Source organism: Neovison vison, chromosome 13, assembly GCF_020171115.1.
Source record: "Neovison vison isolate M4711 chromosome 13, ASM_NN_V1, whole genome shotgun sequence".
NCBI lineage: Eukaryota > Metazoa > Chordata > Mammalia > Carnivora > Mustelidae > Neogale > Neogale vison.
The window spans coordinates 16,032,374-16,103,038 of record NC_058103.1 but is presented as its reverse complement, the minus strand read 5'-3'; the positions used below and the strand labels follow the sequence as shown (position 1 = coordinate 16,103,038).

At 50.4% G+C, this 70,665-nt stretch overlaps 1 protein-coding gene and 1 long non-coding RNA gene across 5 annotated transcripts; both read right to left on the bottom strand.

Moving 5' to 3' along the window:
• Positions 1 to 12,983: 12,983 nt before the first annotated feature.
• On the bottom strand, positions 12,984 to 13,677 carry LOC122893957. The gene is made up of 3 exons (XR_006381730.1): positions 13,593 to 13,677; positions 13,146 to 13,386; positions 12,984 to 13,096 (listed from the first exon to the last, which is right to left on the bottom strand). It is a non-coding gene; the product is annotated as an uncharacterized LOC122893957 (long non-coding RNA).
• Positions 13,678 to 17,673: 3,996 nt separating this feature from the next.
• Positions 17,674 to 58,133, bottom strand: JDP2 (Jun dimerization protein 2). Of its 4 annotated transcripts, none has more exons than XM_044229704.1 (5): positions 58,114 to 58,133; positions 48,239 to 48,462; positions 41,480 to 41,617; positions 27,988 to 28,092; positions 17,674 to 20,225 (listed from the first exon to the last, which is right to left on the bottom strand). In XM_044229704.1, the coding sequence occupies exons 2-5, from the start codon at positions 48,437 to 48,439 to the stop codon at positions 20,040 to 20,042; spliced, it is 630 nt and encodes a 209-aa protein (XP_044085639.1). In that variant the 5' UTR covers positions 48,440 to 48,462; positions 58,114 to 58,133; the 3' UTR covers positions 17,674 to 20,039. The 4 variants fall into 4 exon arrangements, with proteins under 4 accessions (XP_044085639.1, XP_044085641.1, XP_044085640.1 ...); XM_044229706.1 differs by lacking the exon at positions 58,114 to 58,133 and adding an exon at positions 56,370 to 56,484; XM_044229705.1 differs by lacking the exon at positions 41,480 to 41,617 and having other exon boundaries at positions 58,114 to 58,129.
• Positions 58,134 to 70,665: the final 12,532 nt, after the last annotated feature.

Here is a 70,665-nt window from a genome sequence, read left to right as displayed (position 1 = left end):
GGGCCAGAGAGAGAGAGGGAGAAGGACGAGGGCAGGGAGCCCGATGGAGGCTCCATCCCAAGACCCTGGACGCCTAACCCACTGAGCCAGCCAGGTGCCCCGAAACTACCTTCTTCTTAACATCGGGCTGTGGGAGGGGATTTGTAGCACAGGAAGAGGAGCAGGGATGAGCCTGAGGGCTTGGAGCCAAAAAGGGTCTTGGGGCCCCGGAAAGAGGGGCCGTGAGTTAATCATAGTCCCTTCTCAATCCCAGTCTCAGCTACAGGCCAGATGCCCAGGGACAGTGAGGGGAAAAGGAAAAAAAAAAAAAAAAAAAAAGACCAATGTTAAAAACACTAAGTTTTGTCCCAAAATAAAGACTTGGCTTATAAGGAAAAAACCCTTATCTTGTTATTTCCAGAATCACCTGATTTTCAGTGTTCTATGATCACCTGGACTGGTTTTTCTCTCTGATTCAGGTTTCTTTCTCTTATTGCATTCATTGTGTAAGTTACTGCAAAGTTTCTGGGGGCAAGTGGATAGGATATAAATCGTAAATAAATAAACGTGATGCACCATTTTATCGTGAGGGTGGTGGTTTGTTTCCTAAGTTCAAAACCAGGCCCCGTAGAGTACATGTACTGGAACTGACTGAGGGAAGAGACATCGGTGTGGGGCCATCCTCGGGGGCAGGTGCAGAGACACAGACAACCTGTGACCACATGCGGTGTCTCGGTTCCACTCTTAAAGTACAGACGCCCTGACCTCAACCTCAGAGGGCTTTCCAGCCCTGTTCCCATCCATGGTTCTGAAACTTACTGGTGACCACTCCCACCCACATCCTCTGCCTCCCCGGCCACTGGCCCCAGACGTCATCCATTCAACAACTATTGAGCGCCGGCTGTGTGCCAGACTCCACACAAATGCTGGCAATTCAGCTGTGGTGGAGACCGGCTTAACCCCTGCTCGAATGAAGCCCTCAGAAGAACGGAAGGACAGATGAGTGAATAATCATTCCATGCAATGAATGCCTCAGGAAAGGAAGTCTAGAAGAGGGGCACCCAAGCCAGACCTGAGGGGTCAAGATTTCTTAAGAGGGGAATTATAATTTAAACCCAGGTCTCACGGCTGTTTGACATAGGCATGGCAGAGACTGGCAGGCAGGTCCAAGTTCCGTTGCCTTCAGGTGTGGACTCAGGCTACATTTCCCAGCCTCCCCTGTGGCAGAGCTGAGTGTTAAGGGACTACAGCCGGGGTCAGTAAGCACCACCATCTGGCAGGTTCCATGTTCTTTGCTCACTCATCACTGAATGCAGAAGATTCCAAAGGCCCCCTGGGAAGAACAGGACCACTATACAGGAGGAGCCTGGGTCTCGGACTCACCATGGGGAAGGCCTTTCCACCAAAAGGGAATGCCGTCATGACTTACCATACACATGGGAAATAAAGTTTTTTTTGTGTAAAGCTATGGACTCTGGGGTGTGTGTTATAGCAACTGGTATCACCCTAACTTATAACCAAGTAGGATTGGGGGATAAAGCGTTCTAGGAAAAAAAAACCTAGTAAAAACAGCCTACCCTTAGGAAGTAGCAGTCAACCAAACAGAAGGAAGGAACACGGGCTCCAGAGCCAAACCAATGGGATCGAACTCATGTTCTATATTTCCTAGCTGTGTGATCTTGGGTGAATTACTTAACCTTTCTGAATATCAACTTCCATGGTTGTAAAATGAAGATAACACCTTCCTTGAAGGAATGCAGTGATTATTAAATAATACCTAGAATGGTTCCTAATACAGGAAAGACTTTACAAATAATCCTTTTCTCCTAACTACATGCATTCTTAGAATGACGTTGAACTAATAATATGCTTTGGTAACTGGTAATGGTAACAATAATAATAAAACATTTATTGAGAACTAATTATGTTCCAGGAACTGATCTAATCACAACCCTCTGAATTAGTCACTACTTTCCCCCAGTTTTACAGATGAGGAAACTGAGGCACAGAGATGTTAAGTAACGTGTCCAAGGTTAACAGCTGGTAAGTGGGAGAGCCTGGTAAATCCATGCAGGCAATGTTACAATTCCCTTGTTACAGCTGAACAGCAGTGACACAATTTGCTTAAAGCCACATGGTCTCAAAGCATCCCACATTGGGGGCCTAACTGCTTGTGATTCTGGTGGAGAACAGAGCAGCCGTCTCAGACCGTGAGAAGCGCAGTCCTTTAGCAGGCGTGCGGGTGGCTTTGGTAGTAATGATGCTGACCAAAACCAAAGATGGCTTTTGTCAACTGTAAGAAAGTAGCAGGTGAGCACGCTCCGGGTCCTGGCCCGTGGTGAAACCCAAGCCCTCCGGCCATGAAATAAAGACCGAAGGACTTTGGTTTTTTACAAAAGTGACATTTTATAATTTTCCTCTTATTTTCTGTCAATTCTTCACATGGGGAGTGATCCTTTTCTCTTTATAATACCTTTTTACTATTAAATGCAGTTTTGTATTCCAAAAAAAATTCTAGAAGAGCTTTAAAACTTAGCTGGGGCAAACTTCACTGACTTTAAAAGGATGTTCAACCTTGCAGATGGGGGGGAGGAGACAGTTCTAAGAAATGGAACTTGAGAGGGCAAATCTGAAGTAGAAGTAACAGCCCAGAGGCGCCTGGGTGGCTCAGTGGGCTAAAGCCTCTGTCTTTGGCTCAGGTCATGATCCCAAGGTCCTGGGATCGAGCCCCCATCGGGCTCTCTGCTCCGCAGGGAGCCTGCTTCCTCCTCTCTCTGCCTGCCTCTCTACTACTTGTGATCTCTGTCTGTCAAATAAATACATAAAATCTTTAAAAAAAAAAAGCCCACCAAAGGATGGAGGGTGAGTTGGGGGTTTGTCAAACTTGCTGAGGTCCCAAATAACCACCAGAGGGCAGCAAAGGCATTGGTCAGAGAAGACAGAGGCTCCTTTGAGGTTCTTCCAACCATGGAAGGATGGAAGGTGAACCGGAAAAATGAGAAAGGGCCTCCTCGATCACTCAAGGAGCATTTCTGAGATTCGGGATCCTAGCCATCTGAAAGAAAATTGGCTTTGAACTTGCTGTTCAGATCTTCTAACTAACGCATGGTAACCGTAGAAAAATTGGAAAATACAGAAATATGTCAAGTAAACCCCTGTAAATGCCAACACCCAGAGAAAACTGCAGTTATTTTAACATTTTTTAAAAATCTTTTAATTTAAATTCAATTAATTAATATGTAACATATTATTGGTTTCAGAGGTACAGGTCTGTGATTCTTCAGTCTTCTGTAATACCCAGTGCCCATCACAACACACACCCTCTCCAGGGTCCATCACACAATTACCCCATCCCTCCCACCTCCCTTCCCTCCAGCAACCTTCAGTTTGTTTCCTATGATTATGAGTCTGTCATGGTTTGTCTCCCTCTCTGATTTCGTCTTGTTTTATTTCTCCTTCCCTTCCCCTATGATCCTCTGTTTAGTTTCTTAAATTCCCCATAGGAGTGAGATCATATGATAATTGTCTTTCTCTGACTGACTTATTTCACTTAGCATAATACACTCTAGTTCCATTCACGTTGTTGCTTTAATCAATATCCTTCCAGATAGATGTAGAAATCAATGTAGATTTAGATGCAGAAACACACAGAGATTTACATATTTTTTTGGCTTCATGAAATTGATATCAGTATATACACATTGGTTGTCCTTTTCTAGAAATTCAACAGCAGCAACAAAATGTGCATATATATATATCTATATATATAGATAGAGATAGTTAGATAGATGGATTGATGATACGGCATTCTCTTGTCCAAATGTCTCTCGCTTGCTCACCTGTGAGCCCCTGGAAATCCAGCCCCCTATATCCAGACAGGGGATGGGGCACAGGCACGTGAGGGCTGGCTGGGCAGGAGGAGTGTCCTCGGAGGTCACTGGCCACTCTGCTGGGTCTAAGCTCCTGCAGTTTGCGGGTGGGGGGGAGTTGTGGAGTTTTCTAGCTAAAAAAGGCTTTACTTAGTGAGCAGGTGCTCAGAGTTCGTTAAATTTCATCAAAATGAGTCACACTGAAGGTGTGAAGGACTAAGAGTTTTAAGGAGTTACCACTTCCTGCTTCCACACCAGCCCCGCATCCTCTACCCCAGACAGAAGCCGGGCAGCACTGGGAGTCCAGGCCGCGGCTACGGGCATGCCTGTTCTCTCCAGATGCAAAGCCTCCATGCCGTTTCTTCGTCTTCAGGTGTGACATCTTTCCCCCAACGAAAATCACCACATCCTGACTCTACAACCCCCTCGATCACTGTTAAATGAGATTCAGACCTGAAAAACCCACTGAAAGTGTAAGACTCAGTTCAAGTCTTAAGTTCGACACAGGTGCTCCCCAGGTGAAGGGAAGGGGAGGGGTGCTGCACCGCACTTGCCTAATTCACAAGACTAGATGGAACACCACTGATCCCCTAAGGGAATTCTCTTGGCCATGTGCTTTGGAGTGAGACAGATCTAGTTTTAAGTCAGCTTCATTCACTTCCTAATTGTGTGTCCTCAGGCAAGTCACGTAACCCGGGTTGTTCTAGGGGAGGGGTCAAGGTGACCAGGTTGGAACAGTTTTGGAGGCAGCGTTGCTTGTTCTGCCAGGCGGGAGGGTAGCATGAGGAGCCAGAGCAGGAGGCAGCTAGGAGGGTGGCCTCGTATGTCACACCGGGGAAGATCGGCGGGAGCTATGGCAAGATTTGAAGGAAGGTTAAAAAACATGATAATATACAATATAGGCTGTTTGTACCAATCTCGCAAGGGTTATGGAAAAAGCAACAAAACCTGTCGGAGGAGTCTTTGTTGACGGAAACATACGTCCCTGGAACCCTCCTCTTGTACTTGGCTGACGACAGTCAGCTGTCCTGGCCGCGCCCATGAAACACTCCCAGTGTGTGTGGTTCACGCCTCACACCCACCGTGCTGCTGCTCACAGCTCAACGGGTGCCTCTTAACCTCTTCCCGGCATGCTTGGGGCTAGCCATGTTGGGGTGAGGTGTGGAGGGTAAGCCAGTGGGAGGAAAGGAAAGAGGTTCTCCCTCCCGGCGCTTGGGGACATCTGGGTGCTGAGGAGAGAGACAATGGTCAGAGGCCAAGTCTCCCCTGACCTCAGTGCACCCAGACCCTCCCCCTGCTCTGTCAGCAGTGACCCTGACTTTGAGCGCCTTCCTCACGCCCCTGTGTAGCAAGTTCTCCCTCCACCTTCCCCCCTACGGTCGGGAGGCAGCGTAGAAGGGAAGAATCCGGACCTGTGGGACTGAATCCAGACTGAATCCTACCCCCGTTCCCAACCAGTGCATCACAACCGGTGCATCACCGTGGGCAAGCGATGGCAACATTCTGGGTCTCAGGGTCCCTGTCTGCCACGTGAAACTAATATTAGTTACGACTTCTTGATTTATTGACCGATTTAAAAGCACTTAATACATCTAAACTAAAATCGCTGTTACTAATATTAATTGTTTTCTTTTCTAGCTCTTCCCCTGGCAGGGGACCAGATTATATCCCATTCAACTTCCTATGATAAGCACACGGACCGTGCCTAGGGCCATGATTCTTTTAGGAGGCCATGGAAATGCTGTAATTTCTTTTAAGATCAGAAGGAGAAAAAGGAACATAACCCAGCTGGGGTTTTAGTTGTCTTTATATCAGTACAGTTATAAAAATATAATTTTTAGTATATTTTTTAACGGAGGAAAGGACCCACAAAGTGTGTAGGGCTCTGGAGAGTTACCGCGGAGCCCTGAGCACAGGGGCTGGAGATGAGGCAGATCGGGTCTGAGCCCCAGCTGCACCACTTGGCTAAGAGCATGAGCCAGAGAAACATAGTGAATTTCCCTGAGCTGGAGCTTTTCCACCTGATAAAAGGGCCGTCTGATAATGCCTACCCCTTACGTCATTGAATTCCGCCCCCACATTTTTTAATCACTCACTATATCTCTAATGATGCATTCGATGTCTGTCTTTTCCCACTAAGCTGTACGTTCCACAAGGGCAGGAATTGTGTCTAATTTCACAGTTCCCATACGGAACATTTAAGTCACTCTTACTATGTGCCCTGCATTGTCCTAAATGCTTTCCATGTGGGACATCATTTCTGAAGGGTTTTAGCCCCATTTCACAGATGAAGAAACTAAGGCTAATTAGCTAACGGGCTTGCCCCAAATCACAGGGTAGGATGTATGTCTGTGTGTGAGAGTAGGTGGGTGTGGGCGAGTGGGTGGGTGTTAGGGTTTTAGCCCCAGGCCAGGGGAAGCCATCCTCTATGTGACTCTGATAATCTGAAATGAAGATTTGTTTCTGAGCAGGAGGCTATGAAATGGGGGAGGCAGAGGTCATTAAAGAGAAGTCTTCCTAGCAGACAAATGTTTTCGATTCCTGAAGAGGGACGAGTTCAGGTAGAGAGAATGATCTAACTACATCAGGACTGGGGCTTTAGAAGAGAATTGAACCTTTTTTTTTTTAGGATTGTATTTATTGGACAGAGAGAGACACAGCGAGAGAGGGAACACAAACAGGGGGAGTGGAAGAGGGAGAAGCAGGCTCTCTGCTGAGCAGGGAGCCCGACAGGGGGCTCGATCTCAGGACCCCCGATCGTGAACTGAACTCTTCTTAAATTAAGCCATTGAGATACAGAAACCATCTGTTTAGCACTTAACGTAGATTTGTTTTGTTTCCTTAGACTTTGCCTGTGGGTGTTATGTTCTATTAGGTTAACAGTCTTCTTTCAAAAAAATAGCATCCCCCCTAGAGAAATGATCCCTTTCACTGTGCAGAGCCCTGATCCCAGAGAGAAGTAATCACATTCCTTGGGGCTTAAAAGCAGAGGGTAAGAGAATCAAGACACAGAAAGTCAGGGGACAGGAGGGTAGTGGAGCAGGTGCAGAGATGAAAAGAAAGACACTTCAGCAAAACCTCAGCAGGAACGGGAGCATCTGAGCACAGCAATCCCACACAGTGAGGTCCTATCCTCCTCAAATACAGAGAAAAGAAGACACAAAAGACAGATCAAGAAAAGCAAAGGAAAGTGATTTGTCCACATCACTTGAGGGACGAATGCTACAGAAATTAACATACACATACATAAAAGCATGCATGTATGAAGATGTTCGCTGTGGCCAGGTTTATAACAGCAGTGAGGAAAGGCGGGGAGAGAACTCAAACACTCATCAGTATGGAAAGGGTTGACAAGCGTATGTATCGTACGTACCATGGTGCGCTGTGCGGGTTCATTCTAGCAGACCTGAAATTGGCATGAGCTGATTTACGGAAATACAAGGCATTCACGATGGTGCAGACCGTTGCCCTGGGCACGATCGCTGCTGATGAAGAGTGCTGTTGTTTTGTAACCATGGATCTGAGGAGTTTCATCGGGGCTTTTACCAGCTTGTCAGCAGTGTTTGTTTTTATTTTTACTTTTGGGGGCATTATTTGTTGATCACAGTGAAATTAATGATTCGTACCTGGTTTTGAAGAGACCCCTGGAACTCTCTGCTACTCGTGCAGGTTATACAGAAAGCAAGATGTTTGTATGGCTAGCAGGACAAAAGAAGCCCATGTGGAAACGCCATCTGGGGGCACCTGAGTGGTTCAGTGGGTTAAAGCCTCTGCCTTGGGCTCAGGTCATGATCTCGGGGTCCTGGGATCGAGCCCCGCATCGGGCTCTCTGCTCAGCAGGGAGCCTGCTTCCCTCTCTCTCTCTGCCTACTTGTGATCTCTGTCAAATAAATAAATAAAATCCTTAAAAAAAAAGAAATTCCATCTGGGACTTTCTAGGTCTGAGGTGTTCTGGGACACATCTGTGACCCAAGAGAGAAAGTGCATCTGTATGGGTCTTGCAGGCGAGAACGACCGAAGCTTACACTTGGCCTGTCTGGAGCCCTCGCTCTCTTGCTTCAGTGCTTGTAGTGCTTCACCTGAAGTAAACTGCAGATCTGCAAGCATTGTCCATTTGTTCTTGTGACTCGTATTTAGCAATCAAACCGTTAGTGCCCATGGCACTGGACAGTTTTCAAAAAAGTTAGATGTACATGTACAGCCTGGAAAGAGGTCCATAACATGAGTGAAATAAACACGTTGCAGGCTAATATGGTATGTAAAGGCTGATTTCATTTTAATTTTTTTAATGTGTGCTGCTGCGAATAGCTAGATACAAATATAGCTATATTTGTGGAACCTTAGGGGAAAAGTCAGGAAGCGCACACACCAGATTATAAACAACGGTTACTTTATTGGGGATATGTAGAGTGGGGTGATGAAATGGGCTGGAACGGCTACTTCTTACTTTACATGATTTTTTTTTTTTAAAGACAGAATTATAGTTTTTTTTAATTAGTAGGTTTTTTTTAAAGGTTTTATTTATTTATTTGACAGAGAGAGAGAGATCACAAGTAAGCAGAGAGGCAGGCAGAGGGAGAGGAGAGAAGCCGGCTCCCTGCTAAGCAGAGAGCCTGATGCAGGCCTCGATCCCAGGACCCTGAGATCATGACCCGAGCTGAAGGCAGAGGCTTAACCCACTGAGTCACCCAAGTGCCCCAACACTTTCATGTTAACAGAAAAGTTGAGCAGAAAGCACAGAGTTCCCATAAACTCCCTTATCCTTCCATACCATAGCTCCCCACAACAGTTTCTACACTATTAATATCTTGTATTAGTTTGGTGCATTTATTGACAAACCAATATTAACATATTGTTATTAATTAAAGTCTATGGTTTATATGTGAGTTCATTCTGTGTTGTACAGAACTATGGGTTTTGACAAAGGTATAATGTCACAGATGCACCGTTATCCCGCATTTCAATATGGGGCAGAATAGTTCCCCACCCTAACAACCCCCTCTTCTCCACCTGTTCCTCCCTCCCTTCCCCCAGACCCTGGCAACCACTAACTTTTTACTCTTCCCATACTTTTGCCTTTTCCAAAACAACATATAACGAACAATATACTGTGTAGCTTTTTCCTGCTAGCTTCTTTCACTTAGTAACATGCATTTAAATTTCCTCCACCTCTTTTCATGGATGGGCAGCTCATCTCTTATTTGTTGCTAAGTAATATCCCATCTTCTGGACGTTCCACTCACCCACTGAAGGACATCTCGGCTCCTCTCAATTTTGGGCAATGGTGAATAAAGCTGCTCTAAACATTTGGGTGGACCTTAAGTTTTCAGCTCCTTTGGGTTAATGTTAAGGAGCAGGATTGCTGGGTTGCATAATACATCTAGCTTTGTAAGAAACCGACAAACTATCTTCCAGAGAAACTTACCAGCTGGCTTTGTCACCAGCAATGAATGCCTCCTATGTCCTCCAAGCTCTGTACCCCCCACAAGGATTTGGTATGACCAGTGTTTTGGATCTTGGCCATTCAAATAGATGTGTATTGGGATCTCCTTGTTGTTTTAATTTGTGATTCCCTGGTGACATACAACGCTGGCATCTTTTCCCATGTTTGTTGGCTCTCTGTGTATCTTCTTCGATGAGGTGTCAGGGATAGTTTTTCTTTTTTTTTCTTACAGTTGAGTTTTGGGAGTTCTTTGTATAATTTGGATGCCAGATCTTTTTCAGATACGTGTTTTGCAAATATTTTCTCCCTGCTTTTGCTTGTCTTTTCATTCTCTCAATTCTAAGTCATTTAAACACTTTTTGTGTGTTTTTCAAGTTAATGTTCAAGTAAAGAAGATGAAGGTGACCAGGAATGACTTACTGTAGCCTCCTTGCCTGGCTGGACTACTAGTACTAATTCCTAGTGAGGAGGAATTGACAGCAAAATGTATTATGCTTGTAAACAGTTTTTGTATTTATGTAACAAATTTAGCAAATCCTATTAATCGTTTAACTATAGTTTATGATGAAAGACATCCTCCTTTTCTTTTGCAAAGGCTTAGTGAAAGAATGGCAGTCCAGTGGAGGAGGAGTAGAAATTGTGGATTTCAGGGGACCCATTGGGTCATATACTCCTTGGTGGGGAGCCCAGGCAGGGATGGAAGCCAACCGCAGGGGACTACCCCTACCTCCACCTACCTGACGCAGAGTGGGACCCCACAAATCTGTGCCCCAGAAAGTGACTATTTTACTGGAGCATACTTCAGGAGTTCCAAAGCAGTGACCTTGGACTCACCCCCCCCTCCCCTTTCTAATGAGGGAAAGGAAGTCTCCAGAGCCCCGGCTACAAGCTGCTTTAGAAATGCAAAGGTTCAGCGACTTGAAGGGAGTGCATTTGAGGGAAGTCTCTCCTGGTTTCCCCTGAACCTTCAAAGAGATATAGAGCTTTTTCAGAAACCCTGTAAAAAGACAGAGTTCAGAGGCCCTGGGCCCTGAGGAGGTTTCTTCCCAGACGGTGTTATGCAAATCTGGCTTAATAGAAGAGTGGACTGAGTCTTTATTTTAAGCAAAGAAAGGCAGAGGAAGGAGAATAATAATACCCTTCAGATTTGGGCTATAAATACCACCGTAATAGGGCTGGGAGGGAAGGATCTGGGGACTTCAGGGAGCTTGAATGGGCTGCGAGGCCTGTGGCTGGTTTGTCAGGGTTTTTCTCACATGAGGGCAGTAGAAGCTGGGACTGAGTGACTGTAAGGGGCACCACGTGGAAAAGCCTGAGGACATAGCCACCACCACAGGGCAGCCCCTTGGCCACCAAAGAAGGCCAGGGCAGCTGTCAAAGATTAAAACACTGACAGGAAAGCCACTATAGAGGAGTAAAATGACAAGATGGTCCCCAAACCGTGGTGGATGCCCACCCAAAATGGGGTTTTCTTTTCCCCCAGGAGGAAAGTGCCCAGCTTGAGGGTCGCCCGACAGGAGGTCCCTACCTGTTGCTCTGTCTCCTGAGGGACTGCTCTCCTCAAAGGCAGGGATTCTGTACCAGGTCCGTTTGCCTTCCAGCCTGGCTCAGGAAATGGTTCTTGGACTGAATCCCGGGATGCTGTCACAGTTTCCTCATCAATAACATGGGACTTGAAGCTGTAACACCCACCTCACGAGAGTATATGGTAGATACTCAGTAAAAATTAGGATCTGTCCTTCAGTTCATTGGTGACCATAGCATCTGCACAAGGGGGCAGCCATGTCTTTAAGAAGCGGAGTCATGTGAGTCAGTGACCCTTTGAAATCCTCACTGCGATTTAACTCCAGAAACAATGTGCCCAGGATGTTAAAATTAAAGATTTGACTGAAACACCAAGGCACAATAGATGTGAAGCCTGATTAGCAAGTGCAGGCTTTATAAATTTTAAGGAATGGGTTCCAGGATGATTGGACCCTTTTCCAGTTTGAGGGCATGAAAAGGGGTCCAGGGACACCTGAGTGGCTCAGTCGGTTAGGCCTTATGCTCGGGTCATGATCGCAGGGATGCGGTTTTGGAATATAGGTGAGGTTCAGTAGGGTGGGGTCTGGAGCTGATGGCCAAGAGTCTTTGGTGCAAAAAAAGGTGATTTTGTTCAAGCTTGGGGAGAGGACCCATGGGCAGAAAGAACGGCTACCCCGGGATTTGACGGGGTGGCTGATTATACACTTGAGGGCTGGGGAAGGTAAGGGAAAGGGAGGTTTCAGAAGAATTTTCATGTATTAAAGAAGACTCCCAGGACACAGGAAGACCTTGCCATTGTCAAGTTAAGGTTGTTTTTCCCTCTGGCAAGGCAGAACAGGATCGTGAAGACAGTTGGGAGCTTTCAGGAGGAATGTCACAAATATCCCATGGGGACAGGGTGGGGGCAGGGTGTGGGGGGGTTGCAGGTTGTCAGCCTGTCCTCAGCTTTGCCTTCTGCTTCCTCATCACCTCATCACTGGTGAGTCCTGGGATCCAGTCTTGCCACCCATTCCCCCCACCACCCGTGGCTCAGCAGGGGGGAGGCCTGCTTCTTTCTCCTTCTGGCACCCTCCGCTCCCCGCCTCACTTATGCTCTCTCTTTCTCTCTCAAATAAATAAATAAGAATCTTTAAAGAAAGGAAAAAGGGGGCTCCAGATGTAAAGAGATGAAAAAACATCTGTAGAACCATTCTTTTGGAGAGAAGTATGGTGGTGCAAGTTCCTTTTCTCTGCCAGGCAAGAGGAAGGGGCTGGTGCCTCCTTTCCCTAGAGCCAAGAGAGAGGGAGCTGCCCTGGAACCCCTTGAAGAAGCGGTTGTTCTGGGCCAGGTCCATATGTCCTGAGTGTCTCTGGACAGGGCACAACCAAGAGGATCCCAAGGCCAGTGTGGGCTGGTGTAGCTGGTGTTGGTCTGTCCAATAAGGCCATCTAGAACATGCTGGATTGTACCAGAAAGAAACTGGAGGTAGACCGTCTCTTGGGCCTGAGGAGAGCGCTTCCTACGGATACATCTGCCCAGTTTGCCCTTGGGCTATAGACTATCCGACTGAAGCTGGCCTGCGCTGACAAGCGGAGAAAATTTGAACACAAAAACTTAGAGGTTTTGCTTTCCTCTTAGACTGGACCTTCTAATGAACAGATGGAGAATGGAGATTTACAAGGACACAGGGCCATTTCTTACCTGACAGGGAGCACGAAAGCTCCAGGCCTGCAGGAAGGCAAGGAAAGCTGATCCTCATGGATACACTTCACAGGGACCATGGGAGACAGTACATAAGGTTTTATTTTAACTTTTCATGGGTTGCACATTCACAACAGCAGCATCTTATGCACCGTGGAAACCTCCAGACCCCTGGGTGTGCCAGGTGATATGATGGCAGAGCCTACAGGGACACGTTCCATGGTGGCAGAGCCCTTTGCACCACAGCCTGAGCTGCTAAAGAACCCCACTCCAGACGGGCAGCTTTCCAAGTCACTGCAAAAGGGGTCAGAGCAGTATTGCCCTTTTTTTTTTTTTTTTAAGATTTTATTTACTTAGATGTCAGAGAGTGAGAGAGAGTACAAGCAGGGGGAGCGGCAGGCAGAGGGAGAAGCCGGCTCCCCACTGAGCAGGGAACCCAATGCAAGCATTGCAATCCCAGGACCCCCGGATCGTGACCCCAGCCGAAGGCAGACACTTGACCCTTTGAGCCGCCCAGCCATCCCACAAGCAGTATTCCTAAGTGAGGCGTATATGCTGCCTCCAAAACCCAAAGATGTTCCTTAGGCCCTGAGCCCCTTTCTCAGCGGTGGGGTGCCAATTTTAGTATATGTGCTGCCGAAGCGAGCACCTCAGCGGTGGGGTGCAAGGTGCGATTACCTGTCCTTTATCTTGAAGGGGGTGCTTTGGAACGCCGGGGCACAGCACCAATAAAAACTCCACCCACGCGGCAGGCGCCGAATCACTCACAGGGCTTCTTTCCCAAGGGCTGGTGATCGCGCGCCTCACTGGGGCATCCAGAGCGCGGGCCACGTCCCGCTCTGCGGGTCCTATTAGCATCAGGCCCTGAGTATAAGGCCAGCAGTTGAATTCTGTGGAAGGACAGAAAGATCAAAACTCTGGAAAATCATATTCCGATGGGGAGCTGGAGAGTTAGTACAGCACCCGCCCCTGCCCCCCACCGCCCCCGCCAGACAATGAATGCTATTTCTGCCTTCCTTGCAGTAAAAGTGAGCTGTTTTTGACTCTCCTCCGTGATGGGAATTAAGAAAGCATCTATCAATTATTAGCTGCTTACCGGACGCCAGGGGCTGGACCGTCTGTTGGAACAGCGATAGCCCGTCAACACGCAGCAGTGACTCGGAGTACCAGTAGCCCACCGCGGCCCCGCACAGTCCACCGGGTCTCCCCCGCCCCGCCCCCGCAGGCAATGAGTCCCGCGGGAATAGGATAGGGCCCGCCCCCATTTCCTTTCATCCTGGGAGTGATCGATGGGGGCGCTGTTCTCCGCAGCTGCTCTTGGCCCATACCCATCCCTTCGGATTCACGCCGGTGAATGGAGGGGGCAGTTTGAAGCATTTTGGCTCAGGTTCTCCTATCAAAACCCTCCTATCGGTCAGGCTCTGGGTAGAGAGCTACGGGGAGGGTCTGTGGGTGCACTGAACCCCCTGACAGGCGGACTCTGGCCGGAATACCCTTGACCTCCTAGCTCCACTAAACCAGTCTCCAGCCAGGAGAGCATCTCGCCCTTCAGATATTCCAACATCACCGTCATCTCATACCCGGAGTTTTAACCGGGATGTGGGACGCAGTGGTGCCCAAAAGATGTGAGAATTCCACCTTCTTCGCTGTCTAGATACCCTTTGGGAAGGTTCCTGAATGTTTTATTAAGTAATGCAGGGTCTTCCTCAAGGGGGCCCAGCCTACCCTGCAGTCAGTAGGTTCTGGCTCTGTGAAATGACTTAGACCTAGAAAGGGATGAGGGCCTTGCTGTCCATGATGCCGGTTAATTGCCTTCTCCTGGCTTTTACCGTTCTGGAGCTCGGTAATCCCTACTGATATTAGGGAGCCCCAGTTTTATGGCAGCATCTTCTGTCAACCCTCACATGTTCAGAGCTTCTCTAGGATGCTAGTGGCCCCTCTCCAGTAGCTCAGCATTGCACTAGTGAGCATTCCTCTGGCCTTCCTGAGGACCGTGGTCCAGGTCATGGGGACTCCAGGCTCGTATAACAAACCCATGCGAACATGGCCTCCTCCCTGAACCTTCTGACCCCTTCGTTGAGTCTCTGCCAGGGCTGTTTCAGGATCTCCACTTCCCGTACTGTGGATTCATGGCATGAGGAAGCTTTGAGGAGCAATACTTGCAATGCACTAGGGCACGTTCCCGGTGCCAGTGCCGTGGCTTTGAGCCCAGAGTCACAGCTGAGTGCTCCCATGCACGGTGCTCCCCTTCCCAGACTGATGTCCAGGCCCTGCTGGTCCAACAGCCTCGAGGCACCATCATCCCCATATGCCTCCCATGTGCCTGTGAATCCATATCACCCAGGTCTCGCAGGTCTTTCGACAAATAGGCGATTTCCTTATGGGGCAGCGACTGTATTTCTCCTACTCGGACTGTCCTGACACATAATCCTCTCTCTCTGGTGGTCATGAGTGTGGCGGAGGTGGGTCCTGAGGATGACCATCATGCTGCGGGGCACCTGCTTCAAGAGCACTCTGCCTCAGGTAAGGGGCAGGGGGCTGCTTCTGCCTGTCCAGAGGGTTCAAGGGATTCTAGGATTTCAAGAGTTACATTTACCCAAAAGGCCCCATTTCAGCTCTCAAGGTCCTACCTTTTTCCCTTTAGCATACTGACTTCGATATGGAAACATTTTCAAGGGTAGACACTCATTCTCTTTAATGAGTCTGCCACCTTTGGAGTTAGATTCTGGGCCTGATTCTCAGCACTGTGCCCTGGGACTAGAAGAACCAAACATCTCCTTAAATACTGCCGAGGATGTCTTCTGGTTTTGTGCATGTCTTGACTTTACCGTTGGCCAAACTAAGTTTTGCATCCTTTCCCCCCCAAGACTTCCAACACAGCTAACAAAAGGGAATCTGCTCAAACTCCATACCTTAGCCTCATACCATACAGGCCACAGATAACCACTTCCCTTCCCACCTGTATCACATTGCAATCCACACAGGAGACAACCGAGTAACTGTGATGCTTCTGTAGGTCAGGGATTCTCTCCATCCCACTTACTGTCCCTGCCATCTGGCTGGCAAGTGAATCCCTCCATATATCCCAACCCGAGGGTCTGATTTCTAGGGCTACTTCTGACACCAACTCTTTTCACCTGGGCTCCCCCTGAGACCAAAGCTTGTGCTCAGGTTCTTTATTTGGGAAGTGATCCCAGGGAACAAAGGAGTGAAACAGGGCAGGAGAGAAAACCAATACAAGATGCACTACTGAGTTGGGCCAACTCTGCGGGTCACTTCTACAGGACTTGCTTAATCTTGCAAGACCTTTTGAGGAAGCTTGGGAAACACATTCCAGAAATCTCCACCTGGACACTCTCCACCTGGAGGATGAAAGGGAAAAGAATTCATCTATTGTTCCCTCCCCCCAGCTAGTCAATGGAGGACCTACAGGCACCAACTCCCCCAAATTTCCAGGTTGCATATATGTAAGTGTGGAGGGGATCACGGGACGTCTCCCAGGACAGGAAGTGGGAATGCAGGGCGTGCCTGTGGTGAGGGTGGGGAGGGCACGATCAGCTTGCACCTGTGTGAGGTTGTCCACACCTGCTCAGACCCAGTCATGCAATAGAATTAGAGTTTGAGGATTTTACATGGGGCACAATAGGTGCCCAGGACCGTCTACCCAGATGAGGACCAACCGGCAGAACTGCAGAGGCTGATGCTTCAATGTTAATTTCACTGCAGGTGGTCCAAGCATTAGGACTCCACTTGTTTCTTCAGGAATTGCCCCCAGAGCAGTATAGAAACTAAACAAGGAACTCAGTGACATATTTAGGTTTTTTAAGCTAAAACAGTATTCCCAACTTGATTAACATTGTCATTAACCATAACAAGCTCTTCCCAAAGAAAGATGATTTGCCAGTATGGAGAAGTTCATACCAAAATTATAGAAATGTAATATACAGGAGTAAGACGTGTCAATCTCATTACTTTATGCTCAGTCACACCTGACGTGAATAACTGTGTGTATCTGCCTGTGTCTATACCGTATCACATACCTCTGTGAGTGTATTTGTGAGCTTGTGTGTCTGTGTGTATGGTGCTTGTGTGTTGACCATCAGCTCTGTGCCAAGCACAGTGCCAGGCACGGGGGACGCCCCGCATGGAGACTCTATTCTCATTACACTTAGATGCAAAACAAGCTAACTTGCCAGGGAGCGAGGAGAGCTGTAAGAACCTCCAACTCTTAAATTATTGTTGCAGGAGGCGAAGTTATGGCCTCTCAGGGACAGAAACCATGAATATATTATGTTATGTTATAATATATTATGTTATAATATGTTATGTTACGCGGCAAGGGGGAGTTAAGGTTGCATATAGAATTAAAGCTGCTAATCAGTTGACCTTAAAATAAGATTGTCCTTATTATCCAGGTGGGCCCAATATAATCAACACCGGTCCTTAAAAAATGGAAGAGGGAAGGCAGAGGAGTCGGTGTCAGAGTGAGGAGATGTGAGAGAGACTCACCCAGCCACTGCTGGCTTTAGAGAGAGAGAAGGCCACGAGCCAAGGAATGTGGGCAGCCTCCATAAACTGGGAAGGGCAAGAAAACAGACCCCCCCCCACCAGAGCCTGCCAATGGAACGCAGGCCAGCTGACACCTGAATTTTAACCCAGTGAGACCGATTTTGGACTTCCAAACTCCAGAACTTTAAGACATTAAAATTTGTATTGCCTTAAGCTACTAAATCTGTGGTGATTCCTTAGGGCAACAACAAGAAATGAACATGCCTGTGGAAACGGCATTCAGCTCTTTAAAATGCCTCTCCCTCGCTCTGCTTTGAGCCTTAACTTAAAGGTGCGGTGGATCACATTTTACCTCGGGTTGGGTTGAAAAGTCAGCATTTAAGGAGAAACACGTATGTCTTTAATTGCGCAGTTTGCAGAGAGCAGGGACCAGAACCCACTGAAAGCAGATCAACACTCCCCAAGGTGCCTTCACTCCTGGGCTTGGCCTTACTGACTACAAGGGCCAGCTCAACAAATCACACCCTTTGAATTATCTCTCTCTCCCTCTAGGCATTCCATTAAATTTGCATCAATTCAAAGAGCACTTGCTGGTACTCCACTGTAATTTCAGATTTTGTATTTTATTTCCTGAGTTTGCTGTGGAAGGAATGGAAAAACAAAACCTATTTGTGCTGTGGCAAGTTTTCTTTTATTACGAAATATACCAAGCATACAGAAGAATGTGACGATATCACTCCCCTCTGACAAATTCTAACATTATTCCATATTTGATTCCGGTTTTTTAAAATAAATGAAATATTATTCGTACAGTTGAAACCCAGTGTCCTTCTTAGCCTTGCAGATGCTGCCTTCGACCCCCTCTCTCCCCTCCCCCCAGGAGCATTCCCCATTACTGATTTTGATATTTGATTTTTAGAGCAGTCCTGTGCATGCTTTTATAACTCCACTATCCAGTTCTGTGTGTACCCGTAAAAAGTAAAGCATCAGTTTACATGTTCAGGAAGATTGCATACATGGTAGACTGCATATAACCTCTTGCAAATTGCCATCCTCTCCAGCTCAACACTGTGTTCCTGAGATTTATCTGCACCGACACCTGTAACTCTCGTTCATTCTTTTTAGCTGCTGAATAATATTTGAGTCTATAAAAATACAATTTGTTTATATGGTCTTCTCTTCACGTGTATTTAGGCTGTTTCCAGTTTCTCTATTACAAACAGAGCTTCAGTGACACCTTGTCCATTTCCTCGGGCCCCTGTGCTCGAGTTCCTCCAGGGCACAGACTTAGGAGGGAAATTGCTGGGTCAAAGGATGCGTTTCGGGTTAGCATCACCGGTAATTGCCAAATTGCTTTGCACAGGAGTCACACCGATTTCCCACTAGTGGCCTCTGTAAGTTCCCTTTAATTCGTATCCTGACCAACACATACTGGTTTCTGCCCATCTGATTGCTAATGGGTCTTGTCCTTCTTTGGGGTTGCACGGTTGATTCTCACAGCAACTCTGGGCAGAGGCCTCATTTATGACCACCTGGCAGGAAGGCACGGGGAGGCCCAGGGAGGGGATGAGGAGCTCAACACCGATGACTGTGGCCATGCAGGAGCCGAATGAACCTAGGAATCGTGAATCCCAGCATTTGTCGCTAGAAGAGCTGAATACAGAACACAAACTCTGCAGCCACCTTTGGAGAATAGAAGAGAGGAAATCATTGGCACTAGGTCGTAAATAACAACTATCCACACTGGCAGAGAACAAGATAATTGTCATTTTATGGTGACTGCTCAGCTCCTTGGAGATTGGCTGGCACACACAGGGCACATACTCGGGACACTCGCAGAGGAAAGAAACTAAGGAAGTACTGCAGAGTTCCTGAACTTCTCCGAGTCTTGACTTCCGCATCTGTAAAATGGGCATATAAACACTTACCCGGGAGGGCCATGGTGAAAACCCAGGGCGTACAGCAGATGCTCCAAACATCCCCTGATGCCACACACCGGGAGGCCCCCCTGAGCGTGGTTTGCACCCCACTCCCTAGGTAGACACCACAAGAGGCAGCTGAGTAGGTAAGAGTAACGTTTACTGAGCAATACAGGACTGAGTACTATGAAGGGTTTACCAGGATGGAAATGCACCCCACACCCACCCCAGCCACCCCCAACACCCAGAGACGACTACAGTACTTAGGGTTACACACAATGGCCATAACTGCTGGATATCTGCTCGTAACAAACAAACCGTAGCATATTTATACTATATCACATCGAGTGATTATAGAAATCCATATATATATTGCTTGTATAAAATCTTTTTTTTTTTTGTAAAAAATATTAAAAAAAAAAAAAAAGAAAGTATAAAAAAACATGTGCAGTTGAAAGCCCTGCCAGGACAGCCAGTCTGTAAACATTCGGTGAGTATGTGCTTTGGAAGGGCGCCCGCGCCTCGTGCCCGCAGCAAACTCCGGCAGGGCCGCCGAGGGTGCGTCCCGGCTGCTGCTCCCAGCGGGACCCACGCTGGACCCTGGTGGCCTCGCAGCAGGGTTGGGAGGCACGGCCGGGGGCAGGCAGGCTGCAGTTGGTCTCTGAGTTCCATGCCCAGCCACATTTCGTTTGCAAGTCATGGCTTTTCCTGGCTGCTCCGAGGTCCCTCCACAGGCACCCAGCGGAGAGGCCAGAGCGGCGCCCCACGCCATTCGCTGGGGTGTCTCTCTGGCCAGGGGTCTCTGTCCTGCCTTCTTCGAGCTGGGCCCCAGGCACGGCAGCTCCGTCCGAGGGTCTACTTTGGTCTCAGCGCTTGGTCCTTCTGGTTTCGTCAGCCCGTTCTTCCCCTTGTGTGGCTGATCGGAGTTTCACAAAAAAAAAAAAAAAAAAAAAAAAAAAAAAAAAAAAGCCCGGCCGGCGCTGGCTGGGCTGAGCCTCGTTGTCAAGTTTGTCATGCAGCAAGGAAGGGCCCTCTGGGAGCCGTGGTTCTCTCCCCTCTTCCCAAATCCTCCTCCTCGTCCTCCTCGTCCTCCTCCTCCTGCTCCCAACCCATGGTCACTTCTTCTCCAGCTGCTCGAGCAGCGGGTTGCCTTCGGACTCGGGGGTCTTGACGCTGTCCGTCCGGACGATGCAGGTGGGGCGGTGCCGGTTCAGCATCAGAATGAGCTGCTGTCGCTCCTGCTTCAGCTCCTCGATCTGGGTCTTCAGCTCCGCGTTCATGAGTTCCAGCCGCTCAGATTCCTGGAACAGAGACGGGGCTGTAAGCTCTCGCTGGGGACCAGCTCTACCTGGGGAGGTACAAGGCATCCCCGGCTGGCCTCTGTCTGTCTTCTGCCTGTCACATTCCCACTGGAGGAAGCGTTGGGCCCCTGGGGTAAGTGATTTTCTGCAGCAGTGCCCGTCACAGTGGTGACACGGGCCAGAGTCAACGTGGGATGAACCCGGGTTATATTCCGGGGACCAGCCCGTCTCTGGTCCCACCTCCCTCCCCTCACTCAGTGCACTCCAGCCACAGCGACTTCCTTGTTATCACTCAAATATGCCAACACGCTCCCACCTCCTGGCCCTTGCCCCAGAAACAAAGGGTAGGAGAAGAATATGGGTCCAGGGGCACGACAGCAGGGGCAAGAAGGGTCCAGAGGGGGTGAGACGTGGCCCACAGTTGGCAGTGCGGTGGCGAAGTGCTTAGATGTGTGATGTGTAACTGTACACTGGGGATATTTTGGCCTGTGGGATCCCCGAGCCCAGTGGGGTCATGTCATTCCTCCTAAAACATGGGTTTCCTGATTATTAGCCCCAAATCATTTAAACAGCCTCTTCTTTAACCTCTGTTATCAAGAAGCTTTGCCCATGGGGAGGCACTCAGGTGCCATCCTTCTGGATCCAAAATAAAATTTCACATCCCAAGTGAGCTTCCCAGTGAACTTCCAGCTTAGCTGGAGTCCCTTTTTCCAAGGAAAAGAAGTCATGCTGGCCATTTGATTTTGGGGGCGTTCACCTGTTCGGAGTGAGGATAGGGGATGAGCATATATACCAATTCAAGGTTTGGGGGTCAAAACGGTGAAGGCTGAAAAGCTCCTGAATAATGTTTATGGGACTGTGTCTGAAAACCGGCAACCAGTTCGAGAGCTACAGTTTACTCAAGGGCCGGCGACGTTTTCCCACTGGTTCTCAGCTAGGAGTGGTTCTGCCTACCGGGAGACATCCGGATGATGACTGGGGACGTTTTTGGTTGTCACAGGTGGGGAGGGGGTTGCTGCTGGCATCGAGTGGGTAGAGGCTGCGGGGGGGTACCCCTAACTAAGCATCCTGCACAGGACGGCCCCACAAGAAGAACCATCTAGACAGAATGTCCACAGCTAAGGCTGAACAACCTGTAGCAGCAGGGGACAAGCTGTGGTTGCCGTTCCGTGTGCAACAGCTGAGCTGGATGATGCCAGCTTGGCCCAGGGGCCGGCGGGGCCAGGCTGAGCAGCCTCCTTCGGGGGGCCCTCGGGGGGTGCCCACACACACACACCCCAGGGCTGCTGTCTCCCACCCGCTGGCCTGCCTGAACTGTCCTTGCACGGGTCTCTCAGGTCACAGCATGGGAGCCCGGGCAGCTCAGACGGCCAAGATGCACAGGCCTCGTGACCAGACACTGGGGGAGAACAGCCTTGAAAAAGGAAAAAAATGCTCAGGGGGAAAATATTAAAAACCAGCTATGGTGGTTTTTGGTTCAACAGGATGAAGTACCACTGTCCCCTGTTCTCAGAATTCCAAGAGACGTCATCTCCGGGAGCCAGGAGAGAGCCCATGTGGAAACCACGAGTCCATGACCCATCAGTTGGGGTCACGTAGGTGCTCATCTTGGGTGCCTGCTCACTGGGTCTCATGAGCTTATGACCTTGGGGACTTCTCGCAAACCCTCTGGCCGTCTGGTTCCCCCTGAGCCAAGGTTTTAGCTCCAAGTTTGAGTCCTCAGAGGCTCTTCAGGAGTCTCTGCTCAAACACCCACCAGCATTTGTGAGGACTTACAACGAATGTCTTGGGGACCAGGACCCACACAGCGGGGAAGAGCTTACTATGGGCCCATCAGGGGTGCAGGGCTTAGAACACCTTCCAAGAGGCCTAACGGCTAGGTCTGGCCCCAGGTTTAAAACACGGTTGAGTTGAGAGGGTCGGTTGGTGCGGAGGAGACGGACATCAGGAAGGGAGCCCTGAGTGAACACGGACAGAGACACGGGAAATAAGCTGAAGATGTGTTTAGGAGATGAGATCTTCCACTGTGACCAAAGGTCACTTTAGGACAGAAGGGCAGAGAGCCTTCTGGAAGGTGGATTTAGAGTCACATAAGACAAAGCTTCAGGGTTTGGAATCAGAGTCTAGAGCAAGTTTCCTCACTACCCTGAGTCTTTGTTATCTTAAATATAAAAGATGATGCTCGAGACAAACCATAAGTGACTCTTTTTTTTTTTTTTTTTTAAAGATTTTATTTATTTATTTGACAGAGAGAGATCACAAGCAAGCAGAGAGGCAGGCAGAGAGAGAGAGGAGGAAGCAGGCTCCCCGCCGAGCAGAGAGCCCGACGCGGGACTCGATCCCAGGACCCTGAGATCATGACCCGAGCCGAAGGCAGCGGCTTAACCCACTGAGCCACCCAGGCGCCCCATAAGTGACTCTTAATCTCACGAAACAAACTGTGGGTTGCTGGGGGGAGGGGGGTTGGGAGAAGGGGGGTAGGGTTATGGACATTGGGGAGGGTATGTGCTTTTGGGTAAATTGGAAGGGGAGGTGAACCATGAGAGACTATGGACTCTGAAAAACAATCTGAGGGGTTTGAAGTGGCGGAGGGGTGGGAGGTTGGGGTACCAGGTGGTGGGTATTATAGAGGGCACGGCTTGCATGGAGCACTGGGTGTGGTGAAAAAATAATGAATACTGTTTTTCTGAAAATAAATAAATTGGAAAAAAAAAAAAAAGATGATGCTCGTGGGGGATTAAAGGAACTCAGGGAAAGCACTTGTCAACTGAAAGGTTAGGGAGGCTTAAGGAGGAGGCTCAACTTCAAGTGTTGAGCAAGGGCCTCTGAAGAGACAGAAGGAGAAGAAGAGGAGGAGGAGGACGGTTCAGAGAAGCCTGGCAGGCCCAGGTGACTGGATCTGGAGAATGAGAGAGGCTGCCTGGGGGGGGGGGCGGTCCAAGGACTGTGGTGGGGGACAGGGCTGCTGTTTGGGGGTGGCAAGGAAGCTGCTGGGTTGCGTGCAAGTGGACATTAAAAGTGGGCGTGCGCGGGCCAGTGTCAGACACGCCGCAATCCGCACCACGCCTCCCCACCTCCTTGACCACGCGTCGGACCAACGTCACGGACAAACATCCGTGCCACACAGAAACCCAAGCAGGCGAGTGGCTTCACACATTCATTCATCACTGGAACGGCACTGCGTTCTGTTGGTTTTAAAGTGTTAGAATATATCGTGGACCATCCCAAACTCTGACCGGCCGACTGTCAGAACACAACTAAGTGCTTTGTAGTTTTATTTCCTTCTGTTTTGTGGGGTGGTGCTATGTCTTTATTTATTGGGAAAAGTAGAAGCTGAGTTCAGAAGAACCTTTTTTTTTTTTTTTTTTTTTTTTTTAACCACGATTGTAGAACTTGTTTGTGGTTTTATAACAGCAACTACCTGGTCTGTTTTCCTAATTAATTAAGAAACTAGGGGTTTCTGGGCTAGGATCATCACATGTTAATTACGAAGCAAATAACTCTGCTTGCGTTTTTGTTTGTTGTTTTGCCTTCTGGTAGATTTTATTGCCCTAGAGAAAATGAAACCATTTGTTGTTTTAGAATAGAATTAGTGCAAGCGAATGAACATTGTCTTTTCCACTGTGCTCAGCAAAGGCTGGAGAAAAGATACAGGTGAGGGGCTGGGTGTTCTGGCTTTTCATCCTGGCTGTGGGGCCTTGGCCAAGTCAATTCCTTTCTTGGGGCTTCTGTCTCCTTCCAGAAAATAAAATGATTGGCCCAGGGGGCTTTCAGCATTAAGATTCTCTGATTTTATCTTTTTTTTTTTTTTCCCAAAGATTTTATTTACTTATTTGACAGACAGACAGAGATCACAAGTAGGCAGAGAGGCAGGCAGAGAGAGAGGGGGGAGGAAGCAGGTTCCCTGCTGAGCAGAGAGCCTGATGTGGGGCTCGATCCCAGGACCCTGAGATCATGACCTGAGCCGAAGGCAGAGTCTTAACCCACTGAGCCACCCAGGCGCCCCCTCTGATTTTATCTTTTAAAAAAACATTTACCCTGGGGCACCTGGGTGGCTCAGTGGGTTAAAGCCTCTGCCTTCGGCTCAGGTCATGATCCCAGGGTCCTGGGATCGAGCCCCAAGTCGGGCTCTCTGCTCCGCAGGGAGCCTTCTTCCTCCCCTCTCTCTCTCTGCCTGCCTCTCTGCCTACTTGTGCCTTCTCTCTCTGTGTCAAATAAATAAAATCTTTAAAAAAAAAAAAAAAACATTTACCCTAATGCACTTAAAGTAGAGTTCTGCTTCCCAACTTTTTTGGTAAGTATTGGGAAGAAGGCTGGTAGAGCCCCTCCTGAGCCCAAAAGACCTGTCTGAATTAAAATCCCAACTCTGCCACTTGAGCTATGTCCCTGTGAACCAGACCCCAATTTCCCTGAGCCCGGCAACCCAAATAGCGTGCTGGCAGGAGAGGAAGCCCCAGGCTCTAAGTCCCGCCTCAGCTGCTGTGGGGTCTTGAGCAAACTTCCAGCCCTCTGAGGCTCCAAATCCTCACCAGAGAGTGGGGACTACCTCACCACCTTCAGGGTCATGAGATGAAGCCCCATGTTGGGCTCTGTGCTCCGTGGGGAGTCTCCTTGGGATTCTTTCCCTCTGCCCCTTCTCTCTCAAATAATAAATAAATCTTTTTAAAAATAATAAATGAATAAATGGCAAGAGAATTCCTCAGGTCTGTAGCCATCAACACAGCCATCTGTGTCTGTGTCTTAAACCTCACACCCAACTCTGTTTCCAAGGCCAGAGGGGAAGAGAGGAGCCCAGGAGGAGATGGGGACTGGGCTGGATCCAGACAGGCCTGCCCAAACCTCCCTCCCAGACCCTGAGGCCACCAGGGACACCTCCATAGCCAAGTAACTGGCCTCCCCACTGCCCCAATCCCTGTTCCACACTGCAGCCAGAGGGATCTTTCCAAGGCCTGTCTCTCTCCAACGGAAACCTTCCATTGCTCTCCATGACTGCATGATCCATCATCATAATGGGGACACTTGTGAGATGAAAGTGGGAGCTATTGATAAATAGGCCGGGACCAGAGGCATAAAGGGAGATTGCCCTAGACTGTGCAGCACAGAGGATGATCCTACGTAGCAAGGACCTAGCAAGGACCGGGGGCTGCCTGTCCCTCCATTCTCTCCTTTGTACTCTACATTGTAGCTACAGTGTAGCTACAGCTACACTGACATGTTTTTCAATTCTGCAACCATATCCTTAAACACCTCCAGCCTCTAACCTTTGCTTGCACGGTTCCTGCTAAGCCCCTCCATGCTGTCCTTCATCTCATTAGCTCCGTGCCTCTTTTATGTCTCGATAAGCAGTCTTTCCTCAGCGGGGGCTAGGCTAGGACCTCGCGGCGTGTTCTGTCAGCCCGCCCGGCTTGCCCAGTACCTGACGCGGCGCGCATGACCAGTCCCCGCTTCCGTCTACTGTCCCATGCAGCAGACGTCACCTGCAGCAGACGTCACCTGCTTGTCTGATCTGCAGCGGGTACTTGTTACACACTGCATGGGAGGAGGGGGGGATGGAGAGCTGGAGGCAGGGATGGAGGGATGGATGGATAAACAAGGGATAAATGAATTCCAGCTCCAACACTTGCTAGCAGTGTGACTTTGGGAAAGTAATGTGACCTCTTCTGAGCTTTAGGTCAGTCTCTACAATGGCGATAACCAATGTTTATCTTACTGGAATGTTATAAGATTAAACGAGGCATGTGAGATGTCTGCATACAGTAGGTGCTCAGCAAATGTTCCTGGAACATGAAGGACAGCTAGCAGCATTCATCGGGCGCCCTTCACTGCACCAGGGTGTGTTCACTTGGCATATCTTGCCTGCTAACGGGCTGACAAGCCCTGGAAGGCGGGCATCTGGTGTGAGACTTCTCCACTCCCTGCTATGCCCTGCCCAGCTCTTCAGGCACTCAGGGCTGGAAAGGAGGTATGGGACCCTCCATCCGTCTTGGGGCCTGTGGGAGACCTGTGCCTTGGAACCTTCTTGAAAACTTCCAGCCCAGTGTTGGTCCACCATCTCTTCCAAGAAGGCTCCCAGCTCTTGGAATCTAACTCTGACCTGTAACGGCCATTTGCCTACCCCAGATACTCACAGCCCACTGGTGTACACATGGCCCCATGCTGTCTGCACCTATGACCTTGGATTTTCTCTCTGCTTGTTGCAAGCATGAGAAGAAACCCATATATTCCTCAGCATCGGAGAAAACCAAGACCACGTGAGCCTTCTGTCTCCAGCTCCCACAAGAGAGACTATGTCTGCTCCTTCCTATGTGTCCCCCATGGCAGCTGGCACAGTGCTGGGAACTTAGGACATGTCTAAAAATGTCTGTCAATGAATCAATGACTGAGTGAAAGAATGAACACACAGACGGGGCGCCTGGGTGGCTCAGTGGGTGAAAGCCTCTGCCTTTGGCTTAGGTCATGATCCTGGTATCCTGGGATCAAGCCCCGCATTAGGCTTCCTGCTCGGCAGGGGAGCCTGCTTCCTCCTCACTCTCTGCCTGCTTCTCTGCCTACTTGTGATCTCTGCCTGTCAAATAAATAAATAAAAATCTTTAAAAAAAAAAATGAACACACAGATGAATGAATAAATGAATCAGAGCTAGCAGAGTGTTAAGAACAAATGCTTTGAAGTAGCCTCAGGCTTGAATCTCAGTTCTACCACTCAGCTGCTGAGGGTCCTGGGCAAATAACTTAACCTCACTGTGCCCTAGTTTGCCCATCTGTAGAGAGATGATAATGAAGGCACCAACCTCACACAAGTTATCAAGCCAACGAAGAGATAATACACTCACAGGACTCGGCACACTGCCCGACTTTACAAACGTTAGCAACGGCAGCTACCTGCTGCATCCCACAGAACAGAGCCGGAGCCACGGATACTGGTGTTACTATCATTACCTGGTAATGAACAAACGATCCAGAGTGGGACACTGGAGACCACCAGCCTGGACTGATGAGCGTTCCTGGTCATGTCCCTTCACCGACATCTATCATTTTTGAGACGTAGCAAAGGCTTAAGAGCTGGGACTCTGGTTGGGGGCTAGGAGGGTGGTATAGAGAACAAACACCCTGCTTGGCACGGTCCATGTGAAAGGGTCAGGACCCGCTTTGAAGGCCTGGGCGGGGGGTGGGGGAAGGTGACCCCCTCTGGTGGTCTTCACGCATGCAGAGCTGGGTCGGACCCCAAGGTCCCTGAGGGCAGAGGCTTGGGGGTCCCCCCTGGGGGGAGGGGAGGAGGCTGAGGCCAGCCAGATGAGATGCGGGGCTGGACGAGCCCCCTGAAGCTCAGGGTACCAGCTGCCTCTCTGGTGCTAGGAGACTCTCCAGGTGCCAGGAACACGGCTCTCAGCTCAGCGGCTGTCGCCTACATCTTTAGCATACGCCCTAGACGACTTTGGCAGCCACCAGGGTTTCGAAATGAGTCGGCACCGTCCTAGGCCATGTGGGTCCATCAGCACCAGGTCTGATCTCATAGAGGGGACTTGGTTCCTCCCAGCTTCTCTGGTCTTCCGGGGATGTGGCTGGGCGGGATCTGAGGCCAGTGGCCCTGGGTTGTCTTGGGTTGGGGAAGGCGCACTGTCTGGGGGGCAGGGAAGGACCGAGGGGTAGCGGCCGTGGGGACCGATGCCAGCAGGTCCATCTCGATCCCACAGGCTTTGGTAACAAGCTCACTCTGAAGAACGACACGGGTGCCCTGCCCCCCCCAAGCCCCCCCTCCACTCACCCGCTGCAGAAACTCCGTCCGCTCCTTCTTCTTGTTCCGGCAACGGGCTGCTGCCACTTTGTTCTTCTCCCGGCGTCTTTTCCTCCGCTCCTCTTCTTCATCTAGCTGTGAGGGCACAGAGCCGCCGGTCAGACGTGGAGGCAGGCCTGGAGGACAGCGTCCCTCCTGACACACACAGACGGACCGACCGTCCCCCTCCTAACTCACGTCTCGGCAGAAAGTGAGCCGCCCCTGCCTGCCAGCCCACAGCTTCCCGGCTGATGGGATGGAAACGTCTCCCAGCCGGCCCACGGATCCTTCTGGAGCAGGTGGGAAACCTGGGAGGGGTCAGTGGCCCGGGAGAGCAGGGCGGTCAGGTTCTGCCAGGGTTCAGGAGGCTCCGAGCCTGGCAAGTCTACTCACACAGAGGTCCCTTGCCCAGCCCGAGCCTTCTGGGCACTATTTTCCAGGCCGGTGGTTCCCAGGCACTTCCTTTAAAAAATGCCTTGGGCATGAACACAGATTTCACATTCTACTCCCACACACTTCCACCTTCCCGGGCTACCCTCCCTCCTGGTCCTTCCAGAGGCTCCCATCTTCCTCCTGGTGCTCTCAAACAGACTCCCCAGTCTCCTCACCCAGCTCTGATTCTTTTCCCGTCTTCTGCACACTCCTCCCCTGACACCTACCTGCACCCCAGGAGCCCAAGGCTCCCCAGAGCACCCTGAGCTGGACACAAGCAGAGGGGCTTCCTAAGTCTCCAGCTTGGCTTGCTTCTCCCCCGGGACACATTAGAAAGTTCCCCACGCATAAGACAGAGCCCATAAATGGCAAGGTTGCAATTCACAGCCCACCAACCCTGACTTTCAATGGAAGTTGCAGGTTCTGTTGTTTCCTTAGTAATAACAAGAGTTGCTCTCCCATGCCTTTTTCTTAAATGCTTCCCACACAGGTCATGCTATCCTCACAACCAATGAAGAAGGTCCTGTTGCTGACCTATTTTACAGTTGGTGGGACTGAAGACCAAGGCCATCCAACTAAGAAATGGCAGGGTTGGGATTTCAACTCGGATTTCTCTAACTTCAACCTTCCTGCTCTTGACTGACCACAGGGCCCCCACAGCCCCATCAGGATCAGTTCGATGCGGTGCCTCTCGCTGCCGGTTAGCTACCAGGAGGATCTGGAGGACACACGGGACCAGCTGGGCAGGGGACAGCCTAGAGTCAGAGGCCACTAGAGAAGTCGTCGGATTGCTCTGGGCTTGCCAACTCTCTCACTTCTCCAGCCAGTGGGGGTGAATCTGGCAGCCTGAGGCCTGGAACAAGGTCTCAGCCCACAGGGCTCCAGGCCAGGAAAATAAACAGCCTCTCTCCGTGCACTCCCAGCATGCTCTAGGAGCTGAGGACCCAGAGCCTGGCCGGAGACCAGCACCCACGGCCATCGGCACAGGCCTTGGTGAGGCAGCCCTTTCTCCTTCTCCACCACCTCTGAGCTTTTCCCTGACCCACACCCACCCCTCCTGGGAGGCTGGCGGGAGAGGCTCCTTGTCAACACCGCCACACCCAAGCACCTCCCAGCCCCTTGGCCTCCCTTGAAACAGAACCAGAAGTGACAGCCCCTTTGGCTGACCTGCATCTGGGAAAATAGAAACCCGGACAAAATTGATTCCGCCCAACCTCAACCTCACCCCCAGCACCGCCAAGGTAACCGTGACGACAGGCAGAGGGAAGGAACTGGAGGAAGTGGCTGGCAGTGCAATCTCCCCTCGGCCAGGAGGGTTTGCCCACAAACTGCCGAGGTGATGTGTGCAACCCGGGCAGAGTGCGGGGCTCACGGGGCCGGGGCAAGCCGGGGTCCTGGCAGGGAAGCCACTTCCCAGGAGATACAAGCTCTGTCCTCCAAGATCCCACCACCAGACCTGCACAGAGCCAGACACAAACGGAAGCTGCTCCTGCCACAGATTCGAAGGGGCTCAGTGCTGGGCATTTAAGAGCTCAGCTGGGCCAGGCTGATGCCCACATGGGGGGCTGCTCCAGCCTCCCTGTCCCGCCTCATCCACCCCCTCCAGCCATCACCCTTTCTCAAAATGTCTCCCCCTTCTCCATGCCAGCTGGACCCTCCTGAGATGACCTTCCTTTCCTCCTTGAACTCTTACTCCACCTTCAAGAGCAAATGTCACCTCTCCCAGGAAGGCTCTTCTGACTCCCCAGACAGAATTAACTGCTTTGTGCTGCCGCAGCACTGAGTACCCTACTGTAAGAGTCTCTCTCATGTCCCGTCATATTTGTCCTCCCTGCTAGGCTGAAGGATGGGGAACCTGAACAGCCCCAACATCTGGCCAGAACATGGCGCTTCATACGGGCTCAGCAAATGTTAGTCGAATGAATGAAATAAAAGATGCCAGGGAAAGATGGCACAGGTTTGGATTCTAGAATTATAAAAGCGATTTATTGCCTGTGTTTGTCTCTGCATAAGCCTTTCCTTGGTGCTAGTAAGAAGCCTTTTCCACCAGGGTTGGCCTCTTCGGTCTGCCTGCAGGAGGCCAGCAAAGGTTGGGGGTTCAGTCCTGTCTTCCCCAGAAGCACATGGACCACAGAGCCTCGATCCGGGGCAGGCCCCTGATGCGTACAGCGGGTCTGCACAAATCCTGAATAGGCCCGGACACAGTCTGGGCTGGGCAGTGAAGTTTAACCCCTGCTAAATTCCCATGGCCCCCCAGTAGCCTTCAAGCCCACCCTCCAGGCCTCTCCTGCACCCCTGCTCCCTCTCAGCTGACATCTCCCAATAAAGCCAGAAATGGCCCGAAGCCCCACGACCACACCTCCCCCAGGGACACCGCAAGGCATCTTCCCCAAATCCTCCTGCCGCTACACAAGAGCCCTCCGGGAACATTTAGAAAACAGCAGCTGAAGTCCTGCCAAAAATAAGAGGGGAGCTGGGCAGTGCCCTCAGCCTTCTCTTCCCCCACAGGCACTCTGTGTCCCCTGCCTGGGCCAGAAGGGAGACCGCCCTGCACCGCTGCCACGGCCTCCAGCCTCCTCCCAGCCTTCCCTCCCCACAGGTCAAGGCTACTTTCCACGGCTCCGATGTGCCCCAGGGTCCCTCAAGCACTTGGCCGGGACGGGGTGAGGCAGCAGACAGCATTCTCGCCACACACAGTTCAGCCCTCTAAAACGGGAACCCCAAAATGGGGCATGACGATTTGTTTTCTGCAGATACAGCTGGAATTTACGAGAATATTTAAGAGGGAGGCAGCTGGACACATTTAAAGACCCAGGAGATGGGTGCGTGTTCTCAAAGTGAGCTCTGGCTCTCCCCGGTTCCCAGGAAGGCCCAGGGCAAAGCTGTCGGTGTTCTGGGGGGAGAAGAGAGGGGTACCCCTGTGCCACACTTCCCATTGGAGGGACAGGCTTGGGGACCCATAGCCGAGAGGGTCCTCCTGCCAGGCAGTCCCTCCTCAGAGAGGTTGTTCTTAGAGCTCTGCTGTGGGGCTGGGGGACGTGAGCCCCTGACCACGGCTGACTGGACGAGGTGTGAACGGCTGACCAAGCTGGGCTGCGTTCACTCCTGGAAATCTGAAATCGGGCTGCTGGGCCGGGGGGCAGCCAGCTTCAACCCTGGGCCCTGAGAGGCAGAAAGACCAGGATACTGATGTTCGGAGACGAGCAGAAACCGAACACCCTGTGTCGGGACAGAAAGAAACACTCAGCCAGAGAGGGGCATCGGGGAGACAAAGAGAGGGAGTGGGTGACAGAGAGGAAAGCAGGGCCAGCCCCCGGGTGCGGCCAGGGAGGCGCCCAGGACACACAGCGAAGGAGGCGCTGATTCTCCAGCTCATGCAGGCCCGGGACCGCCACCCGAGACTGACTGCCTCCTTCAACGGCCTCTTGCAGGGTATCCTGTTTGCCTCACCCCATCCAGGCAGAGAGAGAGAGAGAGAGAGAGAGCGAGCTCCGGACAGAGAAGGTGATGACAGAGATGGAGAGGAAAGAGAGAAACACAGAGACAAAGAGGCAGAGCCTTTAGAAAGAGGAACACAGAGGCATGAACAGAGGTCGGTGGTTCATTCAGGCTGAGAGGACAGACAGAAAGCACATGCGGAGAATCCTCGGGATTCCACCCCTGGAGGGGCCCTTGGGTCCTGCCCCTTGGATCCCCGATGCATACCCCTGAAACTACCCTGAAAAATTCCTCTTGTGGCCTGAAGGGAGTTTGAGAAGGTTTCCGCCTCTGGGACACCAGGGTCTCTTCCTTAGGAAATCAGGTGATGCCAGATAATAATGGAGGAGCAGAAGGTGTCCCCCAGGGATTCGGGGGGGGGGCGGGAATCACTGCTACCCAGGAGCCATGCTTCTAGAACACGGAGAATATAGCAGATATTCTGGGATGGGATGCAGAAGGACTTGAGCAAACAGAGGTGGGTCACCTCAGCAGGCATCAAATCCTTGGGCCTAGAAGTCCCAGCAGGCTAATCCGTCTCAGGAGACCATCTAGGACAGTCCTGTTACCCTCCCCCATTTTTACAGATGATAAAGCAAAGATATCAAGGCTGTCTGGGGAGCAGGGACAGCTTCGAATCCAGGCCTTTTGGCCTCAGGGCCCAAGCATCTCCTGCTCTTTGAAGGGCTGGTGGTCTCTGTCACGGCCCCCCACGTCCTTTCAGCTCTGCTCCGCGGGAGACCGGACTGTAAAGCTTCTGGCTCTGAGGGCCATGACTATGTTGTTCTCGTTCCGATTTGGGTCTTTTAAAATAAATACAATTCATTGCACAAGGAACGCTGGATGGATCCCGTCCAAGCTGACCGGCGTTGAGGAGGGGGCCCCCCGCCACTCCCCTCTCGCAGGCCATGTGGCTTTCACGTGGTGGCAACCTTCGTCCGGACTTGACTTTGAATTCTGATATTTCATAAGCATTTCCAAAAATATATCTGGCAGGGCCCACAAAGAGATAGGACAAGAAAGAGCGATGACGCTGTGTAACCCGGGGCGCCGGACATAGGGCCGCTCTCCCACGGACGGAGCAATGAAGGCGAGAGAAGTCAGGCAGGCGACAAGCCCCCAACACTCGCCAGAGGGCCGGAGGTCTGAGAGGCCATGTCGTGCGCTAGGAACCATAGCACGGACAGACAGAAGCAGGCCGAGTGGAGACTCAGGGCATCAGGGCGGTCAGCCCGGCCTTCAGGGCCTCCGAGGCCTGTGTGCTCCTGGGCAAGTCTGGAGTCCAGACTTGAGCCCAGACATGGCCTCTCTGAGCCTCTGAGTCTCCCCGTGCAAGGAAAGCACTGAGCACTACAGCCCAAGCTTGTAACAAGGACTGAGTTCTAGTCCAGAACTAGTCTAGCCCAGGGCCTGGGACACAGGACGTGTCCGCCACGTGCCAGATCTCGGGCCTGCCTTCCCAGGTGAGGTAGGGAGGCAGTGCTGGCACAGCCTGGGGCACACCCACCCCCCATGTGGCGGAATCTGGCACAGGAGACCCAAGGTGGGGGACGTGGAGGGAGGCAGGCTTGAGGGTGCTTTAAGGCACACAAGCTGTCCATAGCAGCCCTACAGCCTCCATGTTAAGCCCCAGCCGGGCACACTAGGGTCCCACCCCCCCACAGGAGCCACACGGCACGGAGGAGCCACATTTCAACACCAGGGACCCACGAGCACCCTGGGAAGTAAACACCCAAATACCAAACATACCAGACATTCCCCCACATAAACACGGCTGCGCTGAGCCCAGGCTGCGGTTCCTCGCCACTCCCCTGTCCAGCCACGCATCCACACACAGAGCAGGGCAGTTCAGGGGCAAGACCTCTGCAAGCCAGCAGGGCCAGGCCCACAATCCTCCTCCTCCACAATTCCTCCTCCCCGGGGGAGGAATGAGGAAACCCCGGGGGCCTCCGTCCAACACTCTGGCTGACCCCACCACCCCCACCCCGCAGGGGCCAAGCCCCCTTTCCCATCAGCATCTCTCCAGGGCCCGAGCCTCTGGAAACCTTCTGCCCTCCTCTCCTGTCTTCTCCAGCAAGCCTCCCCCTCTCTCAACGGCCGTAGTCTGGATGTCAGCTGTGAAATCCTGGGCAGGGCCGTAAGAGAAAATTCAAGCCAAATGGTCAGTCTAAGGCTCGAGTTGCAAACTCAAGTCACCTCCAGGGGCCCAGCAAGGAACCATTAGTGAAGAAAGAGGGCTGGACGGGGCTGGGGTCTGCAGACAGGAACACCCCAGCTGGCCCCACACCGGCCGCATGGCCTCGGCACGGACAGATATTCCAAGTTTTCAAGGCTTGCTGAAAATATGAGTTTTTAAGGAAAATCTTCCAGTTTTCAAAGTTGGCAACAAATTCCATCTTGAAAAGAACACTAAGTGCTGAGCATGTGTGGGCAGCTGATTTAAGGACCCCCAGCAGGGGACAGACCCCGGCAGGGTGGGTCCCCAGACACTTGGCTCTAGTCACCGAGATGTCCCCCTCCAGGACCGTGGGCCAATCAGTTTCTCTCTCCCATCCTCTGGCTCATCTTTAATAAACACAATATTGCCTACTTCTTGCTAACCTTTAACACCTTTCTTTGCAAGGGGGGTTTTAGGGGCATCTCTCCCAGGCGAGGAAACAAGGCAAAGGTCAGCCCAAGGTTGCCAAGCCAGGAGTAGACAGGGCTCCGAATCCATGATGTCACACTGCCTTCCGACAGGGGGCTGGACTCAAAGCTCCCACAGGCGGCAGCCAGCTCTGACGTCCCCGGGTTTTTACTCCCCCAGCCTTCAAGAGCAGTGTTGGTCTGACTGAGGGGAGAGGCAGGAGGATGTGGGAAGGATACCTTTTCCCTTTTAAAAAGTTTCAGAAAGAGTCACTTCACAGACTCTTAGAGCCAGAAAGGGGAAACCCCTTAGCCAACCTCTGCATTTTATAGATGAGAAGACTGAGTCCCAGAGAAGGGAGTGGTTTCCTCCAAGACTCACACTAGAGGGTAGGGCCTGGGTCCTCACGGAGGAGTCCAAAGGATGCTGCTTGCTCAGCTCCCCCCTGCCCCCGGGGCCTTCTGGCTCCACCTGACTCCCTCTTTCTAGAATTCTCTGTGCTCTGGAAGCACAACCCTGACCTCGTCTGTCCCTCTTCTACTTCTCTGGCCTCTCCTTTTCTGTCCCTTGCCCAGGACCCTCTTCCTGTCCCCTTCAGGCTGATGTCTCCCAGGGTCCCACCCTGGCCTGTGGCTTTTCTCACTCCACGTGCACCAGCCACAGATCACTGTGCTTTTGGCCGCCATCTGTGTACGAATGCCAACCAGATCTCTGGCATGAGGCCAAAACATCCAGCTGATGGTCTGGGTGTTCAATCTGGATGTCCCTCAGCCCCTCAAAGTCTTTATCCTTGATTAGCTACTTCCTTCTACTCTTGCCCCAGGCTAGCACTGTGTGCTCACTGGACGGAGACATTCAGGCCTCCCTGCTCACTCATGTGTCCTTCTCTTTATGTCCAGTTTTGGCTACCCAGGCCGTCCCATTCTACATCCTGAATCCTCCTTTTCCGCATTGCCACTTTCTAGGCCTTCCTTCCCTCTCTCTCTCTCTCTCCTAGACCTCCTAGGAGGCCTCCTGACCCTGCACAGCCCTATCCTCCATCCTAGCCACGAGAGGGGAATCTTTCGAGAATGCAAATCTGACCCAGTTACCGGTCTTGGGTCCTCATCACCCTCAGGATAGAGCTCAAGCTCCTTAATGTGTCAAGTAAGGGAGGCTTTGACTTGGCCTCATGAACTCTGGTCTCAGCTGCCATCTGTCCCCCCCCCACCCTCCATGTTACTGCGGCCCTGACCCTCTCCATACCCCACACTCCACAGGCCACATGCCTTTGCTGTCTCCTTGGCTTCTTCTCACCCTGTACATTCAGCTCAAGCATCACCACCTACAGGAAGCCCTCCTTGGTTCTCATCCCTTCCAGGCTGAGGAGGTGTCCTTTTGCTCTGGGCTCCCATAGAATTCTGAGCTTATCCTGGAGCCTGTCGTGCTGTATTGTGACCTTAGTTTCTGCCCCCTCCACGAAACTGGGAGTTCTGTGAGAGCAGGACGCGTGTCTCGTTGGCTTTCTGTGTGCTCTGCACCTTGCTGAGTTTGTGGCCACCCGGAGTGCACACTACATGTTTGCTAAAAGGAGGCCTGATCCACAGAGCTGGGGACCTGGGCGAGACTCCTCACGCCCATTCCGTGCCCTCTCCACTTCAGCCCGGATGCCCCCCCGGCCAGGCTACAGCGAACACACGCACCTAGGAGCAAACCCACATGGTGGGTGCCGGGCTCACTCAAAGCATCAAGCCAGCCCAGCCAGCCACCAGGTGAAGGCTCTGAGTGAGCAAGAGCTGCCAGGGGCAAGGCCTCCCCCTGCCAGGATGACTCACTCGGCTCCGCTGGCTGCGAGCGCAGGTGGGTAGGGACCCGCTCAGCGCACTCGCACTCGGCGTCCACAGGAAGTGGCGGGGAGTGGCGGGGCTGCAAAGTAAGCCCCGTCCTGAGGTTCCGGAACTGAGCAGACCTAGAGATCCTAGCACCCTGTGGCACCCACAGGCCAGGAAGCTCAAGCTCAAAGAAGGGGAGGAAGTCTGCCTCCGTCCCCGGTCAGATGGTGGCAGGACCAATCTGAACACCACCGCTTCCTAAACACCTTCTAGAGGGAGGGAACGCTTTCTTTTTGTACTGAAAGCCTGACACTGCTGCCATTGTTGGGGCATCAGAGCCCACGGTGGGGGGAGGGGGATGCAGGGCCTTTAGGGCAGGGTGGGGGATCAATCCCAACTGAACTGACTTCAGTCTCCACACATCTCAGCAAGACAAAGCATCCCCCTGACCTTGGCCCTCCCAGCCCCCTGTCCTCAGCAAGAACCTTCTCCTGGGTTAAGAGAACCTGGAAAACAATAAGCTGCTGAGGCTTGGGGCTGGTTTCTATGAGCAGAATAGGGAAGGGCCATTCTCTCCGAAAGCAGCGGAGAACAGCCCGTTTCCACTGCTAAGAAAAGACAGCATTGTGTTTGGAACAAAGCCTGAACAAGCCAGCTGGGCACGGTGACACCCATTTGTGGATGGTCCTGCAGAGAAAAGCACAAACGCTGTTCCTGCAAAAGGGAGCTCGGGGCCTGGAGACACGGGAAAAATCACCTTGGCCGGGATGGAGAGTCGAGCATAGGACAGAAAGGAGCTGATGATTGTCAGGAAAACCTTTTGCTAGAGAAGAGCTATTTGAAGAATGATGGCTTTTGTTGAAATACGTCTTTTTCAGGCCTGTTTCATATTTATGGTTTGGTGAGGTTTCATTTCCCACGAGGCCATCAGTCAATTTTCTTGCCCAATTGATATTCGATTCAAAAGATGAGAAAGGGAGAGAAACAGTGGCCCCCACCCGCAAAAGACTGGTAAGGAGCAGAATATATCTGGCAGGGAAAATCAATTTTCTCGGAAAGAGTTAAGAACACAGTTAAAACCAATTCTTTAACAACAGCAGTGTAATGTGCCTTGATTATACTAGGGTAAAAAAAAAAAAAACCAAAAACCAAAAAAAAACACAGACAAGAGCTCCTGCAAAATGACTACCTACAATTAAATGAAAATGCAGTTGTTGCAAAGAATTTTCATGAGCAGAGCTGTTCTCAAAGTCCCGAGTTGGCCAAAGTAGTAGAACGTTTCAAGTACCATCATCCTATTAAAGCCTTGGAAGTCATTTGTCTTTCATCATGAAGGTGAAAATCAAGGTCCTTGGCTTAATTATTCTCCACCAATGCTGTTCGGTTTCATCTGTATGCAGGGTGTGCAGCTAAAACAAGGATTTCAGCCAATTTCTTTCAGGCATAAGGCATAGATAACAGACAAATCACTGAGCAGAACAGGCGACCTCTATTTTGCGGGTACTGAACTCTGGCTAATAAAAATCCCACCCAGGTGACGCGACCAGATGAATTCACAGCCAGGGATGCCTTGGCCCGGAGGATGGAGGGGTTTCACCATGGGTGATACATGTAAGGAAATGGATGCAATAAAAGTTGAGAGATGGGGAAGGAAGGGCTTTGCAGCACGCAGGCAGGTAGGGGTGGGGGTGGGGTGGGGGTTGGGTGGGGTGGGGTGGAGCCAGAGAGCTCTCCCAGCCCCAGGTTCTCCGAGCAAAGCCCTGAGAACTCCAGCCAGCTACAGCGATGAACAGCTTATCTGATCTTCCCTCTGAAACTATAAAGCAGCTTCATTAATTCAGAAATCCCTTAGGCTGTGAATGCTGGCAGCGGGGAGGTTCTCAATACCTGGAAATAACTGGTTTGGAAATGTCTGCAAACTCAGAAGGCCTTCCCGCCTCACACAAACTCAGGTGCCGCACACATGAATGGACAGCTGATGGCGTGCAGGTCCCTCCAGACAGTTTGAGATCGCTGTCGAGAAAAACGTGTTCTTAGACCCTCGTAGCATTCTCAGAGAGGATCATGGTCAGTCGGAGCTGGAAGAGACGCTAGGGTCATCTAAACCTGCAGAGAGGGCACCTGGATGGCTCGGCGGGTTAAGCGTTCGCCTTCGACTCAGGTCATCATCCTGGGGTCCCGGGATAGTGTCCCATGTCGGACTCCCTGCTCTGCGGAGAGTCTGCTTCTCCCTCTGCCCCTCCCCTGGCCCCCACTTATTCTCTCAATCTCTCTCTCTCTCTCCCTCTCTCTCTCAAATAAATAAAATCTTAAAAACAAAACAAAACAAAACAAAAACCGCAGAGAGCATCAGAATGCTCCGGAGGGCTTGTTTCCTCCCAGATTTCTGGACCCCACCTTCTAGAATAGCTGCTTCAGTAGTCTCAGAACGAGACCCCAAGAACTTTTAACGTGCTCCGGGATGCTGGTCCACTGCTCTGCAGACCCCACTTGGAGGTGCGCCAACGTGAGCCAGTGGATTTCCGATTGGTTTCAGCAGCAGAAGTCTCTTGCTCAGATAATACCGCACTATACTAAACAGACACAGGCAGTATTTTATTAAGGGGCTCACATTGTATCACAGACTTACTGTAGTCATTCAGTGAGAACAATAAGGTGTGTTGTGACTGATGTAAAGCCTTTCGCTCTGAGGTTATGGGGAACAGCTGTGGATTTCTGACAGCCTCAGGATCCAAATTATTCCCATCTCAGGTTCCCTTGCACACGCAGATCAGTAATTACCAGTGGCACGTGTGTGAATACGGACACAGGTAAATCACACCATACCAGCTTGCCCTGCTTGCTCATCAGTTAAAGAGGAGTAGCAGGGAAAGCTCTGTTCTGAAGTCTACACAAAGTCAATTAACCTGGCGGCAGGCATCGCCCCCGTGGCGCTCCCCGAAGTGTTAGATTTGATAACTAATTGGTATGAGCATGTGTGTGGGTCTTGATTTTAAAAAAGCACAGAATAAAATTATGCTTTAAAAATGACTTAACCTCTCAAAATCTCAGTTCTCTCACAACCAATGACACCAATAACACCCACCCGCTGTACGGTTGTTAAACAGATCAAAAGAGATGATGTCTACAAAAGCAGTTTGCAAACTATAAAGTGCATTGCTCACGTGAGCCTTCTATCCTGAACCCAGATGTCCTCACTCCTTCAAAGACCTGGGCTGGTCGCACCAGAGGTTTCCACCAACGGCCACAGGCTACAACCACCTGCTGGCTCCACCCAGACCAACTGATTCAGTCTCTAGGCTCCATTCATATCAATATCTATCTATCTATCTATCTATATATATATTTTTTTTAAACTCTCCAGGGGACTCTAATGAGTAGCCAGGATTACTCCATATTTCCTCCCAAGTTCCATACAAAATCCTGCCAGATAGCTCTCATTGCTTCTGGATGGCCCCTAGCAATAAAAAGGAAAAGAGGAGAAAATGCCCCTAATGAGATCCTGGTTTTTTCACTTGGCTTAAGAGGGGGTTTTAATCACTATAGCTACGAATTCTGGAGCCCAGATACATGCCAGGCCATTTACAGGATTATATCTTCGAATCCTCCCCATACCTATGTGACATAGATATTATCCTTCCTCATTTTAAAAGCAGCTTTATTGAGATGAAATTCACCAATTTGCCCTCTTGAAGTCCACAACTTGATGGCTTTCAGTATATTCACAAAGTTGTGTGACTATCACCACCATAAATGTTAGAGTATTTTCATGAATTCCAAAAGAAACCCCACACCCACCTCTCCCATCTCCCCCAGTGCCAGGCCCCAAGGATGGTTCTCCTTGCCAGCTCTATGGATTTGCCGATTCTGGACATTTCCTATCAATGGAATCCTGCAGCACATGGTTCTCTGTGACTGGATTCTTCCACTAAATGTAAATGTTCTCAAGTTCATCCATGTTGTAGCAAGTATCCATATTTTATTCCTTTTCATGACCAAGTGATAGTCCACTCTATGGGTAGATCATATTTTTTTAATCTGTTCTTCCACTTATGGACATTTGGGTCGTCTCTACTTTTGTAATATTGTGAATAATACTTCTATGAACATTCATGTACAAGTTTTTGCATGGACATCTGCTTCTTTCTATTGGGTACCTATCTAGGAGTGGAATTTTTGAGAACTATTTTCTGTGGTTGCACCATTTTATGTTCCCACCAGCAGAGTATGAGGATTACAACTTCTCCAAAGGGTCACCAATATTTGTTACAAGTTTAGTATAGTCATCCTAGCGGATGTGAAGTGGCCTGTCAGTGGTTTTCATTTCTTTGATGGCTAATGATGTTGAGCATCTTTTCTTGTGCTTATTAGCCATTCAAGTATCTTCTCTGGAGAAATGCGCATCACCCATTTTTATTATTGAGTTGTAATAGCTCTTTACATATTCTATATACAAGACCCTTATCAGATCTATAATGTGCAAAATTTTGCTCTGGTTCTGTGGACTATCTTTTTACTTTATGTCCCTTGAAGGACAAAAGTTTTTAATTTTGACGATGTCAGATGTACCTATTTTTTGTTTTGTTGCTTGTAGTTTGGTGTCCTATCTAAGAAATCATTGCCTAATCCAAGCTCACAAAGATTAACGGCTGTTTTCTTCTAAGAGTTTTATAGTTATAGCTCTTATATTAAGTCTTAGATCCATTTTGAGTTAATTTTTGCATCTGGTGTGAGACAGGGGCCTGTCTCCCCCATTTATACAAAGGCAGAACTGAAGTTCAAATGCCTAGTAACCTCTCCAGAGCCCAATTGTTCCAATGCAACAGTCCTGCTTTGCTACAGTGCCTCCAAAGAGCCAAGTTCTTCTATTGGTGCTGGCTGTGGGGAGGGGCAGGAAGAAGGGTTATGGAGCCAAACTCTGTGGGAGCTTGCCATCCAGAACACGCACAGACACCGTGCTTAGCAAATGGGGAACCCTGCAGCCACAGCCACTAAGCAGAACACACACAGCCCCAGCATGGGCACGATGTGCATAGCCTCAAGGGGCTGCTAAACCCAAAGGAAGCCCATGACCTGACTCCCAGCACCTGCAGCCTGCCCAAATCTGCCTGTAAGTCCCAGGTCTCAGAGCTCCAACCTCAGGCCAAGTGGTCTTGTGTCTTGGGGATGTGGTAGAAGGGAGAGCAGCTTGGCTGGCTCTAGCGTTGTTCAGCCAGCGGAGCTCACCGGCGAGATGACCCACTTTCCCAACTCTGAGTCCAGGCTGCCAGTGGACCTGGGGACACCAAAGAAAGACGGCCAGCCTTAACAGAAGAGGCCACTTTGTACGGCTGCTAAAAAAACTGATGGCTCACGGACTCCAGCATTGACCTTAACACCACAGGAAACAAGATAAGGGTCACACAAAGCAGCTTAGGAGAAGACAGAGGGTCGAAGGGCCTTCTCATTTACAGTGTGCGGCGGTAACTAAAACTGGCTGCATGACTCTTGCATGAACAACTAGACACAGGAAGGTCTGCTTGTTTCCCCGAAATCCAGGTCAAAGGTGCAACACACTGGAAACGCCAATGCTGTCAGAACGTGTGGTGTGATTCACTGCACATGGGCCGCAGCCCCTAGAAGAGGCATTTTACAATCATATTGTGCTGGAGTCAAGGTCATCGTTTTACACTGCGCCTCAATTAATCTTCATGATGCAACTCGGTGAGTATGAGTTTCCTCTTTTTATAGAGAAAGAAACTGATGCTCTACGAGATAGCCGACCTGTCCAAGGTCATACAGGGAGTAAGCGAAGGAGCCAGACTTCAAACCCAGAAGCTTGAGCCCAAGTCCGGAGCTCTTTCCAGGCTCCAGAAGCAGACCCTCGGGTTAGGAAGCCAGAATGGTGTCCTGTACCCGTGACACCTGGGACCTCCACACATTCGGGCCACTCACCATATCCAAGGGCAAATTACCCTCAAAGAAATGAAAGCCCAAGGAACAGTGTTGGAATCAATAATCCAAACTAACTCGCATAATTAACACCTTGGAAAAGTGAAGCACATTTCTGTCCTATGTTTGTTGTGTATCTTACTGAGCGCCCGGCATTACGTGAGACCTTCCAACTGAATTCGTTCATTTGCTCATCAGAGCAGCCCCAAGGGGCGAGTACTAAGATTACCCCCATCTTAAGGCAGAGACTCTAAGAAGGCAGCACAGGACTCCCTGCACTTTGCAGAGGTGTCTGATTTCTAAGGACACACAGACGCAGCCATGTCCCCACCACCCTCTCTCCAAGGGACACTGCCCTCAAACGACAGCAGGTGTGACCAACCGATGAGGTGAACCCAGAGCATCAGAACCCTTGTGAAGGCTTGGGGTCTTGCATCCCAGGGGACTTGGTAACACGGGGGTCAATGATAAAAACATCCAGAGCAGCCTTTAGCGATTGCTCGCTTTCCCTCAAATGAAACTATTAAAGGAAATAAAAAAGCTAACAGCTCTTGACAGCGTGCTAACAAAGTGACGGAACTAAAGCAGAAAGTCAGGATTTCAAAGATGAGCTGGGAGATTCCTGTTCCAAGAAGGGACAGATTGGATCTCTCTGCCAAACAAGTATGAGACAGAAAAAGTGTCTGAGTCAGGGGGAAGAAGGCCAATGCTATTTCAAAGAGCCGCAAATTAAAAACCAATTATGCAAAGCTTGCTAAAAAATGTCAGTGGGCTGCTTTTATGTTTTAAATCACTAAAAACACAAGCGTGCTTACGCCAACGTTTACCCAGCACATCAGATGATTTGAGGGTGACTCTGCACATGCTCAGGCTAAACACGGGCAAACAGTTTGGTGCACCAACTCTGGGATGACCACCTGTGGCCAAGGATGAGCACACCTTCCAAGACCACCCAGTAGCCCACAGACTCAGATTCATACTTCATCCATGGTGAAAAGCCCCACAGTGTTTTTGGAGAAGTTGGGTAATGACCAGTGTGAAACTCACAAACGGCCAGGTCGCAGAATGACAAGGACGCGGACCCAGTCTCCACACGGAAGGTGTGCTGGAAAGACAGCCCAGGAGGGGATGCGCATCCTGATTCCTCAAGGTGAAGCCCTCGGAATGCCCCCAATCAAGGATCAGAAGAGCCCAAGGAGAGGTATAAACAGTAAAAGGTCCCCAAGTGTAGCTGAGGAATCTCTGAACCTACTAAATATACAGATTCCGTGGACTCTGCTCTCATAGCTTCTGAGTCCATGGGCCGATGGTCAGGCCTGGGAATCTGCATCTATCAAGTTTTGCAAGCAGTTTTGACTATTAGCTAAGTTTTAGAAACGGTTTGATTTTCATGATTTTCTTTCTTCCTCTCTTTCTCTCTCTCTTTCTTTCTTTTCTGCCTAAAGTCCCTAAAGTCTAGGAATAAAAAAAAAACGGACAATGTTTGGAGATAAGAACTGAGAGATACAGCAATCAAGGGGTAGAAAGTTTAAGGGACTTGCTAAGTTGACATAGTTAATTAACATTTAAACCAACAAGCACGTATCAAACATACAATACATGCAAGGGACTGCACACAATGTGGTGGAAATAAAAGGAAATGTAAGATGTCATCCCCGTTTTTGGGGCCTACACACAGGACGCACACTCAAAAGCAGGCTGTGTGGAAGGCAACAGGGAGTAGTGGGGACTGTGGCAAACTAAAGGCTTGTGCTAATACAGTGAGCATTTGCTACTCAGCTCTAGCTTCTTGGTGTTTATGAGGGTGTGGGCCTGGACTGACCAGATATTCTGGGTTTGTTTTAAAGGAGCCAGAAATTCCCTATTTCCTGGCTTTTAAATCTAACAACACATTCAATTTCTAAAAAATTAAAAAAAAAAAAAAGGGAAGAAAGGAAACCACACAGTCAGGGCCAAATGAGATTCATCCGTAGGCTGACTCTTGCCCATTGGAATGATGGTTTGCAGCCTCTTTCCTAAAAGGTCATCCAGTCCAAACCCCGTTGAACTTGAATGTCCTCCAGGGCCCTGCAGAGTGGACCAGAGAATGAGCTGTCCCCTCTAGCAGGTTAAGTGTGTGTGTGTGTGCCCTCATGTGTGCAAGGGTGGGGCTTCTGGTCTCCCTCTGTCCATGCTGGAAATGCATTCCAGGCACAGAGGCAGGGTGTGGGCCCAGCAGCCTACTCGGAGATGCCCTGGGGAGGGCTAAGATCTTCAGGCCAATAGGGGCTAAGTTGGCTGAGGAGTCCAGCTGGAAGGGGCTACAGAATGAAATGCCAAAGAAGGACAACTCTGGAGAAAGCTAGAGAGCACAGCTGTCTTGAAAAGGACTGTTGGAAAGGCAAGAAGAACAAAGAGGCTAGGGAGAAGCATCGGCTCTAGAAATCCCATCCCCCCGAATATGACATCTCCAGAATCCCCAGCCAGCCATCCAAACGAGCCCTCTGGCCATTCTCCATGTGCTTGCTCGGCTAAATTTGTCCTCACAATACTGACCACTACCTGACCTTTTACATCACACACTACTTCGCCTATTTGCATTTCTGGGTGCCCCCGACTCTGATATACAGCTCCAAGAGAAGGGGGCTTCCTCTACTTTGTTTATGGTTCAGGTCCCAGTGCCTGGCACAGGGCCAAGCACACAGTAGTTGCTTAGCACTACCTGCTGACCAGCGGACTGCAGCCAAGCTCTTGGCACAAAACCATTCAAGTGTCAACCACATAATAATAACAACATCAGCACAAAGCACTCTATCATTTACAAAACCTGTCGTTTAACTTAATTCCTCCAATGTTCCTTTACCGAAATGCTTTGTGTGTTTGGCCACGGCCCAAGAGAACGCTGGCCTCTGCAAGGCGGACCGCCCGCCGGCCAGTTCGGCCAGCTCTCTCTCCGGGGCCTGGGGGACGACAAGGCTCCAGAAGTGCAGGATTCAGCACTAACAGGGCCATGCATTCAGAATGATGGAGCATGGCGGGGGCTGGGTTCATCTGGCCTCCCCAGCCTGAGCGCGGGCTGATTAGACACGTGTAAGGATGTAGAGAGCCGTGGGGAGGTGGGGGGTGGCGGCAGCACAGTCTAAGGTTAACACTCTGGCTCTATAAAGTTTGACCGCTGGGCTGACTTCTCAGCTGCATGGCATTGGACCTCTGTAAGTCTTATCGACCTCATCTGTCATGCGGGCACAAACCACCATCATGGTAACAGTCACTTCTAAGGGTTCCATAACACTAATTTTTTTTAAGATTTTTAAAATTTATTTGACAGAGAGATCACAAGGAGGCAGAGAGGGGGAAGCAGGCTCCCCACTGAGCAGAGAGCCCGATGCAGGGCTCGATCCCAGGACCCTGAGATCATGACCCCAGCAGAAGGCAGAGGCTTTAACCCACTGAGCCACCCAGGCGCCCCTTCCATGACACTCTTGACAAAGAGCGCCTACCACCGCACCCAGCCCGGGCCCCCTCCCCAGCAGCTGCGCCAGCATCCCCAGACAGCCCCAGCTCCCCCACTCTCCAGCGGTATGATCCTGGGTGTCTCCATCTCTTCCTCCCTAGACCTCAAATTCCTCCGCCTTAAAACGGGGAGAACCCAATCACCAGGATCCGGGAATGAGGAATCTGCAAGATCATACATTCAGTACTTAGCACAGGGCCCGGTGCAACTTCAATGCTTAATAGTTGTGAGCTAGTATCTCATTATCCCTCAAGAAACTTCTACTAGTCTAAAATACCAACGTGAAGAATCCTCCAAAGGCAGTTTGCCATGTGCAAAGAAATCGTCGGGACAGAAGGTTCTCCAGTGGCAAGTTTCTCTCTCCACCTCCTTTATTTTTCCGTTGCTCTAAGAATAACCCTCCCCCAATCTTAGGTCTGCCCTAGGAAGCATTTGGAGGTCAGTTCCCAGTGCGGGGCTGAGCTCTCTCCACGCCAGCGCTGTCTGCAGGGCTCCATCTGCCTCTTCGCCCCCACGGGGCTGCAGTCTGACAGCGAGGGAGGGGACATGCAAATACGCCCTAAAAACGGCTTGTTATTTTCACGGCCTGGCTGTGCGCGTTTGTGGGGGCCTGTGAAGACAGCGCGTCACTGTCAGGTACAAGGCATATGCCACCAATCTGGGGGAGGCTGTGAAATGTAAAAATACCCAACCCAAATAAAGCCCTTTTCCAAAGAAAAAGAAAGCTCCTCGGGTGCCCTCTGCAGAAAGGGAAGGGGGTGGTAACTCAGCCCCCGGGGACAAATCCCCTGCTGGGCCAGCCCTGGACCAAGGCACCTGGCTCTTCACGGGTCCCACAGCCTCAGAGCCCCAGTGAAACTGCTCAGCTGCTGCTTTTCAGCGGCAATTATACTGTGGAACGACCCAGAAACGGATGCTTTCAAGTGATGAGCCTGGGAAAGGGAATAGCAAAAAGACCAAAGATGAGGGCCCTCCATAAAGAAAACAGAGCACTAAAAAAGCCAGGAAGTGCTATTAACAGCACGTTGATTTACAAAATCAACTCAGAAGACTGTAATTACCGTCAACTTCCATCTCCAACTTAACAGGCTTTGACGGTCACCCACAATGCACCGCATGCAGGTGTCTCCTGCTCCAGCGCGAGCCAAGCAGTTAAGGTAAATGGAGGCAGCTTGTGCTAACAGAAGCAAAAGGGGAAACAAAACCAAGGACAATAGGGAGGGGTGGGGGCCTGCGGCAAACTGGAAGGAGGAAAGAGGTGAGGTAGAGCTCTCCATTCCATGTAGCCAGGCCAAAGCGGGGTACCGTGTGACCAGGTCTCCCGAGTTTGTAATCAAAGATTAAAATCCAAATTTCCAGGTGAAATGTTGGTTCAGGTTTCTTTTCAAACACTGTGCGGGCCAAACCAAACACCTCTGAGAGCCAGATCCAGACCGCAAACGGACAGTTTGCCACCCCTGACCAAGCCCCAGCAAGCCCCCTTTGCCGATTTGATGGCACTCCTGGGGATTGGGAGGCAGGGGGAGCAGAGCAGTAGCATAATAAACCCAATGCAGTACCCAGACCCCCGTCCCCACTCAAAAGTCCCTCCCTCCTGAGTGTCCTGCCCTCTGAGCTCCAGGCCACAGGAGGGGCCCACATCCAGGGGCACAGTTGCCTATGAAGAACCTCACTGGGGTCAGGTCTTGGGACTAACTGCCACCCCTGGGGACGTGGCTGGAGGCGTGTCCTACGCAGAGGCTCACCCACGAGGAGGACTTCTGCTTCTCACCAGTCCCCAGGGAAACGCTGCTCTTCTGCAAAGAAGGCTCATGGGAACTGTGCCTCAAGGGACCTGAGGAGGCAGCGCTTCACCTGCGGGTCCTCTACAAACATTATCCAAAGCAGATGGAACTGAGTGACCGTCGCCATGCCTGTCTCCGGCAGCTGCTGGGAAACGGATTTCCCACACGCTCTCCCCCAGTGCCCACCTTCAGCTCCAGCCTGGGGCCAAGACGGGTAAGAGGCAGGGAGGTGCCTCACGATAATTTTTAAAGGTAGTCCCCGATTGGCATTCTCTTGTATGGCCTCCAAAGCATGCGCATGTGCCCACCACCTCCCCAGATGGTCCCAACAGCCCAGAGAGAGCACCAATACATTATTATTCATTACTGTTATTGTTAATCACCCTTCCTTTGCCTCCAGGAGAACCAGACACGGGTTCAGCATCCTGCCCGAGCCAGACCTTCTCAAACTTTAACATGTCTCCGTGAATTCCTCAGGAGAGACTGTTAAAATGCAGATTCTCAGGCAGAAGTTTCTGGAGAGGGCCTGAGCTGCCGCATCTCTAATGCGTGACATAGATTCTACCGGTCCTCAGACCCCAGGCAGAACAGCAATGCTCAGGTCCCTCAGTGAAAGCAGGGCTGGAGCTGGGGCTGTAACCCAGGCGTCTAACCTCGGAGTGCCCTCAGAGGAACAAGGCTTGCTCACCTCACTTTTCACGGGTTGGGGCCTCTTGCCCAGCTTCACCTCCAGGAAGTGCAAGGGGGCGATCATGGCCCCAATGTTGCGGATGTCAGCGTATTTCAGCTCCTCTGCAGTCAGAGCCGAGCTGGGGAGTCCGGTCAGGGGGCCGAGCCCTGGCAGAGAGCCCGCAGTCACGGAAGGGTCTGGAATCTGCCCAGGCATCATAGCAGGAGGAGCGGCAGCCCAGCCTGGAGTGGGTAGGAGAAGATCAGGACACGCGCCGTCAGCCAGGCTTGAGCCCCCATGCCGGGGGGGGGGGGCTTTTCCTTTCTTCCACTAATGTTCCCTTGAACCCCTTTCCCGCCCAGCTGCTCCTCCTGCCTTTACATCCATTCTGTGATAGCGGAGAACTCTGATCAGCTGGTTCCCACCAAAGTTATTCTTGGCACTGAAGGCAACGCTTAACCCAAGCAAAGGCCACACTGACTCGGTATTTGCTATGTGCTCGGCACTGCGGTAATCCTTCCGGGACCCCATAAGACGGGGTCAGACCCATTATACAGATGAAGAAGCCGAGGCTTAGGAAGAGAATTTGCTCAAGTTTGTACACCGTTAAAACTGGAGCAGCCGGGATTTAAACCACACTGGGCTGCCTCTGAAGAAAACGGGTTACAACCGTGGGATCTCAGGCCCCGGTGCACCTGTTTGAGAAGGAGCTATTTTTGCTCTGGTGCGGTGCCTCCCCTTAGATCACACACCCCACTCTGCATACTTGTTAAGTCACCCTGAATACGAAATGAAGCAAGTCAAAGTTCAAGGTAAGCGTGCAGGTGAGTGTGTGCGTCTGGTTTCTACGGGGATAATACGGAGGCAAAGAAGAAATGCACTAGTGGGTGCCTGTCCAGCGGAGCCCGGGGTTAGAAAAGTCCTCCTGGTCTCTTTATTCTTCAAGCAAACACATATTCTGGCTCTGCCAGACCCAGAAGGTGTATAAAGGAAGACAGCTGCAGGCACGAGAGAAGACAGAAGTCAGGCAGGTCAACACCAGGGAACTCTTATTCCTTCTCTCTATGGGGAGAAGCTTGTGGGTAAGAAACGGGTCACTTCAAGACACAGATAGCAGTGAAGAAAGCATGTCTACCAAGAAAGCCAGACTCATCTGGTCCCTCCGAGGGCTCGTATCTATCCATTCATCTATCCAGCCACCCAACTGATGACCACCTATGCGTCAGGAGTCACTGAGAATATGGAGATCTGATGTGTACAGCCTTGCAAGTCACATTTTAGTGCACAGCTGCTCCAGGATTCCAGTCCTACAAAAGGGCACTTCTCTCCTTTCCTACCTTTCTGCATAGGGCCATAAAATCAAAACCTTAACGATCCTGGAAATCCTGGGGGAGCTTTGTCCTACCCTTCCACCTCCATCAGCCTCTTCCCACGGAGAGGGATGTATTTGGTGAGACAGGGGAGATGGGACATCCCTTGGACCACACTTTCCCGCTGGGCAGATTTCATGTTCTCCTATGACCATGCTGTCTTGGGCTCACTGCCTCCCTCAGGAGTGGCCCCGGGGGCGTAACCCACAACTCTGTATCCCCACCCACGCTGCCAGGTCTATTTTGCAGGACAGAGGCCCACTAGGGAGCCCCTTTTGACCACAAGTACACACCATGTTCTCCATCTCTGTTCTCTTTTAAAGGTGAAATTTGCTTCCCCATCCAACCCTGTGTCTCTTTCTCAATAGGTTCTGCACTCTGAGGGGAAAAGCATGTGAGGGATTGGCACCCTTGAACCACAAAGACTCAAAGACTTCCGCTGGACATCTCTTTCCTTAAAAAAGGGTGTGGGGGGGCACCTGGGTGGCTCAGTGGGTTAAAGCCTCTGCCTTCGGCCCAGGTCATGATCCCAGGGTTCTGGGATCGAGTCCCACATTGGGCTCTCTGCTCAGCTCTCTGCCTGCTTGTGATATCTGTCTGTCAAATTAATAAATAAAATCTTAAAAAAAAAAAAAAGGGTGTGTGTGAATGGACGACGGACCTGCCATTTCGCCTTCAGCACCCCAGCGCCCCTGGCTATGAAGCTGTTTGTATAGAGCTCCCTGCCAGGCACCTGAGTTCACACTTGGTACCCCAGGCCCTATGTCTGGTCCCCACCTGCTCTGCCTCCCACACCCGGCTCCTCGCCCCTCCTTAGCACCCAGTGTCCCCCAGGCCATTTCAGAAAAGGATCTGAGACTCATTCACATCAAGTCATCATCTTAGAGCTGGAGGAGGCCCTGCGCTTATCTAACCACATCCCCACATCCTCATTTTGCATATGAGGAAATTAAAGCTCAGAGGGGGTGAAATGACTTGTCCAAGGTCACACAGAGGAAAAGCCAGGGCTGGACTCCCGGTCTCTGAATTTTAGAACCAAAGCTTTCTCGCTCTGCCTTTTTTGTACCCCCCCACCACTGGAGTTCAAGAGATATATATGCAGATATTAATAATCTTTTAATGGTGGAATTTGAGACACTAGACCCTAACAAAGGATCACTCTCTTGCACCGATAACCCTCTACTGTGACTTCCATGCAGATCCAGGTTTAGGAAATTCCCCAAACAACCCCATGGTATGCTGGGTGGGAGCCCAGATGTGGACATGGCCCCTGAGACATCTCTATGTGGTGGGTCAAGGTGTTGTGACCCTTCCTAAGCCTAAACTGGACTGAAGGCACCCTGCCCCACCGCCAGAGCCAGGCCTGCAATGCAGAGAGGCCTGCAGGTTTCTGCACCAGAAGGTGGCTCTGGGGCAGACTGGATGAGCTGCTATTTCCCAGCCCCCCCCCCCCAAGGAGAACAAGAAAGGGCCCATTGGAAGGACTCATTCCATGTGGCAAAATAATTCCTGGGCCTAGCCACAGGGATACCTGGCAGGCAGTGGGGAGTGATTTCAGGCTACCTGAGCCAAGCTGACAAAGGAAACTCACATTTCCTTTCCAGAAGAGGAGAAAACCTTCCTATATCCCCTTTGCCAGGCCTGAACTCATGCCACAAGGAGTCAGTGACCACCTCCCCCCCCCCCCCCAAAAAAAGGATGCTTGAGCTAGTCAAACCAGACAGGCAAAGGAGGCAGGGAAATGCTCTGCGCCTGGTGTTTCAGCTGGATACAAACCCCTAACGGGATGGGGGCACCACAACTCCACTATGCAGCCAAGCAAAAATACAGCACAAAATCCCCTCCTTGGCCAGAAGCCCCGGAACCTTCCCGTACTGCAAAGGCCAATTCCTACGGGGCAAAAGGTGCGTGTGGGCACTCAGCAAGCATAGGGGTGAGTTCAAGAGGGAAGCAGCAGTCATGGCTGGTTGCTGCCCCATGGAACCCCAGGGCCTAGCGTCATCTCTGGCACGGAAAGGGTAACCAACAAATACTTGGTGAATTAATAAATAAGTAAAAGCGAATGAATGAACAAGCGACGAAAAATAAAGTCACGATGGAACAAAACTGAGCGAGTGGGATAAGGATTTGTCTCTGGGAGTTTTAGACACTCATCATCCACCTCCAGATCATTCGTTCCCACAGTAGACCCCAAGAAAAATACTCCAGAGGCTTCTGTATGTTTCCCTGCCTAAACCATCTCAGAAAGATGGAAGCCAGACCCCACTCTATTCCGGGAATGATAGGCTCTGCTCGCAGCTTCTGTTTATTTTCATACAGATGGTCTAAATGAGACACTAACAAATGATCCCAAAATATAATGGTTTCTTTGCTACTGTGGGACCCCCTCGGAGGGGTAACCACCCCCTGGGAGCAGCAGCCCCATAAATTCTTGCCATTCCTGCTCCCCTGTGAACCCATCCCAATGGCAAGCTGCAAACAGAGATTCAGCCACCAGGTTTTCCTCTACAGAAGCAAAAATCCCCCTTTCCTCGCAGGCCCCCCCGCCCCCGCAAGGGTGCCCCTAACTGCTCAGATACAAACCACAAAGTCCTTAACACATGCCATTCCTAGGAGACAATCGCAACAGCTGACATTCACCAGCGTGAAGTCATCCTAAACGGTTGGGGTGGGGGGGTGTTTGGGGGGGCTGGGGAGGGTGGCAGAAGACAGAGCTGCTGCAGCGGCTGCCTTTCATAACTGGGTCCTCATTAACTAGAAAGAGCTGGCTCACGATCCAAGGTTGAAAAGCAACTTTGGTGATTTGAAAAATAAAATAATTTGATGTGATTTAGGAATCTATAAAAATGGGGGAGGGGAGCAGTGGCTGGGAACCAATAATAGCCAGGAGGAATTTACCCACTTCAAGGAAGACATAGGAAAGATGACAAGAGGTGAAATCATCTCCCAAACTGCTTGTTCCATACGGAAACAATTTAGGAGGAAAAGGAGAGCTACGCACTAAAAAGCTTTAGGGGAAGAACCCGGAGATTTTTTTCCCTTCGAGCCCAGGAGGTCGGAAAGCAAGATAAACACCATCCATGTCTCCATTAGTAACTGGGATGCATAAATAAAGAGCAAGCTCTATACGTTGGCAGAAGACCAAAACTGGCAAATGGGGCTTTGACCTCAAAAGACAGGCTCAGAATCCAAGAAGATTTGGGCAATTTGGGACATTGACCAGGAACAACTTGGAAACTAGCCAATGAAGAAAAACTGGGTAATGCACAGATCCGAGATGAGACTGACAAGTAAGTCACGAATAAGACAGAAAGTGTTCAGGAGGTCACAGCAGACACCAAACTGCTCTGGAACCCAAGATTTTGGGAGGTTTGATGCAGCTCCCTAAAAGCAGGCTTGGAAAAGATAGGGACCAGATGGGTCCAAGAGGCAAGAACCTAAAATAGAGATCCAACATCTGTATCTCTCTGTTCTGACTTCTGGGGGCGAGCAGTGGGGGTGGTCTTAGGCACACAGTTTGGGGCACTGCCTTGTACAAGCACAAGAAAAGCCACAATATACTTCAATTCCAGACTGGGTCCCCTTGGAAGATACTAAGATGAAGAATCATTTCAGTCAAAAGAAGGAAAGGTAGAGGAACCTAAGTTTTCCCCTCTTATTTTCTTCCCTTGTGTACTGTACGTAACTCTGTAAGATACAATTTTTAATGAAATAACAGTCTTGGTGTGATGGGTGAAGCTTGTACAGGGCTATCTTGTGAGAAAGTGCCCAATAATCATCATTTTAATCTAGAATGGTGAAGACAGATTAGAAGTGGTGGGGCGTAGGTTAAGAGAAAGTCAGGATCTGCATCATGAACTCTCTGTCCATAGAAATAAAAGTTTAAGGGAAGCTCTAAAGTCCCTGGGTCTCTTTGAGAAGGCCAGCTCCCCTCTAGGCAAACAGTTGGACCGGGCTGACATCGGGAGCCAGGAATGGGTGTGTAAAGAGTGCAAAAGGCCTGGGGCCACAAGGCTCAGCACTAAGAGAAAGTAGAGGTGAGTGGGGGCAGGTCAAGGAGCAAGGCTGCTCACGGGTCAGGGTCCAGGAACACTAGTGGGGTTCGAGTGGGTAGCCAGCGACTGAGAATCAACGTGAGGGGGTGGGAGGTCTTGGGACCCAGAGCCCGGGAAGATTCCCAGGAGGAAAACGGGGGTGAGGAGTGGGGGGACAGAAGTCCATGGGCAGGAAGGGGTAAGGGGTGGCAGACAGAAAGGTGCCAGGCCAGTAATGATAAAACATAATATTAACTATGGTGAATCTCAGAGAATTAAAGAGCAAACCTGTTCTTGGAGCTAAGGAATCATCTGGAATGATCTCCCTCCTGGAATCTGAAATGAGGTGGGTAAATCAGCTTCCAAAAGATAAGATGATCCAGAAGGCAAGGAGCAGAAGAACGGAGAAAACTCTAAAACCGAGAACAGGCGCGTGGCACCGATGTCTCCGATGGGGGCCTCAGCTCTGCAGGCAGGACAGGGAGGCAGGCAAACAGTAGGAATGATGGAGCCCCATCATCTGAAGGGGAGTCCAAGCTCTGTCCCTTACTAGCTGTGTGACACCGGGCGAGTTCCCTAACCTCGCCACATCTCACTTTCCTCCGCTGTAAAGTGGGATAAATAATGTTATTTGCCCTGTAAGACTGAGAAGAGGATTAAATTAGTTAATACCTGGAAAGTACCTGGAACAGCGCCTGTACCTAGTGAGTGTGATGTCAGTGTGGCCATGAAGGCCTTCCTTCCTGGAGGGACACCAGTGCTGGATGACCCTGTGACCTCCCTTCCGCACTGTTCCCCCCAGCACTGATCTCCCTTTCCTATGACTGTGAAGAGGGTTCTTCCCCAGGGGACTCTCTGCTGTCCCACTTTCCAGCTCTAAACCCCAAGAGGGCAAAACCACCCTGCATCCAGGTCGCTACTGAAGAGAAACAAAGGATGCCTGATCAGAGGCGCCTGTGTGGCTCAGTGGGTTGAGTGTCTGCCCTTGGCTCAGGTCATGATCCCAGGGTTCTGGGATCAAGTCCCATGTCAAGCTCCCTGCTCAGTGGGGAGCCTGCTTCTCTTTCTCCCTCTGATGCTCCCCTGCTTTTGCTCTCTCGTGCATGCTCTCTCTCAAATAAATAAATAAAATCTTTTTTTTTTTTTTTAAAGGATGCCCGATCAGCAGTGGGTGCAAAGGTGCAGAAACAAGGCCCGGCACCCATGCTTTGCCTTAGTTTCTCCAAAGGTTTCCTCCAGCTGCCAGAACACAGCTGCATAGATCACTGGCAACAAGACACCACCAGGGTCTTCCACACTGGCCTCCAGAGGCAGCGGGCCAGCATCATCCGAGTCCTTCCATCTCCTGTATCCCCACCCTGCTTAGAAGGGGTCAGTCCTTACATCCTCCCAAGAAAGGAATGAGGGGTGACAGGATCACAAGCCATCCATATGACACCCCAGCATGCATGATCTTTGATGTCATACCAGCCAAAGAAGAAACTGGAACCTCTCCTCCCAGGAAAGAGTCTTCTCTGGAGACCAGAGAAATGCCTTTGATAAGGCCGTGCCTATAAACACTGCCTAATGTAGGTGCTCAATAAAAACACATCAAGGCATTTCTGCATAGATCCTTATTCCAAACAGTGAAGAGCTGGGAAGGCACTACCATTGGACAAGCTTTCCCTCCTCTCTTCCCCGCTCAGCCCATCTCTGGTGGGGGCAGTTCACAGTATGACCCGTAACACAGACCTGCACACACTGTGTGACAAATTCTTGGCCCTTAAAAAAAAAAATCCCATTGGCCAGCTCAAGCTTTGGAAATCAAGCTCTGCAAATGGAATCCCAGGGGCTGCAGCAAGAAAACGGACTAAAAAATAACAATAATACAAAAAAAAAAAAAATCCAAAAAACCCAGAACGGTAGGCTGGGGCTGGGCCTGCCACAGCCCGCTATGAATGTAAAGAAACACAGACTAAAAATTCCGACCTTGGGTCGCTAAGGCATTTGTCTCTGCTGAGCTTCGAGAAGCCAAACCACACACACGCACAAGAGTGCACACGCGCACACGCACACACACGCGCGCGCGCACACACACACAGGCACACAGAGCTTGGCAGCCCGTAAGTTCCAGAGCTGGTAACACAAGCCACGGAACCGACTGCCAAGACAAGCAACAGAATGAGCCAGGCCCAGTTTCATTGGCCACCATACGCTGCATATGGCCCGGGACGCAGCCAAAACAGTGTTCTCACCCTCCTCAAAGGCATAGGAGACCCTCTGTTTTCAAACACACCTCCACAGAGCCTTAATTAAAGGAAAATGGAAAAATAATGTGCCTGCTGCCACCCCCCCCCCGCCTATATAGGTATGCACACACACATACCCATACACACTCACTCTATTTTTCTCTTCCTCCCATTTCGGTTGCAAACATAATTCATTCACATGGAAAAAAAAGCAAACTGCATCCTGCAGCCGAAAAGCAGAAAAGAATGGAGCTTGCCCTCAGCCCTGGCTCTGGCTGCTCAAGCTGAGCTGGGGCCGAATGAATACGGAGCAGGCCAACCTGGAACCGCACGGGGCCCCTCTCTTCCAGAGCCTGGCTCGAAACAGAGACCTCGGCGTGAGAGGCGGTCCACTGCAACACCAGCAGCTCCATGACAAACAGGGCCCGGGGAGCCTAGCCCTTCCCATCCTGCCAAGGATTCTGTAGGTTGGAAAGGATGCCCACAGGCCCGCAAACAGGTGGGGGAGACAACAGACCCCAGCGGCTGCAAAAGCTAGGCGGTGAGTGAGTAGAGAGATCTTCATCCAAATCCTTCCTTCGGGGACACTTCGCACTTCCCAACACATCTCCCTGGAGGTGGCTGGAACCAACCTAGGAGGAAAGTCAGAGGCCTCAACGCCCATGCTTTCCAACAGCCCTTCAGATCTCACAGCACCCAGCTCTTCAGGAAGATTCTGGAGCTGCCGGCAGCTCTGAACCAAAGCCAAAGAAGAAGAGGAACAGAAGAATCTTTGACAAATCTGTCCTCCCTGTTTTAAACAAGGCACAACCTTCACCAGCCAGAGGCACAAGAATAGATCCTGCTTCTCTTCCCTGGTCCTAGGTTTATATAAAACCAGAGCCACGCTCACACCTGATACCTGGTTAAACTCTCCCCTAGAAACCTGCAAAGGAAGATAAGGCGTCCATCCAAGCTGCAGCCAGATTTGCTGGAAAGATGAAAGCAATGGGAGGTGTTTTTAAAACCCTCAGGGGAGGAAGGTGGGGGGGTTGAGGGAGATGATCTGGGCACACCGCCTGCAGCAAGGGCTTAAAGGACAAGCAGGCACCCCATCGCGGTTCAAAGCTTCAGATCAGATGCTCCTCAAAGTAAGACCTCGAGGAGAGTCCACTAAGATTTAGACCGGGGTACGCACACCCACGCAGTCTGCAAAGCCTGTTTTGAGAGACAGACCTGAGCACATCTGCCCTGAGCACATGTCGTCAGGTCATAACCGGATGCCCTGAACTTACACTGTAGGGAGAGCCTTACACTGAGCAAGAGTCCGGCAACGTTGCAACTGGAGCTGACCCAAGGGGTCAGTTGAGTTCCTCTTCCACCAGCCTCTCCCGCCGCAAGGATGGCCCATCCATCCCGGCAGAAGAGCCAAGACCTCCCATCTTCCCAGCTCCTCCCACTGACCCAGGCAAAGCCTGAGTCTGCCACTCCAGGGTCCTGAGATCCTGCCCCAATGGCCCAATCCCTCAACCTCCTTTGAGGGGCGGGGCAGAAGAGAGTCTTCTAAACTGGGCTGGGCAGGAGAGGAGGGGCAGGTTACCTAGAGGAGCAGGCTTGCCTCCTTATGTAACCTGGCTTGGGAACCAGGGGGAGCCCACGGGGGACCCGGACCGCCCCCTTCGCCCCCAGGCCAGAACCCCGGAGCAATGGCCCTGAGAGAAGCCCTCTCCAATGGGTTGAGAGCCCCAGCTCTTCTCCAGGTCCTCTGAGAGCCGCGCTTCCTCCCAGCGAAGGGGGTGGGGGCCGGCACGACTTGCCAGCAGATCCCTGTCATCCCTCCACCTCCAGCACCCTGCACCTCCCCGGCCTCTCGGCCTCCATCTCCACCTCCGCCGCCCGTCTCCCCGTCCCCGGGCAGTTTTCTCCCCACTCACCCGCGTTCCCCGCCTCTCGAGGGGAGCACCTCCCTGCAAACGGACGGGGGAGGAGAGCGCGGGAGGGAGCGTCTCGGCTGCCCCGCGAGGCGACGGAGTCTACCGTCCCTGGGCGGGAACCAAAAGGCATTCACCGGCTCCCCGCCGCCGGGCCGGAGGGGCCCCGGGGCTGCAGCGCCCCCCGCCCGGACAGGCTCGCGGGGGGTCGCGGGGGGCGGCCCGGGGCTGCGGGAGCCTCCCCGCCTCGGCCCGCGCGGGGGCCGCCGTCCCAGGTGCCCGTGCCCGGCGCGCCCCTCCCGCCCCGCCCCGCCCCACCCGGCGCCCCCAGGCGCGCGCCCTCGCACCCACCGTGCACAAGCCGCGGGCGGAGGCGGCGCCCCCGGGGCCGGGGCCCGGCTGCAGGCGCCGTGCCCACGCAGCGCCGCTGCCGCCCGGCCGCCGAGCTCCGCCCGGTGCCCAGGCCCGTCCCGGCCCGGGAGCCGCCGCGGCGCCAGCCCCGCCGCCGCTGCAGCGTCCGCCGCCGCCAGCGCCCCCCGTCGCGGCCGCCGAGCGTCCCTCCCGCAGGCTGTGGCGGGCGGCGGGACGGGTTGCATCAGCCCCGGCTATATAGCGGCCCCTGGGCGGCGGGGAGGGGTCGGGAATGCGGAACCCGCCGAGCTGCCAGCTCCAGACGTCAGAGGGGGACGGAGAGGAAGGGAAGGAGGGGACAGGGAGGAGGGGGTGTGGATCCGGCGCCTCACACCCACTGACCTTCACCTCCCCCGCCGCCCCGGGCGCCCTCCTCCCGCCGCGCGCCGCGCTGCTCTCCCCGCAGGGGCCGCGGCTGCCCCGGCTCCCGCGCGTCCCCCGGCGCCCACCCCGCGGGGAAGCAGGACGCGGCGGGCGGTTATGTAAGAGCATCCCCGCGCACGGCCGCTTCCACCCCGAGACCCGAGCCGCCGCTCGCGCGCGGGAAGGGAGAAGGCGCGGCGGGACGGGCCCCAGAGCTCCCGGAGGCACTCGCCGCCTGCGTTGAACCATCTTCCTAGGTCCTTAGCGCTTTTCCCCCAAAACTGTGAGGGGGTTTCAGCGCGTTTTCATCCTCGGACTCTGCATGCCTGAGGGAGTGAGGGGAGGATCTCGCGAGCCGGTTTTATTTTCCGGTGGAGAAGGTGGGGCGGAGGATGACCCCCACCCACTAGCCCACCTGGGCGCCCTGCGGCCCTGGGTGGCTCCCGGCAGGGGGCTGCCCTCCTCTGGGGCTGCAGCCAGAGCCCACCCCTTTCCCTGGGGCTCCACAGGCTGACCCCTGGGCTTTCTGTCCCACTCCAGCAGGCTTCTCTTGGCTCAGGGACGCTCCCGTGAGCAGACCCAGCCCTCAGCAGACCCCAAATGGCCTCTTCTTCCCCATTATGACTTCCACTGCCAACTTACTCCCGCCTTTCATCCTCCTTGAGTGGTAGATGGTTAATGGCGACTCCAGAGGAAATGCACCTTCCAGTATGTAAAGGCACAGAGACACAGAGCCCCGCTGCACACATAGGGCTCCCAGGGCCTTGGCACCCTGGTTGGCATCTCCTACCTCCGGACCCCCTGGATGCCCAGCCTACCTTTCTGCCTAGGCCAGTAGGAGTGACAGTGTTTATATTCGGTAACCTTCAGCCTCTTTCCCAGAGTGATGTCAGGTCATCACCCAGAGAAGAAAGGAAGTGAAAGAAAAAGTTCATGCCTTCTTGGAGCGCAGATGCTCAGAGTGAAAGAAACAAGACTTGAGACAGATGGGAGCCGATGAGCAAAACCGAAGGAGCCGTCAGTGTGAGTACAGGCAGGCTTTATCCTCCTTACTTCCCAGGGCGCTGGAATCTTTCTGGATGAGGGGACTGGTCTTACCACGGGATGACAGACCAAGCACCCATGACATTGACTGACCATTTTCACCTTCACCATCAGCTGTCTCCCTCAAAACATTGAAGTGAGCCAGTTAAAACAAATAAGGTCCTCAAAGAATATACAATGGAAAACGAGTAGTAATCGGTTAGTCTTGTGGAAGAGCATGATTGGAGCCCCAGAAAGGCCAACTACACTTTCACTACGGCAGAAAGATCAAAGCTGGGTACTGTGAAACTGCCTTATGATGTTTCCCCCACGAGACTGAGGTCTGGACGTTTATATGGAAGAAAACATGGAACAGGCACAATGTTACTTTATGCGTCTTCGTCTGGGACTTTGAAAAAACTAAACTGATCTATGTGTGGGGACTAATAATTAGCGTGTGTGGTTAGAGCGAGTCCTCTCCGGGGCCTGCTTTGGACGTGGCTGGGCCACCGGCAGTCCTACTGGGCCTTTGCTTCCCCCACAAATTAAATATGCTACAGGGGTGGCACCGAGGGGTAAGCTGGGGGTCTCTAGCCCCCTCCACCTCCCTATAATATCCATTAGGTCTTCTCTGTTATTTGATATGGATTTTTTCAGCTGTATATAGAATGCCATGTAAACAGAGCTTCAAGCCCTCCCTGCCAGCCACATCGCCCCCTCCCAGATCTCTACACAGTCATTGCTTCTGGAAGTAGCTGGAGAGAGGCCATACATTGGCTCATTTATGGAGATGTTGGCCTGCCTCTTCCTACCCTGCTGCATGGAGCTAATCACTGGCTCTTAGGGACAGACAAGATACCAGCCTAAGACAGTTTGAATTTAGCTTTCTTACCGCTTGCAACTCAAAGAGGCCTGATTAATGCACCCAGGCCTGGCCAGTGGCCTGACTGAGAGAGTGTCATATATTCTAAGTGGGTCTGAGGAGGTTAGGGATTTTGAGGATCTCCTGGGAAGGGAAACTACCAGAAGCTTGACCTGAAACTGCCAGAGGGGGACCACTGAGGGAGAAGCTAATGCAAAGAAAAGTATAGGATAATCAAGCGAGGGAGGGAAAGGCATCAAGCTCTGAGGGCATTGCGGGCCATGGCTGATGTCATCCCTCCCTCTGGAGTTTTTAGCTGTAAGAATCAGTAACTTGTATCCCACCTAAGGCAGTTTGAATTTAGATTTCCTATTATGACAGTCCTTAACTTCATGATGGTTTAACGGATGATTTTCCAGTGTTACGATGAGGCAAAATCCATATGCATTCATCAAAAACCATAGTTTGAATTCCGATCTTTTCCGGGCCAGTGATATGTACTCGATCCTGTCTCCTGAAACTGGGCAGCGACTGGCAGCCGCAGGCCAGGTCAGCCACGCGATCAGGAGGGTAGACAACCAGTACACGGACCACGGTCCATACCTATACCACCATTCTGCTTTTCACTCTTCGTGTGCAGTGCTCAACAAACTACATGAGCTATCCAATACTTTAGTATTAAATAGGCTTTGTGCTAGATAATTTGCCCAACTGTAGGCTGATGTAAGTGTTTGAGCATGTTTAAGGTAGACTAGGCCATGCTGTTCGCAGATTGGGTGTATTTTTTTTTTAAAAAGATTTTATTTACCTACCCGACAGAGGGAGAGATTGCAAGTAGGCAGAGAGGCAGGCAGAGAGAGAGGGAGAAGCAGGCTCCCCGCTGAGCAGAGAGCCCCATCCGGGGCTTGACCCCAGGACCCCGGGTCCATGACCCGAGCCGAAGGCAGAGGCTCAGCCCACTGAGCCACCCAGGTGCCCTGCAGGTTGGGTGTATCAGTGCATTTTTGACTTTAGATATTGTCAACTTATGATGGGCATATTGGTACGTAAGTCAAGGAAGACCTGCGGTGGGACTAAGAAAGTCTCAATTAACACACTGGGTTTTGTATCTCTGCCTTATTCACACAATTGCATTTGAAAGCTTAATGGACAACCATGACTCCCAAGCTCTTTGCAGAAGGAAAAAAAAGTGAACTGGCAAGGTAAAACAATTAATTCCCCAGACCTGTTTCTCCAATATTAAGGAAGAAAGTGACAGGTCTGAGTAACCAACCAATCCAGTAGTCTTTGTACTAATATTTGTTGGTCCTATATCGTGGCCTGTGAGGTACGCAAAGTTTAAGACGGGATTCCTCTTTTGTCCCCACGTCCGATCTCGTTAGGAGCAAGGTCTTGAACACTAACGACCACCAATACTCGTAGTCACAAGGAGCTGGTGTGTACACAGACTGTAAGTGCGGCTAAGTTCTGATAGGACTGTTGCGCCCTGGAAAAAACATTCATCAGTTGTTCCAATCAAACTCTGTAGGCCCCAGATTGTGAACTGGCAGGCTGAATTTGGTTTTGCTGTCTCAACCTTACTTCTTTTTTTTTTTTTTTAAACGTATCAAAGATGTCACACAAAAATCTAGATTTCTAACTTCTCTTGAAAAAATGAGTCAGACAACATTTAATAGTCAGGATGACATAGGTTATTCTGCGGGACAAAACAGCCTCCAAAACTCAGCAGCTCAACACAAGAAAGGCTTATTTTTTTACCCACCTGAGACAACCATGGGTTCAGGTGATTGTCCAGGGCGGAAGTCCCACAGGCGATGGCTCAGTATTGTACCACCATATCTGCAAGCATATGCGTGGCCACAATGGCAGGGAAAGAGAGAGGTTGGAGAGGGCCAGGCAGTTAAAGGTTTCCTCCAGGAGCGAAATTTGTCACTCTAGGTTACATTAGCCAAATCAAGTCATATGACCATTTTTATTTTGTTTTATTTTAAAATTTTATTTATTTATTTGACAGAGATCACAAGTAGGCAGAGAGGCAGGCAGAGAGAGAGGAGGAAGCAGGCTCCCTGCTGAGCAGAAAACCTGGATATGGGGCTCGATCCCAGCATCTTGGGATCATGACCTGAGCTGAAGGCAGAGGCTTTAATCCACTGAGCCACCCAGGCGCCCCATATGACCACTTTTAATCTCAAAGAGATAAAGAAGCTCAGTCATCCCAGGTACCAGGGAGGAGAAGGGAATCATCTATCAGTGAATAATTAATATCTGCCACAACACCTACTCCTTAATGGCTGCAGTGGGTTGCATCCCACTAGAAGATGCCCCCTGAGATGGGACTTAAGAACCCCAGTTTGACCCAGTCTCCACCCAGCCTGCCAGGTCATTTACAAGACCAGCTGAGCCCCTGAGGACATTTGATTTCGCAGTTCCTGATACAAACAAAGCCAACTTCAATATTAATTTTTCTGTGTTCCTGGTGATTCATGGAATTATCACAAATTTTTTAAAAACCAGGGTTTTTTTATTTGCTAATTTTAAAGAAAATAACATAAAGAATTCTTTGGTGAAGGGCAGGATGGTATTAGGAAATCAAACAAGAAGCTGAGACTCACTGTTATATATTCTGCAAATTACAGAGACCTGTTCATGATGGTTTCTTCCTCCTCCTCTTTCCTTGCTCAAGAAAAGACCTACCAGAAGAGACCAGGAGAAATGAAGGTCCTGTTCTCTTTCTTCAGGTGTGAGAAGAAATTACAGGATAGTGATTTGGGGAGTGGTTTGGCTTAAAGTTTTAAAAGATATATACATCTGATATATTAAATATATATATGATATATGATAAAATATAATAAGATATACATTTGTATATTGTTAAAATATGTTATCATATATAACATATATACATGATAAAATATATCATATTAAAATACATGATATATATATATTTTCAATGTTGAAGTATTTGAGAAGAAAATTTGTGAGTTGAGAATGAGAAGGCTTTTCTTCCAACACCCACCAATGAAAATTTTATAAAACAACAGGTATGTCTAAAGCTTTTTTTTAAAAAAGATTTTATTTGAGAGAGAGAGTGCAAAGCATGAGCAGAGGGGCAGAGGGACAAGCAGAGTCCCAACATAAGGCTCAATCCTAAGACCCTGAAATCATGATCTGAGCTGAAGTCAGATGCTTAACTGACTGAGCCACCCAGGTTCTCCTGTCTAAAGGCCTAATAATACATTGGCACCCACAGCAACACAGTCATTTCAATACTTTCTCTTTAATCTAACATAATAAGTCTTTGGAGGGTGAAGAAATAGTAAATGCTCTGGTTAAAATTCTGGCCCATGTGGAAGTAGGAAGAAGAGTGTAGTGGGTGTATGCTGTTCTCTTCAGCATTCCTTTGTTTTGGAGAACCACTACTCTCCCTCTCTCTGTGACCCTGAAGGAGTCTCTGTCATGATGCCCTTTTATCCTCATACCAAAGGTGGCCAATTAGAGTCTATTTTCAAACCTGTGATGATTGGTTCAGGGGTGGGCACATGATCCAAACAGGGCCAATCAGAGTCTTTCCTGAGATTTGATATGTGAATGTTAAAGAAGAGGGGTACTCCCTTCCTTCTCACTATGTGAGAAAGTAGTTTGTGGCTTTCGGTGGCCATTTTTCTTGTCATGTGACAAGAAACTGACTGAGAATAGAATCAACACACAGAAGAAAAGAGAGCCAAACCCCCCCCAACACCAAAAAAAAAAAAAAAGAAAGAGAAAAGAGAAGACAGCCAACACACACAAAGAGAAGAACAGTATGACGTCATCTTTTGAGTCCCTGAACCTAACATGCCACAAGAACATGCTGAATTAGTCTTTAGAATTCACAGTGATGGCGTCAATACCTCCCTTTTCTCTTGCTTGTGAAGATCATTTAAGTTGGATTTTCTGACACTTGCCACCAAAAAAAACCCTGAAGAATACATGAATAAAATGGCCCAAAGTCAAGCTTATAAAGGACAGCTGAACTGACATGGGGGAATGTTATCTGCTTACTATTCCTGCTTCATCCATCAAATGCCACTCCACCATCTGAGACTAAATACAGAACTGCACCAAGCTGCCTTCTTACAGCTCAGGGTTCAGTTAGTCTCTTAAATAATTTAGTCAGACAACCTTGTTTGAATGTTTGCTCCGAGCCACACACCACTTGCCATTCTGTTTGAGGAGGCAAAGCAAAAAAAAGGTAATTGTCCCTGTCTAAAAAGGAAGACAGACTAGAGGCCCAGGAAGATGAATGATATTCATAAAAAATGGAGGCAATGAGGACCTGAGCGATCTAGAGGAAATGTGATACATTCTGCATCCAGAATATTGTCTTTTGAAATTGTCCTGAAAACACGCCGATAGAAGACAAAAGACCCATGTTGGGGATGGCACTGCGTAAGGCTTTCATACACAGGTGTTCTCTGAAATTAACACCCGGACTGTTAGGTAGCATCAACAAACTCCTTCGGAGCAAAGACAATTTTTAGAAAGATTAAATTTTAAATAAAGGTGATTAATAAATTTTGAGTTAATGAATAAGCAGAAGCTGGCCTATGATTCAGTCTTAGGAGATGCTAATAATGAACAAACTGGAGAAGTAAGAGGAAACAAAGAAGTTAGCAGACAAAGCGTGCTGCAGAAGAGAGAAGAAAGGAAGGCACAGGCACAAAATCACAAAACCTCAAGGTTCCTCAAATCCTCTCTTTCCCTCAATGACAGGAGTGGACTTCCTACTGCCAGGGAAGCAAAAGTATGGTCAAATATAACAGAAAATCAGATTTGAGATAATTGGTGGCATTTGTTCAGACTGGAAAAGTACATTATAACCTTAGGGGTGTGTATTCAAGAAGCCTCAAGCCATTCTTTTTTTTTTTTTTTTTAAAGATTTTATTTATTTTATTTGACAGATAGAGATCACAAGTAGGCAGAGAGGCAGGCAGAGAAAGAGGGAGGAGGAAGCAGGCTCCTCGCTGAGCAGAGAGCCCGATGCGGGGCTCGATCCCAGGACCCCGGGATCACGACCTGAGCCGAAGGCAGAGGCTTTAACCCACTGAGCCACCCAGGCGCCCGCCTCAAGCCATTCTTAAAAGAAGGAGTTTAGCCTGAAAATGTAGACATTCTACTGCCAAGGGGTTTCCACCTAGCCCCCACATTAACACTGCTGCTAGAGCAACTGACGACCCTTCTCCATTCTGTCCTTCCTTCTCAATCCCCGCCTGCTTTGCAGGGATTACTATGGATTGGTCGGATTCCTTGTTAAAATATTTGGTTCTCAGTTCCATCATCTGTTAAATGGGGATAATCATGGTTCCTACATTAGAGGGTTGGTGTAAGGATTAAATGTGATACTTACAAAGCACTGTATCAGTGCCTTTCATATGCTGAGAGTTCAATAAATGTGGCTATATTCCTTATCACCATCACCATCAACATCACTTAGCCTACCCAAGCCCTACCTCTATGGAGTCTTCTTAGATCTGTCAAACCCACAGTGATCTCCCCCACTTCTAAACTTAAACAGCACTTCCCTGCCCAGCTAACATTAACCATGTGCTATTTTAGCAGACAGCTTCTCTTTTGTTGTCCTGCCCACCGCTCCCTGCAGTGTATTCAAAAAACTTCTATCTCAGGATGCCTGGGTGGCTCAGTGGGTTAAGCCTCAGCCCTCAGCTCAGGTCATGATCTCAGGGTCCTGGGATGGAGCCTCAACCCACCCCCTGCATTGGGCTCTCTGCTCAGCGGGAAGCCTGTTTCCCCTCTCTTTCTGCCATCTCTCTGCCTACTTAGGATCTATCTCTCTGTCAAATAAATAAATAAAACCTTAAAAAAAAACCTTCTATCTCTTAAAAAAAATCCTATGTTATTTTAAATTATTCTATTTCATACATGTATTGTCATTCCAATGGGCTTGAAGTTCCCTTATAGGTAGCGACAACACCTTACATTTTTGTTTTTAAAACTGCAGTAGCGCCTATCACATACTGAGCTCCCCATTGGCAGTCCAATAAATGAGAAGTAGGGGCTAGGAAATAGCAAATGACTTTTTTGTATCTCAATAATGCCAAAAGCAGTCTGGGCTCTTGGCGCTTAAAAATCACCAAACAGGTGCTGGGCACGCTGGTAGGATATTAAACGAGATAGGGACCATATTTTATAGATGAGGAAATTGTGGCCCACATTGATGACACAGATCTAGTCATACAAAAGTTTTGATGGGAATAATTCTCAGGACACTTTTTATGCTATGTGTTTTAAAACAACCACCAATAAAAAGTTATTTCAGCAAATGTTTATTCAAAGGGAAAAAAAAGTCCCCTAGGTTTTCTGTGGGAGGTGGCATTTCCTCTTACACTCAACAATTTGGTGGTGTGGTAGGGAGAGGTGTGGGAAGGAGCCAAGGGGGCCCAGTGACTAGGCTGTTGTGTGGGCCGGCTAAGAGGGGGCAGGGGTGGGATTTGCACTTCTAGGAAAGTTCTTCCAGCTCCAGGTAATCCAGGCCAGGTTTTGACACCTGTTTTTCTAAGTGTGGCCCTAAGTTGGCCCAAAGAGCCCCACTCACCCAGCAACCTACCTGGGTTAGGAGAGTCCCCAGGCCAGACTCTAGGAAACTCACCCCAGGACCAAAAAGTTTCCCACACCAGGAACGGAGGGGCAATCTGCTATCCTTGGGTAATTGAGGATAAGACCGTTAAAATTAGAGCTCACTTCTGTATCTGGAGAAATCTCTGGGCTGGCCTCAGGACAAGGCTCTGCGGGAGGCCTCCCCTTGCGGAGGGAAGCCTCTGGACAAGGGCTTCTTTGGTAGCCCTGGCCAGACTCACAGGCTCCCTTTCAGGTTTTATGCCCATGTTTCCCTACTCTGGCCTCCACCAGTGTTTCTCTATCTCTTAAATACGCCTCCCTAATCCTCTCCTTCCTCTTTTTTAAAGCCTGCCTTTCCTTTCAAATACTTCCTCAAATGCCAACTTGCTGTTTTCGTGCCCTCCCCTCCAAGAGCCTTCCCAAGAGCTCTGGCTCCAAGTACCCTTCAGACCACAGGGCCAGACTTTCACTCACTCATTCATTCATTCAACAAATACTGGATTCTCTCTCTGTGCAGAGCTGTAGCAATACCATGAACAAGACTGGCCCAGTTCTTTGGTGAATGAATAATTAGCTGATTAAATGATTGCAATTGTGCAAAGGAGAATTAAGGGCTGTTACGAGACAGATAGAGAAACCATCAGAATCAACCTTCTTCAACCTGTCAGAAACTCTTATGCAAGTCAGCTTGGTGCCTCAGGCCTAGTCTACTCACTGACGCAGGGGTGAATGTCCTTTAAAAAGCCTTTCTGGAGGGGTGCCTAGGTGGCTCAGTTGGTTAACTGTCCAGCTCTTGATTTCAGCTCATGTCCTGATCTTAGGATCCACACCATGCTGGGTGTGCAGCCTACTTAAAAAGGGGAGGGAGGCGCTTTTTGGAGGCTTTTTTTTTTTTTTTTTTTTAAGATTTTATTTGTTTGACAGAGAGAGAGAGAGCACAAGCAGGGGGAGCAGCAGACAGAGGCAAAGGAAGAAACAGGCTCCCCAAAGAGCAGGGAACCCAATGCAGGGCTCCATTCCAGGACCCTGGGATCGTGACCTAAGCCAAAGGCAGTTGCTTAACCAACTGAGCCACCCAGGTGCCCCTGGAGACTAGCTCCTTCTTCCCATGGGTCAAAGAGTCAGTGCTCCAGGGAATCTCCTCAGGCTCCACTGCCCAAGCTTAACTTTCTCTCCAACTTGTTCACTATCTCAGTGTCTCAAGTTGTCATCCGTGGCCATAGGTGTGGTTTTCAACTAGTTGCCTGATCTTTTAAGGTTAATGCATCATGCAAGGCGATAAAGCCTAGTGGTAGAGTGTAGACTCCAGAACCAGACTGCCCCTGTTTGCATCCTGTCTTTGAAGCATACTAGCTCTGTGGCCTTGGGCAACTTACTTAATCTCTCTGTGCTCAATTTCATCATTATTAAAATGGGGTGAGTGTGATAATATCCAATTCAGATAGGTAGTATAAAGATTTAAATATACAAAGAGTTACTGCCTGGAAATCTCTTGGAACAGTGCTTGAAACAAGTAAGGGTTCAGGAAGGGAGCTTTTTTAAAAAATATATATATCTTATTTTATTTTGCGTAGGCTCCTCACCCAACGTGGGGATCAAACTCACAACCCTAAGATCAAGAGTCTCATGCTCCACAACTGAGATGCCTCAGAAAGGGAGCTTTTGAAAGCTAGAGTTTGGATCTCCCCTGACAAAGTGTCCAGTCTTGGGTCCTGGAACCCAGCCTGGGTCAGAGTCTCAAGCTGCTGCTTTCCTAGGAGGAGAGGCTGGAGATTTTTTTTAAAGAGACAAGGCATTGGCAGCAATGAAGACTGCCCAGAAGCTAAATCGACAAGGACACTGAAGCCAGCTACATGGGCAGCACGTTGATCTCAATGTCCTAGTACCAGGAATGACTCCAACTGTTCATTGTTCTAACAAGGAGAAGGGAACCCAGAGAGCTGGTTTTGAGGAGGGCTCTCTTATCCTCTAGGTTCTTATGTCAGGCTGTGCAAAGATCATTTCTATACTTCAATTCCATTTTTTTAAGGCAGAGGAAAACGTTCATAGAATCATGGAGTTTGGAGTGAAATTGACCTTAGAGAGTGCATATTATAAACCCCTTATTTCCCATCTAAGGAAATTGAGACCCAGACATGTCGGGTGACATGGGCAGCAGAGGCTAGATTCAAATCCCAGCCCCAAGACTTAATCTCTGCTCTCAGGTTCATTATAATCTTAGGTAAAGTGAAGGTAGGAATTCCCACTAAGTAGGGTCGCCACGAGCACTAATGAGGCCGTCTGTAATGCGTGTAACCCACAGTCTGGGGATGGTTGGGTATGTACTCATAAGGGCATTTCCCACTATTGCATGACTTGTTGGTAACTCCTTCCTTACCTTCTTTATAAGGTTGACAAAAGAATAAAGTGAACCAATAGAAGACTCGCTCTGAAAATAGAAATTCTAGGCAATCATTCTGTGCTGTTAATGTTACCCTCCCATGAAGATCACTAAATCCATTTGGGAAGCTGGCCTGGGTACTACGAATGAAGCAGTTGCTGTCCATGTGTAAAAACTTGGTTTCTGATTATTGGAGGTTTCTTATTTGGGAGAGGGCTGCTCAAAGAAAGGGTTTTTCCAAGCCACAGTGCTTAGTAATCATGGTCTCACAGAGAATGCTCACTTCTAGAGGGTGTCGTTGCCTGTCACCCCGCCTCCTGCTGCTACTGAAGCATCAGAATGAACTGCCTGTTTGGTCAGGGGCTCCCTTTCAGGTTTTATGCCCTGAAAGGCTTGTCTGAGAGCAACTGGAGGTCCTGAGTCCACAAGGCTCCCCTTGGGCCAGCCGCTCAGGTATGTCGAGCCCGGATAGCTGCACCCTGAGGCTCCCTGCCTCTAGCCCTGGGTGCAGCTGCTGCCAAGTGCCACCAAACCGTAGACCCAGCCTTGGAGTCATCCAGAGATGAGCCAAGGCCCACGGGCCGGACTCAGAGGAAGTCAGCCAGGGGCTCTGCAAAAGAGAACCACAGAAAGTAGGAATCAAAATAAAGCCAGTCCAGTGGAAATAGAGAGTTCTGCCCATCAGAGAAAGAAGACAGTTTCTTTTCCTTCTTAGACCTCCTCTCACATCACACTGGCCAAACTGAGTCACGTGCCCACCTCTAGACAAGGGTGTGGCCAGGGTGCCAGGAGGACGGTGATTGGCTTAGTCATTGGAAGGAGGCATAGACCCCTGAACAAAATAAATTGGGGCTCTGCCGCTGCCAGGGGAGAGGGAAGGGAGCTCTTAGAAGTGCAACCTGTGATGCCTACTCCTGCAACCAGTTCACATCATCAAGCAAAGGGAGAAAATGTTAAAACTTAAAGGATCGAGGGGCACCTGGTTAGCTCAGTTGGTTTAGCATGGGTTAGCATCCCAGGGTCCTGCAATGGAGCCCCGCATTGGGCTCCCTGCTCAGCGGGGAACCTACTTCTCTCTCTCCCTCTGCTGCTCTCCTTGCTTGTGCTCTCTTACTCTCTCTCTCTCTGTCAAATAAATAAATAACATATTTTAAAAAAGAAAAAACTTAAAAGATTGAATATGGCTTTGAAGAGAAAGAGCTGGGTCCAAATTAAGTCATTTAGCAACTGACAAAGCTTGAGTGGGGCT

Excerpts from the sequence above, each read along its gene's own strand:
- JDP2 (XM_044229704.1), bottom strand. The coding sequence starts at position 48,439 with ATGATGCCTGGGCAGATTCCAGACCCTTCCGTGACTGCGGGCTCTCTG. Across the intron at positions 28,093-41,479 it reads ACAAGACCACTTGGCCTGAG|CTAGATGAAGAAGAGGAGCG; the intron begins GTTGGAGCTCTG and ends GTGCCCTCACAG. Across the intron at positions 20,226-27,987 it reads GGACGGAGTTTCTGCAGCGG|GAATCTGAGCGGCTGGAACT; the intron begins GTGAGTGGAGGG and ends TCTCTGTTCCAG.